The 72,089-nt window shown below is 33.6% G+C and overlaps 1 protein-coding gene across 1 annotated transcript; it reads right to left on the minus strand.

Moving 5' to 3' along the window:
- Positions 1–19,694: 19,694 nt before the first annotated feature.
- Positions 19,695–39,454, minus strand: LOC129286847 (DNA damage-binding protein 1a). The gene is made up of 19 exons (XM_054922921.1): positions 39,204–39,454; positions 38,377–38,425; positions 38,048–38,107; positions 37,862–37,953; positions 35,473–35,524; positions 35,254–35,316; positions 35,075–35,124; positions 34,802–34,877; positions 33,988–34,197; positions 33,759–33,865; positions 33,510–33,618; positions 26,899–27,099; positions 26,542–26,757; positions 26,181–26,291; positions 24,121–24,396; positions 21,786–22,060; positions 21,296–21,647; positions 20,920–21,204; positions 19,695–20,489 (listed from the first exon to the last, which is right to left on the minus strand). The coding sequence occupies exons 1-19, from the start codon at positions 39,305–39,307 to the stop codon at positions 19,908–19,910; spliced, it is 3,270 nt and encodes a 1,089-aa protein (XP_054778896.1). The 5' UTR covers positions 39,308–39,454; the 3' UTR covers positions 19,695–19,907.
- Between the last annotated feature and the right edge of the window lie 32,635 nt (positions 39,455–72,089).

Below are 72,089 nucleotides of genomic sequence, written 5' to 3' on the forward strand. Positions count from 1 at the left end.
CTCTAGGGAAAACTTATGAAAGGTGCCATTTCACCATCTAGCCTCCGATCAAAGTGATTATAGAGCTCACATGTCACTTTTAATAAGTAATAATAGCATGCCAAATTTCAAAAAGATCCAACAATTGAATTAAAATCTAGACATGCTATAAATTTGGATCGTGTTACTGTCATGACAACACCTTTGAACCAAATTTCATAGTACACTATTTCACTATCCAACCTTAGATCGGAGCAATTTTAGATCCCACATGTCACTTTCAAAGATCATTACTAGCGAACAAAATTTTAAAAAGATCCAATTGATAGATTGAAATTTACGCTTGTTGCAACTCAGTTGTTGTTGCTGTCATGGCAGCACCTTTAAACAAACTTCTGGAGTGTACAATTTTTCTCCATCCGACATCCAATTGAGGTGATTCTAAAGCACATATGAACCTTATAAATAATTTTACTTGTAACCCAAATCTTAGAGAAATCCAACAATTAGATTGAGATTTGAACACCTAGACGCAAAAGTACAGCTTTTTAGTAAAAACCATTTTCAAAATTGTCCAAATCTTATCCTAATGGTCACAAACTTGTAAGAACACTTTGGACACATCAAATAAAACTAGAAGTACCTATAGAGCAAATAAATGATAGAAAACTCTCATATGTCAAAATTTGACTCCACGGGTGTCATTTCTCAAAATGGACCCTAAACTCCCAAAATGCACAAATCACATAAGAGTGGCCAAAAATCATTTCAAACACCATATACTCATGTAAATGCACGTGCTAAACATTTTCACTTAGCTCAAAGATCCCCATGAGGCCCATGTACCTACTCTCTCTATCCATAGTATATGTTTGCTCATAGCACATAATTCGCAATGTAACCACTTTGCTTTTGCTGACATAATCACATATATTCATATATATACCAAAATAAACATTTTTTGTAGTAAAAACTTAGTCTACTAAATGAATCCATTAAAATCACACACTATAATCAAGTTTTCTAATCACAAGTCTATGAGCAAACAAAAATTCATACATAGTCACACACATACACACACACACAGGGTTTGCAATTATTTATAATTTACAAGCAAAAACCTAGCCCGGCTCTTTTCCCCGTCCACCACTGAATTATTCGCCTGGACTTGTAAATATTTTAAAGAAAGGGGTGAGATAACCATAGTCTTAGTAATAGAGAAATCTATATTTATTATTATAAAATAAGTCATAGTTGAATGTAACCTTTCTTGACCAATAGAATGGCCCCTAGCACTTTTAGCTCACATGTAAACCTTACACCTACTTGTATCTCCATAGGCACAAAACATAATCTAAGGCATGATCTAATCCACCGAACTGCTTGTGCCCGTTCGACATGAATCCTGAGCAGTCAAAGCTAACTATCTCCTAGAGCTAACCTAACTTACTCTCCATGTAAGGGCTACCTTGGCCTAGGCACTCAACCTCACACTTCATATGTTGGATTCCTTCTCCCATTGAAAAGTGTCGAACACTCAATTTGCTAACCACTTTAGTGTATTGAGCCCACAAATAAATAAGGCAACACTAAGTATTACTAATGTGCCATAGAATAGTACAAGTCTACACCTCCCCATTAGTGAACTTCCACCAAGATCATGCCTTCTACTTTTATCTACTTTTCCTAAGTATTGACTACTTTAACATTCTAAGGTAGGATAACATATATCATTCCTCCCTTAAGTAGTTCCTTAATCTATCTAAGGTACCTAACCTAATTACACTTCCTTAAGTACAACCTCTAGTCTCTATAATCACAATGCATGCTAACAAATTTTGTTTCCATAAAGAATATTATTCTTAAACAAATAAAAACATAATAGCATTATTATTAAAGTAATATCCCATAAACCCTTATAAAACACATTTAATTGCATTTAATCATTAACAACATGTAATGCATAATAGTTAGTATTATTTATCCAAAAAAAGCTAAACAAAGTAATAAGAAATATAAATTGCCTTCTTCCCTCAACCCTTTCGTATTAAAAGGGTTTTCCCTTGTACAAAAATAAGACTTGGCTTATTCTTTATCCTCCAATTAAATTCCACTAATAATTCCCTACAATATATAAGTGATCCATATTACTTATCATAGTAGATAACATAAAAGAAGACTATAACTTACACAACTTAGGTCAATGAGCTATAATCCATCCCAATGATCCATATATTAAACCAACCATTGTCATAATACCACTTAACCACCAAAATCATGTATTAGCCATCATTAAGCCAATTTCTAAACTATACAATTTTCTATCAACCAAAAACCTTCACTTAGCATTATCAACTTTCATAATTAGCCATTATAATAAAAACCAAAGCTTAATTTAAATCTTATTGGATTCAAATAGCACAATTATAACCAAATAAATAGGCTCAAACCATTGAACAAAAAATCCAAACTCTTGGGGTTTAATTTTTGCCCAAAATACCCCTTTTTCATCTAATTGCCTACTTGAAATATTAGAGCATCATATAGAAACTCAAAACAATCTCCTTAAGACCAAGGAAACCAAAGCTTACAAGAACTAATCCATTATGATCAAAATCTAAAATTTTCCTCTTTTAAAAATTTAAGAAAACTAAGAGGGAAGGAAGAGGATTGAAGTAAGGAGCGTAACCCTCTCTTATATCCACTCAATACAGGAGAAGATTAACAGAATCACCATATAAACATACCAATCACAAATCAAAGAAATTATTTGAAAAGCTTTAGCCAAAGACTTATTTCACAAGCTATCTAAAATCATACCATATCAGAGAATACACATCGGAATCAAATCACACATTTGTATAATGTGTAGTGGTCATGACCCACCAGCATTCCTATTTCAATTGTATGCATTTAAAATACAAAATCAAGTTGGGAATTGGTCCGTGCATCGCAGCATGTAGTATGTGAGCCATGGTATATGGCATAAAGCCACATGCCCAAACTTTCTATGCCGTGTGCGATAGCACACTTATCCACATTTCTTGTAATACCCTCACTGACATTACCATATGCTCCACTACAATCAATCTAATCACTTCGAATATACTTAGTTTGAAAACATTGAAAGCCTTGGGATCCCAATAAAAATATTTTCAAATTGTTTTATAGATCACTGGGGTTATAAAATCCAACACACAAAACACATATATAGCGGAAGCAACAAGTATTCAGGTACAGAATGCTAAAAGAAACATGTGCATACAAGAAAACAAAGTACAATTTTGCACTGTGCACCACGTCATGTGGCAGAAAGGCCACAATTGATCACTTTGTGCCATGCACCATGGCATGTGAGTACATGCGTTGCAGCGCACACACCTGAGTTTTTTATCAAATGGCAGTTTCTGATACGAAATTCCGATGCGTGCCATTTTCACAAAAGATGTCTGATTGAGATGGTTCAAGTGCCCACACGAGCCTTATTTTGAAATCTAACTACACTGGTTTCATTTCAATCCAATATCTCTATGAAAAATTGGACACTCAAGTGCATTATGACCATTTTCTGCCAAAATCTTGCCATTTAAGTGTCTCAATTTGAAACCAATTGTCATTAACTATTTTTTGGGCCTTCACCAAGTCCAAATAGATAATACATACCTGATTGACCACACACATGTACAATATATCACACATACACATATTTGGCCTGTAAACTGCCCATTTCACACTTTGGGCCAAAATCACATTTTCACTTCTTTAATCCCATACAAGGCTAAACCACTACATATACTCTTCAACCATCTCATATTCACACACATAGCTTCACCCACTAACCCATCTACTCATGTCGTCTTTTACACATATACAAAGGCTAAGGAATCCCAAATTCATCAAAACATACCATAAATACAACTTGATGCACATGATTGGATCCTATGGCAACTTGTAAAGATTTACAACTACTGACAACCAAATTCATTATACCAATTCTTACAAAGACTTGGGTGAGAGATGCCAACTCAACCGATATCCTTTACCTTTGATCTACTAGCACCAGAGCCTGAAAAAGTGTAAATAACCACGGGTGAGATAAAAATCTTAGTAACCAACATAGCTCATTTAATGTCCATTACCACAAATAATTATGCCAAAGTATCAAAAACTAAGGTAATATCATGAATATATCAATTTATGAAGAAATATCATCTTTTTAAAGTCATTCCACGCAAATACACACTAGCATGATCATCTAGCCACCGAACCTCCAATGCTCCCCGACATGAAACCATAGACTTTCATAAATCAACCACTTGTTAACTCGAGCACACTTTTGGTAGTAGAAACACCTGGCTGAAGGTAACCTAACCCACCTACGGACTATGATTTTCCTCTTTACACACTTATGATAAAGGCATCATTAACTCCTAACCGTCCCATAATATGCTGTACCGGATTACCTATGGTAACAGCCCATATTTGTTGCACCGGATGTCCTATGGTGTCAGCCCAATCATATAGATTTTTCACTCACATATCTCCACACACACACATCTCTATATATCCTAGGTGAATTCCTACCCCTTATAATCATGCTCTGTCACAATTTCCAATATTTTCTTTCACATTGCCACAACGTGTAATGTCATAACACACACAGATATATATATATATATATATCATTTGAAATCAATTAACCTTACAAATCTCATTTCACAAACTATTCTACATGCTAAAACCATTTCAATAACAAATCATGCACAAAACTCTTAAAACAACAAATGCATCAATTTGTATTTACTTCTACACAGTTACAATAGTTAACAAACATAATAAACTATATGGTTGCCTTAACCCTTCTGTTTGCTAGAAAGGTTTACTCATGTTACTTCCTTACTCAAATCTCTTTCTGCTTATCTACTTCATCACTCACTAGAATCTATATAAAATTAACATTCAGAGTCAATCTCACTATTGACAAAAGTGCCAATTATCACATTTAAACACTTAATCACTATCAAATCCACATTTCACATTTGATTACACGGTTTACCACTGATTACCCCTCATTTCAAGCTTTAACATTTTCTAGCAATTTTCTCTTACTACTCTCTCTCTAGATTAGGGCAATTCTGGCCTACATCTTTAAAGCTTTATTGTTTCAACTCAAACCAGTCACGAAGTACTAGTTTAGTTTCGAAAAACCTTTTTATTACTATAGGATAAGAAATCAACTCCTTAAAACTCCCAAATTCAATTTCTCACTAGTTAAAACTAAGTAAAAATAGGGTAGAATCAGAGGTTAAGGCAGTATGTGACTTACCCGATAAGTAACAGGTTAGAAACACCATCTTTGCTCCTATTTATGCTTGCCTTAGCACATCCCTTGCTCTTCTCCATGCTAGACCTCTCCTTTCACGTTCTCCTTTTTTGTTTTCATGAACTGGCATGTCCCTATTAATTAAAATTCTGCACCATGCATCACAGTGCATCCATTCCCCGCCGCAACGCGTGGCACAGTGAGGAAAATCCTTACTATACTCACACGTCTACTTCAAGATTCCACTCTTTTGCTCGTATCTGTTCATATAACATCCCAATAGGTTAAAATAACACTTCACTACTCAGAATCCTATTCTCACATTAAATCACTAATTCATTCCCAATCAGTCATTAATGTAAGATTAAAATTCAGGATGTTACATTTCTGCTATCATTTTGATAGCAAAATTGATGAACTTCTAGCGTGCGCTGTTTTCACATACGATGTCCGATCGGAGTGATTCAAGTACCCACACAAAGCTTAATTCATAAGCTAGCTAATGAGATAGGTTTGGATACAATCTAATGATCTAAAGAAACCATGGATTTCAACTATCACAATAGCTTATCTCAAACCTCCTTTCTCTACTCACACGTCCAATATACCAATTTGAACAAATTTAGCACATTTTAGTCATTTAGTCCATTTTGATCAAAAACTCATATTTTCTACTTAGGGCTATATTCATCTATAAACTCTTTTCTATTTATCCATTCTAGGTCTATTACTTCTCAATTACTACCTTACATCACCTCATCCAGTCTTATTTTACTAAAACTAATTTTTTGCCCCATTCTCTCTCTAACCTAAGGCTAAATTGAGCCTGCGGGTTCAAAGCTCTACCATTCAGCTTTAAACTAGTTCTAAAGCTCTAATTTAACTTTTAAGAACCTTTTTTATTACTATTAGGCAAGAATCAACCCCCTCAGATTCCACCAATTCAATTTCTCTATAACTCATTTTTAGAGAAATTGATGTGGAATGGAAGGTAAGAGTTATACATAGCTTACCCGCTAAGTTATCGATTAGAAATACCTTCCAATAGCCTAAAATAGCTTGCCCTAGCTCCTTAGCCCTTCCTTTCTCCTTCTCTCGTGTGTTTCTAAATTTCACTCCTCTAAAATTTCATGACTTAAGAAGTAATTTTCTAGTCCATGCAGCACAAGCCGCAACACATAGCATGGTGAGATTTATTCTTACCACATGTATTTGCTTCAACCTGAAATGCACTCCTTCCACCCGCACCTATTCATACAATATCCCCATGAGTCAAATTATCAAATAATCATCCAAATCTCTAATCTCACACTTGTTACCACTTTACCCTCGGTTAACAACTAATCACAGGATTAAAAAATTCAAGATGTTACAATTCTCCCCTCCTTTTAAGAATTTTGACCCCAAAATTTATAAAACACTTAAAGACTTACCTAAGGAAACAAGTAAGGATATTGTTGCCTCACTCTATCCTCTGTTTTCCAGTAGCATCCCCAGGAGCCATGTCTTGCTAGAAAATCTTAACTAATCGTATGGTCTTATTTCTCAATTTCTCCTCCTTCACATTTACAATCCACTTTGGCTTAGCCTTAAAGGTCAAATTCTCCTAGAATTCAATCTTCTCCAATTCTATCACATGCAAAGGATCAGGCTAGTACTTTTTAAGCTCTAACAAGTGAAATACATCATACACACCAGACAATTATGGTGGCAAAACAATCCTGTAAGCAACTAGTCCAATTCTCTATAGAATCTCAAAAGAACAAATGAATCGAGGAGTCAATTTCTTAGCTCTAATCGACCTCTCGATTCTCGTTACTGGTATAACCCTTAGAAACACATGGTATCCCACTAGGAACTCTAACAACCTTCTATGCCCATCTGCATAACTCTTCTGCTTTCTCTGAGCCATCAATAATTTTTTCTTGATCAACTTGATCTTTTAAGTTGTCTGATCCACAACATCGGGTTTCAACATAATTCTCTCACTCAATTCCATCCAACAAAGAGGTGACCTATATTTCCACCTATACAATGCTTTACATGGTGCCATTTGGATACTAGAATGGTAACTGTTATTATAAGCAAATTCAACCAAAGGGAGATGGCTATCTCAGCTACCTTTCAACCCCAATACATAAGCTCTCAACATATCCTTTAGGGTCTATATGGTCTGTTCTAACTGGCTATCCATCTATGGATGATATGTTGTATTGAATCTTAACTCAGTAGCCATGGCATACTGCAAAGCTCTCTAAAACTTGAAAGTAAATCTTAGATCTCTATCTAATACTATACTCTTTGGCATACCATATAGCCTCACTACTTCTCAAATATAGATCTTACCAACTTTTCCAGAGAACTATTGATCCAAATAGCTAAAAAATGAGTTAATTTAGTGAGTCTATCGACTATAACCTAAATGGCATCATGTCTTGACTGAGCCCTCGGTAACCTACTTAGGAAATCCATAGAAATGTTGTCCCATTTCTTCTTAGGAATATCTAATGATTGCAACATTACTGCTAGTCTCTAGTGCTCTATCTTAACATTCTAACAGGTCAAACACTAAGTCACAAACTTCGTAACATCTTTCTTTATACCAGGCCATAACCAATACCACCTTATACCCTAATACATCTTTGTAGCTCCCAAATGGATCATGTACTTACTACAATAAGCTTCATTCAAGATGACTTTGCTCATATCTATATTATCATGCGCACAAATTTTTCCCTAGTAAACCACAAAACCATCATCATTGAAATCAAAATTAACAGCTTGATCCACTTCAATCTCTTCTCTAATCCTCAGAAGACTCTCATCTTCTAGTTGTGCCATTCTCAATTCTCTCCAGAAATCATTATTGACTTTCATAAAATAAGCACCAACAAATGCTTCAGTAGTGCATCCCATTGTGACTCAACAAAAGATTCCATTAATATGTACTCCTTAACCATGAGACTTGCCACATGCAAACTCTTCTAACTTGATGCATTAGCAACCACATTAGCTTTACTCGGATAGTATTTCAATTTAAAATTATAGTCCTTAAGAAGCTCCATCCATCTCCTCTGCCTCATATTTAGCTCTTTCTAATCCATCAAGTTCTTACGATCGCTAAACATAGTAAATAAGGTACCATATAGGTAATGGCACCAAATCTTTAGAGCAAACACCACTGTTGCAAGTTCTAAGTCATGCGCAAGATAATTCTCTTCATGTGGTCTCAATTGTCATGAAGCATAAGCTACAACCCGACCATCTTGCATCAAAACACAACCAAGACATCTCAATAATACATCTGTGTATACCTCATAAGGTAACCTTAGATTAGGGATAATCAACACTGGTGCTATGGTTAACTTCTCTTTTAGCTTCTAAAATGCCACTTCACACTGGTCATCTCATATATAAGGCTAATCTTTGCTTGTCAACCTAGTCAAAGAAGATGCTATCTAGGAAAATCCCTGTATAAATCGTCAATAATACCCAGCTAATCCTAAAAAATTATGTATCTCAGTAACCGAACTAGGACGCTCCCATTTCAACACTACATCAACCTTATAAGAAAGATACTGAAAAATCAATAAGAGTAAAGGAGTTAACTCAGATTTAAAGATCCTTTTGAGATTTTGGATAAGGTCAAGTAAATTTCCTATAAGATTACCTTACCACCATAGTAATTTTGGTATTTATAATATGTTTTACACCTTTTTGACTCAAGAGGTACTAAGGGAAGCTATCCCATTGTGTATGACTAGAGGTAGTAAATTTTCAAGTGAATAGGACTTACTAGACTAAATCAAAATGAATAGTTGATGTGAAGAACAAGTAGCTTCAAAACAAGACTATTTAGTTGATAGAAGTATCATGGAAAAGTATAACTTCTATTATGCTACCTGAGAGTCTAATGACAACATGAGTATCCATACATGTTCTCTAAGTATGAGTTTATGTAGTGATTTTGAATTTTTAGGAGAAACTTCTTAAAAGGAGGGGAGAATTGTAACATCTTGAATTCTTTATCCAAAAGCTAATTACTAATAAGGGGTAAATTAGTAAATTATTAGATTAATTGGATAATCAAGATTTTGAAGGGTGAATTAACATTTTAACTTGTTAGGATGTTAAATGACTAAGATTGAGTGGAAGGATCACGACTTGAGTTGAAAAGTGCGAGCAACAATGAGATTTTACTCACTGTGCATATGCCAAGATACGCTGAGTATGCCGTGATGTATGGCACAAAATTTTGATTAATAATAGGTGGATCAGTGTGTGAAGGAAGAGGAGTAAAGGGAAAAGAATGAGAAAGAGGGGGAAGAGGTCATTTCTACTATGGCTTATAGATTTAGAGTACTTGGACCCAGTTCTGACTAGTCACTTACTGAGTAAGTTTTGTGTTGCCCTTAAGCTCCTATTCTACACTAATTTCTCTTAGTTTAAGAGATAGAAAAATTGAATCAGGAAGTTTTAAGGGGTTGTCTTCTTACCCTATAGTAGTAAAGAGATTCTAGGGAGTTAAACTGAGGGATTGTGACTAGTTTGATGACTAACGGTTGAGCTATGAGGTTATAGGCTTAATTTGACCTAAGATAGGAAGTTTAAAAGGGTGGAAGTTTGTTATGGAGTGTGTGGAAGTTAGTAGCAATGTTAAGAGGTATAAAGACAATAATTTTGACCTAAAAAGATTAAGTAAAAGTTATTGAATGATTAATTTAGTACTTTTGGGTCAATTGAATAATCAATTTATAGTGATAAATTGCATAGATTGAGGTGGATTGTGTGTATATTATGTACAAGGAAGCTAACAGTGTAAAGAATACTACACGTAGCCATTTCTAGTAACAGAATAATTGAGGTAAATAGATAATTCATTCTGTTTGTTAGTTAGTTTAACTATTCATAAGTAAATTGTATATGAAATGTGTGATTTGAATGTGGTCATGATTTGTAAACTCATAAGATTTTGTGTTGAAAAGGAATTTATTATAAAGTGAATTATTAATGAAAGTGGATTTAAAAGTAAATTATTGGTGTGTGTGTGTGTGTAAATTGAGATATGCATTTATTTTCATCACTTACATTAGAAAGGGTGGGAGTTCACTTTGCAATGAAGAGATAACCTTAAAAAATCCATATGACTTAGCTAATACTAGTGGACCCACGGTGTAACCATATTAAGGGACTATACCATAAAAAATCTAGGCAGTCTAGCAACTCTTAGTACTCGTGAGGGTGCAGTTAGGAGTCAAAGACACCCTTAGCGTATTTGAAAATGGAAATTCATAGTCTTGAAGTACAATAGAACACCTTGACCTTGTAGATCACCTATGAAAAATTGGGCAAAGACTAAATCCTTTAATAGATGGTCAAGGTTGTCTATGAATTCATTCAAGGATGTATGAAGGATGGATGGACTTGGATGATCATGTGTGTGAAAACAATTTGGTGAAAATGAATATGCATGTATTATATATAAATATATAATTGGAATTGAGAAAGATAAAGATATTATAACATCTTGATTTTCTAATCCTACAATTAGTTATTAATCAAGGGTAAGTTAGTAATTAGTAGAGAATTAGAGATGTGGAGAATTAGTTAATGATTTCTATCTTTGGAATGTTAAATGAACAAATACAGGTAAAGAACCATGTTTCATAGCAAAGCATGTGCATGTGATGAGGATTCTCCTCATTATACCATGTGTCGCGGCTAATACTACCTACACCACACACATGTACCAGAAAAAGATCTCTTAAGTCATGAATTAGGGTGACTTTCATAAGGAAAAAATTAAGAACACATGAAGGGAGAAGAGAAGAAGCAAGGGTTAGCTAGAGTAAGCATTTTTGGAGTATTGGAAGGCATCTCAAATCAATAACTTATCAGGTAAGCTTCGTAAAACTCTAACCCTCAATTCCACTACAATTTCTCTTGGTATGAGTTATAAAGAAATTGAATTAAGGAAATTTCAATGGTTTGTTTCTTACCCCATAGTAATAAAAAGGTTCTCAGGAGTTAAATAGAGTTTTGTAACTGGTTTGGAGTTGAGTGATAGAGCTTTGAACACTGTAAGCTCAATTTGGCCCTAATTCAATGGAAATTACGTTTGGAATTTGTGTGCAAGTGAAATAAGGTTGTCTGAGGTGATAGGAAGTAGTGAATGAGTGGTAACACACTTAGAATAAGTAAGTGGAAAGGAATGAATGGCAAAGTATAGCTTTAAGCAACAATTTAGTAGTTTTGGTCAATTGAGTTAATTGACTAATAATGCTAATTATTTATAGATTGGTGTGTTTCGTGAGTAAGTTGAGAAAAGGGGCATGTAGAGATGAGTAGCAATTGAGAGTACACCACAGGTAACCTTTCTTGTGATAGAGGGGTTGAGGTAATTGAATAACTTTCTCTGTTTGACTATTTATTAGAATTGTGTGTAAGTATGCTATCTATTACTTGAAACTATTTTAAACTAAGCATGTTTTGTGTTATTGCATGATTATGACATGAAAATGAACTTTGGTTAAATAAACAAGTAAAGTTGTGTAATTTTATATATAAGTATGTATGTGAATAATGGTGATTGAAAACTTATGATTGGTTCAGAAAGTCTGATCATAAAGGTGGGAGTTCACCCGTATGGAGCATAGTAAAAGACCATATGGCATCATTCTCCTTAATGCCTTATGGGGTGAGGTGTTGGAGAATTGTATCTCCATAGTGCCTTTTAAGGTACAGTGTTAGAGATTATCTCCTTAGTACCTATTGAGGTATGATGTTGGAGATTCAACTCGTTAGTATTAATATGATATGGTGTTAGAGTCAAGACACCCCAATGTGTGTATTGGGGGAACCATAGTTCAGAAGTGAGATAAAACACCTTTGGCCAGATGATTCTACTATTAAAGATGAGCTCAAGGAGTGGGAGTACATATTGGTCTAAGGTGAGCCTATAGTTTCAAGTCGGGGTGATTTGGAGGTTTGGTTGGTAGTGATCATGCTATATGCTTGGAAAAGTGGTGAATATAGTGGTAAAAGAACTGAAGTGATTTATAAACATTAGATTTGAAGTGAACATATGTTATATACTATGTTTAATGGTGTATTACATTATACTTTCATATAGTTGTATGTGATAGTTGATAGTAGAGAGTTATTTTATTACTGAGATTTTTATCTCACCCTCATGGTTACATTTTTACCGGATAGAGTAGTGATCAAGGAAAGGAAAAAGAGTCGAGACCAGTATAGTGGTGCCATGACTGTGAAAGCTCTAAGTTTATGTAATGAACTAAGATTTAATGTGGATAATGTGTGCAACTGTTTGCTTTCCATTGTGTATCACTCTGATATGCTAAGATGTTGATGGTTTTGTGAAATAAGTCTTGGGCCTAAGCTTTTTAAATAAAGTAGTTGATTACTATTTGGTTTCATACTGGTGATTATTAAGTTAATCATTTCCTATATCTAGCGGATATAGGGAAAGGTTATAGATATAGTTACTTATTTATGGTTATTCTCTTTAATAGATAGCTTTGAATTATATTGGCTATTAAGATTTTTAACTCACCTCATAGTTTATATTTTATAAGTCCTAAGACTGGTAGCTACAGACGGAAAGAACTGAGCCAGTAGTAGTAAGTCAACAATTGCCCTCGACTTTGTATTAGGTTTGCCTAAGATAGTCCAAGGGCATGATTCGATTCTATTGTTGTCAATTGGCTCTGAAAAATTACTCACTTCATACCATGCAGCAAGACCATCAATGCCTCCCAGTCACTAAACTGTTTGGAGATTGTCCGCCTTCATGGGTTACTCACTTCTATTGTTTCAGATTAGGATGTCAAATTTGTTAGTTATTTTTGAAAGACCCTTTAGAATCTCTCTAGTACCCAATTAAAGTTCTCCTCTTCTTTTCATCCTTAAATTGATGGTCAAACTAAATTCACTAATCACAGTTTAAGTAACCTACTCAAGAGTCTAGTCAGTAACAAACCAAGAACTTAGGATTCAGTATTGCCAGTCACAGAGTTTACCTATAATAATTCAATCAATTGATCCACTGGTAAGAGTCCATTTTAGATTGTTCAAGGGTACAACCTCGAATAGCCTATTGACCTCTTACCTATCCTTATTATGAACCGTACATTTAAATCAATAAAAGCTTTTACCTATCACCTTCACAACCTTCATGCTAAAATTAAGCATATGTTAACAAAGAGTAATGATGCATATAAATTAGCTACCAATGCACACTTCCATTCCCAAGAATTTGATATTGGAGACTACATTTTGGCTCACATATGTCCAAAGCACTTCCCAAGAAATTCGCTCAAGAAGTTACATTACCTCTTCAGTGGAGAGTTATTTCAACCTAGGGAAAATTACGAAATCATATTTAATTTGATTTAGGGTTTTATTTTATAATATTTGATTCAGCATCTAGGGTTTCATTTATTTGATTTAGCATTTAGATTTTATTTATTTGGAATAAAATAAGATATCTAAGTAAATCTAGATTATCTTTGTTACCTTTCAAGCATTGTCAAATATGATATATTGACTAGCTAGATATCTTATCATATTCTATTGATTTTAGGTGAATTTGCATTATTATTTTATTATTCTACAGTAATTTTAGAGCTCTATAAAGAGAGCCGAGGTTCCCTTTGTAAATAGTTTTGACATTTGAATAAGAGTTATATAGTTCTCTCTTCCTCCTTCTTCTCTCTTCTCTTTCTTCCCCTACCCTCTTTCCTATTTCACATCACTCATGCACATGAGTTTTAGTCCACCACTCAAATTTTCCTATCAAGAGCCTTGAACACTTGTGTAACCCGAAATTTCCTAATTGTTGTGTTCAGAAACTTGTCTAGCCCTTTTTGGCAAGTATTGGAACTTGCCCATGTGAAAATGAAATGTCAAAATAGGTCATTCACCTCTACCATCCCATTTTCATAAGTTCTAGCCTGAGCTATGTGTGATCCAAAGTTCCAAAAAAGCTTATGCTTTTGCTTGACTCAAGAATGTGAGTTTCAAAAGGCATTGTTGGATTAGGATGCATAGCAAAAAATTAAAATTTAAATCCTAATTGCAATCACGAACCGATCAAATTTGTTTAGATCAAAGTGGATAGAAGAAATACCTTTTTCTAGAGTCAAACTTCTTGAGTTTTTTTTCAAGTTTTTCAAACTCAGGTGCTGACAATATAGATCGGCTCCCTCTATCGATATCCACATGAACAGCTTTGTAACATGAACAGTATGCTAGTGCTTCCAATATCCGTCTATCAATCAGATGCTCCTTTTTTTTAGGATATTTTTGTGGCTCTCAAAGTTTTGCCATTAAGAGACTCTCTCACTGGAAACTTGTCCCTTATCTATATTATATAAATTAGGGTTTTTGTAGCCAATAGAATTAAATTTAATTTATCTCATAAATTAAATATATGATATCACATCTAATTTAAACTTATCTTAAATGCAAATTATAGAACTGATATGATATCTTCTTATATCATGTTAGTTATTAAATTTAATTTATCATATAAAACTAAATTTAAAACTAAATTTAAAACTAACATGATAATATAATATAATATAATATAATATATCAAATATATTATATTATATTATATATGTACACAAATATTTATCAAATAAATATTTAAATAGATACATATATATATATATATACCAAATTTGTTCACCCTAGATAAAGTATTATATTCATTGAATTTAGACACATTCGATTCAATGAACCTTGACATTATAGCTCGAGTTAAGCTGTTCTTATGTGCGACTTGTAGACCCATATGAAGTAGGCAGTTGGCCAATAATGCTACTAGTCCATAAGTCACAAGTGACCTCTAGTAACACATTATGACTACCCAATTCATATAGGGATTGATGATCCAATGTAGTCTATCATATAACCATATCACATTCTTTTTGGTACAATATTTCGATTAAGCGTGAGACATAAAATTGTTATTATCCTTTACCTGACCATTACTTTCACAATCTCTGAGTAAATTGACTATAGTAATGGAAAAACCCTTTCCATTATAGTATGGCCACATATTTTCTCAGCCTTACTCATCAAGGGACCCAGTAATATCTCTCAATTAATGTGAGGGATAAATTTCATCTTGACTACTTATATTCCTCTTCATGAATATTACTAAACTCATTCATAGCTCAATAGTCATCATGTAGGAATCCATGATGATCTCAGGTCAAAACATATGAGATAAGCTTATGACTTATACCATACAGCTTTTTGAGAGTGGGTCGATTTAGCACCTTGTATCCTTTCAAGTACCTACAACTTTGATGTATATCTGTATAATTAATCAAAGTCATACTAGTCTTGTTTCATCTATGATCCCTTATAGATGACTGACAAGGGAGATTTTAGAACAACCACTATAATTTATCCAATGATACAATTATCATAGTGAACATGCAATTAATATGATAATAAAAGAAAAATTCATTAAATAATAATGTTCATAATAAAATGATTGGCCCTAGAGTACAATTTCAACAAGCATACACATGAGAATCAGCATGAGCTTAACACAAGACTTTCTGCTAGTCTCATACATGTGGGTTTTGGGTCATACATTTGTGAAGTAGAGCTTTGACACTCATTTAATGAGTTTCACAAATAAAAGGGAGAATTATATTAAAATCCCACACAGGAAAATTAATTACTACAAGTTTCATTGACAACTGAATTAAACTGCATTGATGCAATTTAGTTCAGTTGTCAATGGACCTTGCAGTAATTAATTTTCCTTATGTGAGATGTGGTTGTAATTCTCCACAAATAAAATGCTTTTCTCTAGTAAGACATTGCTTCTTCTAGCATGCAATGCAAAGACTCTAAATGATTAGTTTGAAGTGTCTAATAGTCATATTGATCAAACATTATAGATAAACCTTATTTAAGTAAGTCGATAATGAATTAAGTGATGCATTCATTAATTTCACCTACTGCATTAACTATTTTTTAGAAAAGCTCTTTGATCTAGTTTATAAGCTTTGAATTGTATTTTATTTACTCTTTTAAGAGTTTTGTGATTTGATTATCTCAATCTTTATTTCTAAAATCTTAAGGAAAGGTTTCCCATAAGTGGTTTATTTTCTTATAAAGGTTTTGTAAGTGATTCAGTAAGTGCATGACAAGTTTGAGTTGGTTGTTGTATGGAGGTTGCAAGAACCCAATTTAAACTTGTGAATTTGTACTAAAGTTGTTATACCAAGTGTTTGGACTAAACCAATATAATTCTCTGTGTGAAGCTTTCTCTTCTCAAACTTCATTTATTTAAACTCTCTTCATTTACTTTGTTTTGATAAAACTAAATTACCGTTCCATTAGGAAAAGGTTTTAAAAAAAATTAAGAGCAACCAATTCACCCCTCCTAGGGTGCCAACTTAACTACAACCTTACTCTTACATCAAATATTAAAAATGATAACACACCTAAGAGAGAGAGAGAGATGAATTAGATTTTTTTAAAATTTTTCAGTGTTTCTTAAGACTTTTCTAGAAAACAAAGTGTACAAATGCAAGTTTTAGTAAATTTAAATTCTAAACTTTATTTGCAAGAATTTTTGAACAATTTTCAAGAGCTTGACACTTATATAAAAAGATAGAAATCAAACTTCAAACAAAATCTTCAAGTCTAAAAATAAGAAAACTTCAAATACAATTTTAACACAAAATAGAGCATAAACTAAATGTGCTGAAAATATGGAGAGTTAATGGATATAGAGAGTGCAAATTGAGAATTTATCATGATTTAACTCTAGTCACTTGAGCCTATTTTTATTCTCCAAGTTGACATTTCTTCACTACAATCCACAAGTTTGAACTAGGCATTAGTGGAAAAATTGGAATATTTTTTAACTAAGAAATTAATTCGGTTATCAATTTAAAAGTAATGATACAATGTCTAAAGTTTCATTATATTTGGAATTAATTGGCTTTATCATTTTGAACTTGAAATTCTAACTCTAAAAATTCCTTTTGGAGGTAAATCGCGAAACTAATTTGAATGGAATTAATAGAAGTGTTGTTCATGATAATTATGAGATTTATTGTAAGTTTAGGAATTATCGAATGATATGATTATAGTGGTTGTATTCATGGACCATTCGATTCTCCTTGGGCTAGAACTTGATTTGCATTTTGGAATGTCATTTTAGGCCATGTAAACTTTGAATTGCACTTTTCAAGGACTATACTGCCCCTGGGATTGTGGTGTGCTGATTGTTTTCTCTCTTAAAGTGGTCATGGTTTATCCTATTGCCCTTCAAATTTTAAAAATTGATGTAACCGGGGTTTAATTTTTATTGAAACTTGTGCATGCATATATACACACACACAAACACATACACCACTTTTGAATTTTTTTATGAAGGAATTAGAATGATTAATTATTGTGTGAGTCTTGCTCTTGTATGAAATCATATAATTATTAACACATTGAAGGAATTTGTTGACATACTAAACAGCTAAAAAGGAAAAAGATAAAAGGTGAGATTTCCAAAATTCCTTATTAATTTAACAAGTCATGTATAGATTTACTTAGGTTAGATATTTAACAAGTAATATTATGGTCATGACAAGTAACACAAGGCAATTTACAAATAATATTAAACATTCTATATAAGTGATGTTAGCAGTTTAACAACATTGATGGTTCAACATTGGATGAATATTGCAAAAGTAATATTTTAGTCTTAACAAGTAACATAAGAGAATTTACAAGAGTTCACAATTTAGAAGTGAAGTTAAGAGAATTTACATTAATTTAAAAACAAGTATATTATCAAACTTCATAAGACATTTTACTTGTAAAGTCAGTAATTTAACAAATCATGTATAGTTATATATGATAGGTATTTGACAAGTAATATCACGGACTTGACAAAAATCATAAAGCAATTTACAATTAATATCATATGTTCTTCAAATGACATTAGAAATTTAACAAGTCATAGATAATTTTATATAAGATGAATATTGAACAAGTAATATTTTAGTCTTGGCAAGGGGGGAATTTAAGGGTAAGATTTCACAATTTACAAGTGAAAGAAATTTACAATAATTTAAAAACAAGTATATTATCAAACTTTACAAAATATTTCATGTTGACACTTATGACAATATATCAAAATGCGTCATTGTAAAATCAAACATCCATTTAAATGTACAAAAAAGCTTACATATCTGACACATTCAAAAGATTACAACCCATTACAAAATACTATATGGGTTGTGTAAAACTACGCAAGAGTTGTTGTTTCCCCAACCAACCAAAAAAATCCAAATTGAGTTACATTCATATTTACAAAATAAAGAGCAATTATGTTTTACTGCAGCATAGGTATAGGCAAACTTTAGGTAGTGGTCAACTTTGAAGAGTCATGCTTTTTATATCCGTTTTCCATATTGGTGGAGAGAGTGAGCTTTTATCATATTGTGTTTGTTTTATCCTACAATCAACAACTCATGTTAAGTAATTAGCAAATTATATTAGCAATTTACAAATCGTGTTAGAAATTTTACAATTAGGGGTAATTATTAAAATAAATTATAATAATTGTTATAACTTAAACGCGTTAGCAATCAAAATAGGATGGTTGTCTAAACTTTTTAGCACTCTTATACATGCATCCCTTACATTATTATTCTTTCACTTTTAATCCCAACCTCGTATATTGTACTGGCCTCATTGAGTATACACGATTTATTTTCAATAAATTAAAAACGAAGCATAGCATACACAATGCTACCCTACCTCCATAGAAGATTGGTAATCATCACCAATAATGAAGCTGGAGTCACCACACACCTCCCACAAAGGAGGGAAAAGAGAAACTCAGGGAAAAGAGAGCAACAATGATGTCATATGTGAGGTTTCTCTCAAGTGTTGCCATTTTCATTTTTAACTAGATAATTTCTCAACAGGAATTAATTTCATTTGGATCCCCCAACACTGCAGAACAATTTCAAAATTTATTGGTACTTGTATGAAATTATCTTGCTTCAACGTTCCTATCATGAAATTCTCCCTTTTCTTGAGATAACATTGAAACTAATTATGAAAAATTAGCTTTTTAAAGAAATAATGATGCATGCAGAACCAAAGTGGAAACCAAGCCGTTTCTATTCAAATTAGGCTTCCCAGCAGCTTTTTAATTATGTTATTTTTATCTTAATCTGAATCACATTATGCTCGAAGCCTACTCAGCCAACGGCAAAAAAGATTACAAATCAATATTGCAATAGAACTCCGATACCTAACCAGCAGAAAGAAGACGAATATGAAAGGAAAGGGTCAAAGTAAACAGCTGAAAAATGCAGCTAGGAACTGTCCAAGAATCAAGCGATGAATACAATAAAATACATTCTATACACCATTTTGGATCCATATAAAGCAAGCCAAATAGTACCAAAAAACTACAGGTAAAGGGGGAAAAGAAAGGACAAGACCATGTTATTTTACCCAGTAAAGAAAGAAGAAATTAAATGCATGCTACACCACAGAAAAATAACTCAGAAAAATTACAAATCCAAGGCTAATTTCAGTGCAACCTTGTAAGCTCTTCTACTCTCTTGCACAACTCTTCTACCGAAACACTCATTGCCTTCGAAATCTCATCCATCTTGCTGCGGTTGAGATCAAGAAAAGATTCAATTAAATCTCCATCAAGGAAGTTCCTGGCATCTACTTGCCTTTTCTCACTGTTGAACGATCTCCATTGCTCATGACTCAGTCCTCCAACGCCTTTAATCACCTTTCGTAAGTTTGATTGAAGCTTCTCCAGGAAGACGTACTGCTCATGAGGAAGTGAAGCAATCACACCAATCACGCCATTGATAGTGCCAAAAATAACAGTTGGAATCTGGCCCACCTCAGAATCTGGCAAGCGCATAACAAGCGAACCATGCCGGAACCGATTCACAAACTCCCCAACATGATACTCACCAACAACTTCAAGTCGGCCTCGTTCTTCATCAGTGGCCCCTTCACTATTTTTCCGAACAGTGAATAGGTTGTAATTATTTTCTGCTCCAAGGTATATATCATCATCAAGGATTTCAACAGCTGACATCCAATTTGCATTGTAGTCACGAGCTCTCTCCTCAATAGCGCCTTCTTCATGCTAACGACAGAAGCACAGTCAGAAAAATATAGTACTCATACAAACAGAGAAATACTACAGAAATACGAAATATTCATTACATAAAACTTGACAAGGAAGAGTAACACAGCCAAACCAGTATAAAATATCAAAAGCTTTTTGGCCTTTATAAGCTTCGATCCCATACGAGAAAGAGAAAGGAGAGGAAACTTGAATGAAATATAGCCAGTGAATTCTACTATACATGAAACTTCATATTTACAAGACAGGAGACTCATAATTACCAACCAAAAAAAAAAAAAAATCCTACAAGTTGCACATTTTTAGCTGACAAATATTGATTAAGGCACATGCTAAACATGCTCATGCGTGCAGTCTCGTAGGTATATTTACATTCTAATTGTAACAATTACATGATAATTTTTTAGGTTATGTATAGAAGCTCACTTACCTTGTAAATTAGTAATGAGATTGACTTCATCAAATCACCGACTATAATGAAATCTCCCCTAGTTTGCACATAAAGTGCTAGGATGTGTCCATGATGTCCACATTCAGACTGCAACTCATGGGTATTATCATCCCGGAGCATCCATTTGTACAGCTGAATTTTTTGATTAATAGCAGCGAGCAATTTACCATTAAATGCATTCAAAGAGTAAACAGCTCCTTTTGTTTCCTTCTCAGCGATAAGTTGTAGCTTTCCATCTTCGACTACAAAAACTAGAATTCTTCCCTAGATTTATTTGAGATGATACGCAAAGAGAGAATGATATTAGTGTCTCTATGGGAACAACTGTGAAGGTAACAAATATTTTACAACTTACTTTTGTTGGTTCACTTTCCTCCGGCAATACATATGCAGTTCCAACACAGTAATATACATTATTATCATCTGAGAAGGAGCAGCTGATTATAGAGCAAGCATGTTCAAAGGCGTCAAGTTGGCAAGTTGATATACATTCAAAAGTCTGGTCATCCAGCAAGCGCACAAAGTGAACTTCAGATTCTTCAGTATTTGTTTGGTTGTACTTTAAACAAACAATACCAAAAGTCTTGGACTGCTCTTGATGGCAAATGCGCCGTGCCTGCTCTCCCAATGGGATAGAGCGAATATGAAGCTTCTGAATGTCATCAATGGTGCCAATAGTGAGTTCACCCTCTTTTGCAATTGCAAGACTGTTGTTCAAAACATGAACACAAGCTCAGCACACTCATCTCTAAAAAATTTTGCACTAAAATAGAAAATTCCAGAAGCAGAAAATGACTCTGACTTTGGACAAAACAGAATGTTTCATGCATGTAAGATCTACATACCTGTCTGGAAATGCAGCAGAGTTGAAAGGGCACATATGACTAACTTCTTTCAGATTTACATTACTATAAAGTAACTTTTTGTTACTGCTATAAATCACAGTTGGCCGATCAGATGCAGCAAAAACATGAGTAGCATTCTTGGAAGAAAAAGTTCGCAAGGTAATGGGCTGTGTCCCAAGAGACACCTTTTTCCTATCTGCTAACTCACCAGTACTTGTATTCAACAGAAAGTTTATAAGATGGCCATCACCAAGGGCACATAGCAAATAAGATATCTGAAAAATGAAATGAAGAGAGAAACACAGAAAATGTTTTTAAGAACCAGGAAACTACAATTAAACTGGCGGAAACCAACACAAGCTTGTTATTGAATAGAGAGAGAGAGAGTCCAATCACATGCAAAGGAATGGATGAGAAGTCGACTCCAACAGCTTAAGAGCACAGACAGACGAAATGAAAGCAGCTAACAAAGGGAAACTATGGATATCATTGAATAGGGGCAACCAAAAGATAGCACACAATAATCCAAAATCCCATGGTGCGTTGTTTAACAAAGAACGACACTAATCCCGCCCCAGATGGGGGGGGGGGGCCTCACCAGTTTAACTGAAATTCAAAACTACATTAATCAATTCAAGTCTTCTTCAAAAGGTACACAAAAGGGGTATTTGTAGTAAATAAACTTTGACTCTCACCAGGACTCTAATCATAATAGGACACTTTAGAAAACCCTAATGGACAACTTAAGCCCAAAAACACATAATAGACTATTAGGGCCTCAAACACTAACTTAAAAAAATACTCAAAGTAAGTGCAAAAATACACTGAAAAATAGAAAATCTGAAGCCCGATTAACATGAAAGTATAATTGGACTAATTGGGCTTTATTGCTTATTCAAATGTCCAGCCAAAAGAAATACATTAAAACAAACTAATGACCCGATAATAAAGACATGTGGCACTATTTTAGCTCTTCTCTCATGGTTGGATTGAGACTTATCCTTCCAGCAAGAATGGTGCCTCCTTCATGGCTTATTATGGGCTTGAATCTCTAGGATTAAATTCAATATGCTAAAGTCTTCCTGGATCTTCTATAACTCCATTTGCCTCTAGGACTCCTTAATCATCTAGGAAATCACTAATTAGTGAATTTAGGGATTCTTTCACCCAAATGGCCCTGGATTTGGTCATTGGTCCTCGAACCAACTTAAATTCTCAAAAAACACAATGCTACTCCTAATAAATTAAGAAGACCATTTAATTCCAGTAACAACTTGACAACCAAGTCACATTTGAAGGAGTGGATGAGGATCCTATAACAATTGAAGCTCAGCCTGCCCGCCCTCGCCCCCTTCCCCAGAAAAAAGAAAAAGAAAAGAACACCAACAAAATCAAGAAGCTAGCAAACAAAAACAGAATATTCCCCCCGATTGAGTCTAAAAAACTGACACCAAATCAAATTCTTCCTTAACCCATCATTGACTCCATGCGCCACAATATATTCTCGTATGCCCAATAACCCATGCAAGCCAACAATGTTTTTCCCATTTATGCCCTTATAGACACTTCACCTACTATGCCAGCCTTGGACCCTCCCTTGTTACTTGTATCATACTTTCCATCTTTTTCATACATTTTCAGTATTTTAGATTTGTTTGCACTAAGCCCCTCATAAGACAAACAAGAAATAAATGAAAAGATTGAATGCTATCAATGTTCTGGTTTCACCACAAATCATTTCGCAAATAAATACTAACATTGCTAATTTAGTGTATCTCGCACAGTAACTTGCACAAAGATTAAAAAAATCCAAAAACCCTTATATTATGGAAGTTGAACACTGAACAGAAGCAATCTGAATTATAACACCACAGAATGTGAAAAATTGAATCAACAAAAACCACTTTGGAAATTAGCTCAGTGCAAGCTTACTCCTTCAAAGATGCAAAGAAGAATAAAGCCAAATATCTAAACGTACAAACCTAAGAAGAAGGATTAACAAGCATAAAAGCAAGCTTGAGGTAAGCCAACCCTTCAAACGGGTGGAGTAGAGTCAAACAATCTCAAAATGTCAATAACTAAATCAGAAACAGAATACAAACAGCACAGAATTGAGCTCAAGGGAAACCAACCCCCCAAATGTGCAAAAACAGAATCAGATATCTCAAGATGTGAATTCAAAAAAAGCAGAAGCAGGAACATAACAGCATAGAAAATAGCTCAAAGCAAGCCTTACCCTTTAAAGATGCCAAGAGCAGGACCAAAGATATCAAAATACGAATAAATAGAACAGCAGGAAAAAATCAGCATAGAAGCAAGCTCAAAGAAAGCATACCCCTTCAAAGGTGCACAGAAGCACAGATCGAGGTATTATCTCTCCTCCTAAATGCTCTTGAGTTATGAGGTTCAGGTCTGGGAGAGAGAAGATTCTGACACTTATGTCAGTCCACATTCCAACTACTGCTAGATGACTGTAATTGGGGTTCTCCCCAATGGGATTTATGTCGAGGCATGATATCTCATTATTCAGCTGGGCATGCTTTACTTCTGTCAAAATGCCATCTCCAATTTCCAGATATACTAAATGCCCACCTCCTGTGGCCAACAAAACCTGCATGCAGGTAAGCCCTTTAATAACTATCAGCAGTACAACAAGCATACCATGTGGAAATCACCATAGTCTAATCCGACAATGAAAAGATAGATGCAGGGAAATGAAACACGAGTACATACACTGATACAAGCACGCAGACACAGATACAGATGCAGACACGTCAAGTTAATCATAATAGAATGAACTAAATCAGAATTGGTCGCCAACTCATCATAAAATAAGGTGTTATTGAGCTAGCCTGCATATCAACTCATCATCAAATCACTCAAATCTTGACCAAGTGTTTCCCCAAAAACCCAGTTTGAATCATCTATCCATGCTGGAAATGGTTTATATTTATTCGTCAAACCAAGCTTTAAGAGTGAAATCACTAAGTATATTTATTCATCTATCTATAATCTTTATTTCTTTTCTTTTCAGATGAATCACTAAAAAGTTATTATTTCATTCTTAGAGGTTGTCAATTAGAAATTGATCCAAATTTATTACTGTCAGAGATCTTTTGTCTCCTTGTCTCAGAAGTATTCTTCCCATGCAAGTTCTTCGAGTTGCCTCTGTTTTGTGAAAGACAAGTGCCAACGCAGGACACGTTTTTCCAAGTGAATACTCAAGAGACAAATGCGGTGATCAAGCAGTGTCCCATCCACTTCAAAAAATTGGCGACAACGGTAAGCCCATTCTCTAAAATCTGTAGCGTTGAACTTTGGAAATTCAACCCTGCTACTTTTAGTCGGTGCTGAATAAGATGGAGATGGAGTGGGTAAAAGACCTTGAAAGGATCTGAACTGAGGTGGTGGAGTGAGAATGGGAGGGAGAGGTGCTGTGGCGGATGGGGTCGTTGGTCTAGAGAAGAGAGGTGGCAGTGGAACGCTGATAGGTGGTGGAGGGAAAGAGGTGGATGGTCGAGAGGGGACCACAGAGGCTGTTTGGGAGGTTAGAGCTTGAGAAAGTGGTTGAGAGGGCTCACCGATTTAAAGTGAAGGAGAATGCAAAGGTTGGTTCGAGAGGATACTAAGCTTCTCCGAAATCTCCTTCATAAACTAAGAGTGTGGTTTTAATCTCAGATATGTCGCTAGTGTGTTGGTCCAAAGTCAGTTGAGTGCTCTGAAGCAATGAAAATTGCATTTCCAAGCGATGTTCAACATCGCCAACACATTCAGTCGAGGACCACGTCTGCCATTGCCGGAGTGACGGCTCTGATATCTTAATGTTAAGAGAAGAGAGAAAGAAAGGGGAGAATAGATTGATTTCATTCACAAGAACGTGCAGTAGTGCATGATACAGCATATATATCATTACCCTAGACACGTGTCACCACAAGTACGGTCCTAATCTGTCAATAACTACCCTACTGTCCTAGCACAGCCAGCAATATATATATAAGAAAAGGTAATAGCAGCATAAAAAGACAATAAAACCCTCATCATAATATTAACTCGTAACATGAACCCACAATTCCATGGCTTTATAAAATTCACGACTATTGCTCTGCATGGCACTAGCTACAAATATCAAAGAAAACTAATACAAGGGACTACCCCTGTCGTGATGAAAAATAAGGATAACAAAGTGCTCATGGATGGAGAACTTTAACATCCTGACAGTTCAACCATATCCAAACCTTCTGAAATGATGGAAGGGTCAAAGGAAGCCAAAAGAAGGTACATTCTTCCCCATCTTAACAATGCTACATTAATTAAGCACTAGAAAAACAGAACACCATGCAAAATGTCACTGACAATAAAAAACACTAAGGGGTCCATAAAGTAGCAAAATCATACCTGGGTGGCATTTGCAGTGGCCACATTAACTGAATAGCCTGATGGAGCATGCCATTCATGCCGAAGCTCTCTAGTCGTGGAACTAACAAGCCTTACAGTGCTTGAGGTGACCTGTTCAGCCAAAACAGGAGCACTATTATGAGAGAAGTAGGAGAACACAGCAAGATAAAGTTGAGATATGTTCATCAAACTTCATAGTTTCTCCATATTATCAAAAAACATTGATCGCAATATCAATGATAAATTTCCATTCATTTTCATTATTAATGTTCTCACCCTTCATATTCATTTACAAATTATTAAAACTCAATCAGGCACAAAGAGACTAAAAAACAACTAAGAAAAATAAAAAAAGACCTACCTGAACAAGTTGGTTGTGAATAGCATCATGACAAAATAATGTTTGCACTTGAGAACAGAAGCCTTCTATTTCAGTTTCTTCCAGCTCATCTTCAAGATTCATAGCTAGAATTCGTGTCTCACTGATAAAACTTACAACCAGGAAGGTGTCAAAAGGATCATCAGTTGAAGATCTTAACGACCACATTCCCTTGATACCTTGAAGTTCTACAGATGCCTACATCACATATATGAATGAAAAATTAGTATTATGCAATTATTTTTATTTTTGAAAGACCTCTTGTTTTATTGATTAAAAAAATCCTTTTCTTTTTGGCACTTTTAGAAAAAGGGAAAAGAACGTCAAACTAGAAATCACCTGTTCATTAATCCCTATTCCATTCCGAACAATACGAAGAGAACCATCCTTGAAAGCTCCAGAGCAGGTTACAACCTGCCCTTGGCCTTGCCTTTCCAGGTCCACCACACACAGGTCAACAATTGGCCCCAAATTGACGTACCTTTCCAAAACTTCCACATAAGAACCTCTTGCATCTGGCTGTAGATTTAGCTTTATCAGCTGTAATTAACAAGTCTCAATATCAGTATACCAAGCTTCCAAATGTGAAAGAATGCATGGACTTTCTACAACACCTGATCATTAAAGCAGCATGGAACAATCAAAGAGAAGGATTAAATAAAGTAATCCCCATATACCAAAATCTCCCTGATACGGCCAGTTTTCTATGTATCATCCATGTATAGTAATCAATGTCTCCAACTCAATTTCACAAGGACAATCTTCATCCCTTGCCTGGCATGACCTTGAGATCCCTTGCAAGCTTATATCTCAAAGATGGCGGATTATTTCCTACATCTATAAGGTGGGAATTTATCTTCTTCTACCTATACAATCTTTGATATAACAAAATATTTTTGTTACATAAAACATGATTTGTACAAAAAAATATAAACACTATACAATCTGAGGATGAACATTTTGTTTTGATATTTCCAATTTTCATAGACAATGAACTTATTATTTACTCTCTCCTATCCAAAATATAAGCAACTTTGAGAAAAAATCCGCATGCCATTAAAGTCCTTTTCCCATAGAAATATATAATGATTTCCCCTTTTACCCTTTGCCCTAATTACTAATGCAGTTTATAATGAGTGAGAAATAAATTTACACAAGGATTTAGGTTAATAAATACAAGAGGTAAAATGGGGGGAAAAATTAGATATATTAGATTTCTTATATTTTAAACCAAGATTAGTTAAGAGAAATGTTTATATTTTGGACCGAAGGGAGTATCCTCTTTTAAAGGGTAATATGGGAACCATATGTTCAAATGTACATCTCCCGATGTCAAAAGCAACCCTAATGAGAGGTAAGTGAATGTTCTTTCAATGACTTCTAGAATGTACATCAAAAAGTCCATTCTCCCCATAAAAAAACATCCAAACAACTTCCCACATCCCAAAAACAAGAAAGTACACATATGCATATCTATGGCAAAAGAATTTGATGCATATCTATGGTAAAAGAATTTGAGATGATGTAGAGCAAGGGGTAAGCAGGTCCCTCATCACTGTAAATCCACACTTACTATCCTGGACATAAGTACTTGTAATTTAATCTTTTTTTTCTCTGTGTTTTCATTGATAAATCATGATTACATATATAGACAGAGGGGAGAGAGAATAAATCTAATCAAATCCCTAAACTCTCTCTTATGAAATAAAAACTAATAATAATAATAACTAATTACGAAACCTAAAGGGAAAGTGGACGTTACAGGCTCAAGAAGGAAAATTAGGTTTGTGCATTAGTAGGTCTAGGCCCAATATAGGCAAAGGCCCACATCCAACACTCCCCCTCAAGCTGGTAAGTAGATGTTAATCATTCCCAGCTTGCTCCTAAATGCTTCAAATTTTTCCTGAGTCAATGCTTTGGTCATCACATCTACAATCTCCTGAACCGAAGGGATATATGATAGATCAATCACTTTTGTGTCCAATTTCTCTTTGATGAAGTGCCGATCAATCTCCACATGTTTTGTGCGATCATGGTGTATAGGGTTATTTGCGATCTTGATTGCTAACATGTTATCACACCATGCTTTGATTGGTCCAATTGTCTCAATCTTCAATTCCTTTAGAAGTCTAACAATCCACATTCCTTCACAAGTTCCTAGGGCAAGTGCCCTGTATTTGGATTCAGCAGAGCTTCTTGAAACTACTGGTTGCTTCTTACTTTTCCAGGTCACCAGGTTACCCCACACATATGAGCGGTACCTATAGTGGATCGTCTATCCATTCTTGAACCAGCTCAATCAGCATCTATGAACAACTCTATGCCCCTAGTATCACCTTTTGCGAAGAATAAACCCAAGCCTAGGGTTTTCTTTAGATATCTGAGTATTCGGTGGATAGCAGCCATATGTTCTTTTTGAGGACAGCTTGAGAATTGACTTTCTACACTCACAAGAAAGCAAATATCAGGTCGAGTGTGTGATAAGTAAATCAACTTCCCTACCAAGTTTTGATATCTTCTTTATACTGGTACACCATCAGATCTGATAGTTTTTGATTTAACTCCATCGGAGTGTTTGCAGGCTTGGCTCCCAGCATCCTTGTTTCCTTAAGCAAATCCAAGGTGTACTTTCATTGTGACACGTTGATCCCCTTATGAGTTCGTGCTACTTCCATCCCCAAAAAATACCTTAAAGATCCAAGGTCTTTGATTTCAAATTGTACTGCTAGGTTGGTCTTTAGCTTGGCAATTTCTTCCTTGTCATTTCCTGTCAACACTATATCATCAACATACACAATAAGGGTTGTTATTTTATCGCCATGATGTTTGACAAATAGCGTATCATCGGCTTGACATTGCTTGTATCCCCACGCTTTGATAGCTCAAGCAAATTTCTCAAACCATGCTCTTGGTGACTGTTTAAGTCCATATAGAGACTTGATTAACCTGTAAACCTTGTGAGAATTATTAGTGTCTCGTAATCCCAAAGAATTTTTCATATAAACTTCTTCCTCAAGATCACCATTGAGGAAGGCATTTAACATCTACTTGATGAAGAGGCCAATCTAAATTGGTAGCAAGAGATAATAAAATTTTTACAAAGTTAAGTTTAGCAACAGGGGAGAAAGTTTCTTGGTAATCAATACCATATGTTTGGGTAAATCCCCAGGCTACCAATTGAGCCTTATACTTATTCACATTTCCATCAGGATTTTACTTTACTGTAAAAACCCATTTACTACTTACAACAGGTTTCCCTTTAGGTAACTTAGCAATTTCCCAAGTTTTATTTTTATGTAGGGCTCTTAATTCTTCCTCTATAGCATTTTTCCATTTAGGATCAGTGATAGCTTCTTCAAATTTCTAGGGACTTTTTTCTTTCTCAACATTAGCCACAAAAGTCTTTTTATATGAGAGGATAGTTTGTTGTATGAAACATACATGGAAATAGAATGCTTAGTGCAACTTCTTTTCCTTTTTCTCAAAGCAATTGGCCAATGTAAATAAGACTCTCCTCGGGTATAGAATCATGGTATTGCATTGGTATGGAAACGGGATTTTCTTTACTTTGATGCCATTCAGTAGTACTTTTTGGTTCATCCACCTGAGTCTTAGAATCAGGAAGCATATTTAGTGGCTCAAAGGGGTTTGCATCATGAAATCTGGATCTATTTGAAGAGTTTTCAGAGTCTGGTGAACTTGTTTCAACATTTTCAAAGCTGTTCTGAGGTTTAGACTCAAAATTTCTTGAGTCTAAATTGGTGGAAGAGCTATTGGTGGAGAGATCTGGGGATATGTGGGGTTCAAGAGGCTGTCTAGGGTGCTGTCTAGGGTGATAATCATTCTCATCTAAGCAAATTGACCATTCGCTTTCCTCACCCTCCCCCTAAATGGGAGATTTGTTAAAAAAGAATTGATTTTCAACAAATTTGACATTCATGGTGATGTATATCCAGTTTGTAATAGGGGAATAGCACTTATACCTTTTTGGGTAGAGGAATATCCCAAGAAAACACTTGATGGCTCGAGAGTCAAGCTTTCCACCACCTTCATTGTATACAAAGGCCATGCATCCAAAAACCCTTATTGGAATAGAAGTAGTAAGATGGGAGTTGGGATAAGACTCAAGAAATTTTTGTAATGGAGTTTGAAAGTTGACGGTTTTGGAAGGTAAGCGATTTATCAAATATGCAGAAGTAAGAATGGCATCCCTCCAAAATTTATTAGGGACATTACCACCAAACATAAGGGCTCAAGCAACCTCAAGTAAGTGTCTATTTTTTCTTTCGGATACACCATTTTGTTGAGGGGAATAAGCACAAGAAGTTTGATAGTGAATTCCTTATTGTTCTAAATAGTTTTTGAAAGTGGAGTTCAAATATTCTCTTCCAATGTCACTGCGGAGAATTTTAATTGATGTTTGAAATTGATTTTGAATAAATACATGAAAATTTTTAAAGATGGTGAAAACCTCAAATTTTTCTCTCATTAGAAATACCCATGTTAATCGAGTATGATCATCTATAAACGTGACAAACCACCTACATTTAGAGTTTGTTTCAAATTTTGATGGTCCCCATACATCACTATGGATAAGGGAAAAAGGGTGAGTTGAAGTATAAGAGTTAGAAGGAAAAGAATGTCGGACTTGCTCAGCGAAATTGCAAGTATCACGATGAAATTCAGAAATTGTTTTATTGTTGACATCAAGAAACAGAAATTTCATATATTGAAAGCTTGGATGGCCTAACCTAGAGTGCCATAAAGTAAGGTCAACACTGGTCATGATAAAACAAATAGCAAGATTATTCTTGGATGGAGATCCATGAATATAGTAGAGCCCATTCCATTCCTTAGCATTGCCAATCATCTTCCCCAAGACCAAGTCCTGAAATTCACAACCCCTTTTATCAAAAAACACTAAGCAGTTTGCTTGATTTACAATGCGACTTACAGACAGTAAGCTACATTTAATAGTTGGAACATATAAAACATTCTTTAAGGTAATATGCTCAGAAATAATTATAGTTCTAGAACTCGTGACTTTTGCAAATTCACCATTGGCTACTTCAACATATTTATGCTCAGAATGTTCATTAAAATCAGAAAAAAGTTCTCTGAAACCTGTTATGTGATCAATAGCTCCTGAATCTACTACCCAAATATTCTTTGGGTTGGCTTTCTCACTAAGAGTATTAGTAAGGGCAGTACCTGATTGTGCCAAGTTTACAGAAAGGTGTTTTGTCTCACTCATTCCAGTTGAAGAAGCATGCTTTTCTAGGATATTCTGGAGAACTGACAACTCTTCAGCACTTAAAGACCCTCTTTCAAGTTTTGCAGCACCATCATAAGTCCCTTTCCTTCATTGTTAGGCTTTACTTTGGAATTTGGGGGCTTTCCATGTAGTTTCCAGCAAACGTCTTTGGTATGCCCACCCTTATTGCAATGATCACACCATTTTCCAGGTTTCTTGCCCTTCATTTCCCCTTGAGCTCCACGGACAGCATGTGTGGAAGTGTTATTCGGAAGAGGAGTTGATATCGTGGAGCTTTGAGTCAACATTTTTCTGCTCTCTTCACATCGGATCATGTTGAAGGTTCCTTCCAGCATAGGAGGGGGTTTCATGCTCATTATTCAACCCCGAATATCCTCAAAAGTTTCATTTAGACCCAACAGAAAATCATAGCATCTGTCCCGGCCAATCAGTTTTTTATAATAAATCCCATCCCTGTGACAAGACCACTCATGGATCTCATAGAGATCGATTTGCTGCCAGAACTTCATTAGAGTAGTATAATATTGAGTTACAGACTTGTCACCTTAAACAAGATTTCTAAGGGAACGTTTTACTTGGAATATCCCAGCAGTATTTTCTTTGACCGAGTACGTGTTCTTTGCTGACTCCCAAATTTCTTTGGCAATGGTTGCAAGCAGGTAATTCTCACTTATCTCCACTGTTATGGAATTTACAAGCCACACCATCACCATATTGTTCTCAGCAACCCATATTGCATATTGGGCATCATCAGGCATCGGTGGCGAAGGAACACCCGTGAGGTGTTTTTCTTTATTCCTCCCTCGGACTACCATCAAAATGTTCCAAGACAATTGAAGGTAGTTATTCCCATTCAAGCGATGGGTGACTGCGACCTGGTAGTGCGTCTCAATTATTGGCGCGACTACCCTAGAAGACAGAATCATTGAGTTCGGGCCTTCTCCTCCAATCGCACCCTTCTCGTCCCCAATCGAAGGCATTTTGCTGCCATCACTGGTTTGGAAGACCCGAGGCTGTTGGTGAGTGAGTGCGTTTATGTACAACATCGTAAAGGAGGGAAGAGTCGAGACCAGAGCTCTGGTACCATGTAATTTAATCTGTTTTTTCTCTGTGTTTTATTGATAAATCACGATTATATATATAGACGGTAGGGAGAGAGAATAAATCTAATCAGATCCCTAAACTCTCTCTTATGAAATAAAAACTAATAATAATAATAATAACTAATTATAGAACCTAAAGGGAAGGTGGATGTTGCAGGCTCAAGAAGGAAGATCAGGTTTGTGTATTAGTGGGTCTAGGCCCAATATAGGCAAAGGCCCACATCCAAACGTGCTCTACTATTCAGAGGCAACCAAGTGTATATCATCTAATGGAGCATTTCACAAAAAGATGAAGCAAACCAAAGTTGATTGCCACTTTGCAAGGGAGAATGTTCTGTAGAATTAGATTAACAATTCTTATGCTTTTACAAGAGTAGTAGCAAATTTATTTAATAAGGAACTTGATAATAATTGAATTTTGTTGAAATATGCTGAACACAATCAGTATGATATCTATGCTCCATTTTATGATCATAAATGAATATATAAAGAACTAACCATATAAGTCAATTTTTTGGCAAACTAAGGATATAAGTCACAACATTCGAAGATAAATTTCAGGATTCATATACCTGTGAATCTCCAACACTTGACCCAATATATACAAATGCATTGTCAAGATATGATATAGTAGAGGGAATGGAAGTTTCACCCAGTGTCTCAATTTTGAGACCAGTAACCCTACATAATTGTATATGAGAAAACATAAGATCAAGATGTTAAGATATTAACAAATCATTGCACTAATTAGTATCTTCATAAAATCAGAATGATAAATTTGATAACCCAAAAAAGAAAAAGGGGAATGAACAGTCACATACTTCTCTCTCTCATGCGTAATTACAAGTAGGCTAAGCAAACCAGTAACATCACCAAGTAAATATCTGGAACCATCAGGATCAATTCTTCCATAGGCTCTGGTATTTGACTGTAATGTACATCACGTAAAGTGATAAACAAAAGTCCAAAAATATGTATCATTCAGATATAATTTACAAGAATTATGAAATTCACTTTCAATGATATTAAAGGCGATAGCAAATTACATACTTGTTTGATTGGGATAGCTTTGAAAGCATTTGCACTGCAGTATACTATGGTTTCTTCTCCAATAATAAGGACACCACAAAGAGGTGGAGGAACTGGTATTAATATTTCAGCCCCATTATCAAGGTTGTTTTGGGACCATGGACCCTCAACAAAATCTTTATCCTTCAGAGCAACCTCATATGTTTTCACATGACGTGCATCTTTGTTATCCTGTAATTTTGAAGACATTACATCAAAGCCATAAAAACTTCATGCTACTGTAAAACACACTGGTGGTTACAACAAATTGACACAAAAATTATGTAAAATTAAATGCAGGATTTATGAAAATAGAATACATACATGTGTATATCCAACCAAACTTAAATATACAAGGTCATCACATCACAGCCAAAACATATATACAACAGCACAAATATCACAAAAAAGAACCACCAAGCGTCAACAATGATTTTAATAGTCCAAAAATCCATGTAATGAAGGCCTTGCCTTGCGATTTTGGAGGTAAGATTCACATAAAACTAAAGCATATACATTTTTCCTCTTACATTTATATTTCAATAAAAAAACTATACTGTGAAAAGGGGCTAATACATAATAAGATACAAGTACCAACCACAACCTTATTTTAGAACATGATCAGCACAGGAAGAGAAGTAGGGAAGTTGCCGTTGTAGCTAAATTTTGAATCACTTAGAACACAATAGCTAGACTTTTGACTTCCGAAAAAATAATAAAGTAAAAGTTAAGAACAACAAAAACAGCTGAACAAGATTATAAAGAAATTATAAGCCCAAAACAGTTGATTCAAAACCTGATAAAGAACCACAATCGTTGGTTTTGGACAGCCATACAGAAATTTGATATCCAAAACTTGGAGCTCCTCAAGGCTGAAAATATCACATAATTTCAATGAACATAATAAAATGAATAGACATTAAGCATAATAGATTGGAACAGAATGAAATGAAAAATGAAGTTAAAGAAGTGATTTTAGGCCAAGATATTTCTAACCAATGATTATGTCTAGACTCTGGTAATAAAGGTCATAGTCAGATATTTTGACATCAAAAAAAAAAGAAATTACCGAATATTGAATGCTTCCTTGAGCTGTCCTCTACTGTCAAAAGGGATAACCTTGAAGAACAATCAACAATTAATCATTCCAATACTTCAGTAAAAATGACAATGAATGCAAACATTCATGAATCACAATAGTGTGTACTAGTACTTTTATGCAATGGTCAATGTTTAAATGTCACGTACTTTAAACAATCCATCATACAAGTGAAGCCCAATCAGTCTGCAATCAGGATCGATAATGCCAATCTGCAGGAAGAGAACCAGACCTAAAGTGAATTGCAATTCACAAAACTTTCACCATTCAGACTTCACTAAAACTGTTTCAGCATCTTTTAGACATAGAAATACATACAAATAATAAATACCCCCAAAACAAATAAGTAGATAGAAGTGTATACACACCTGACCATTATCAGAAGCACGTCCTATACGATCTGAAACATCACCCATTGCTCTGATGACATAACAAGTTGGTATATGAGAAACAAGATAAGTTTTCAAAGTCCTAAACATACTATTTCTTGCATTTTGAACTGAATATGATTACACATCAAAGGTGAAAAGATGGTAGAAAGTACATGAATAAAATTGCTGAATGTTCCCTTTCTGAGTATTGCAAGACATTTACAAAGGAATAAGTAAGGATTCAAGCCACAAAACCAGCACATAATCCATTACAATTAAGCCCACAAAAACTCCTTACCATTGGGCATAAAAGCTAAAAGAAAATATGTACAAAACAGGCAGTAAAAATAAATAAAGAAAAAGAATAAAATGGGATAAGGCTTCTTGTCGTTTGTTGTCCAATGATCAAGACAGAGGAGGCAACCCCAGTCAACCCTAGTCAACTATTAACTTTCAAGGGTCTAGACTATGGTCATAGAAAACTAAATATGATTACATGCGGCACTAAGAACAAAATTTCTAAATCTTCATGAAGATTCCTAGGATTTAACTAGAATTCTAAATCTTCATGAAGATTCCTAGGATTTAACTAGAATTATCAAAACCAAATAAAAACATAAAGCCAGTATTCCTGCATAAAGAAAACAAGCAATAACAGCTTTTAATCACCTATCTATGGCCCTTCCTTTCTCAGAAAGGAATATTTCCTTCTTCCTAACTCTAGATTGATTAAAACAAACTAGGTGAAGACTAAGACATATCAACCCAAAAGCTAAGACCATAGTATGGAAACCTAGATCTACCTACCTGGTTGAACAAATAAACCATTAAACCAGTGTATTGACTGATCTAGTAAAATGCTTTGTTTATAACTGGTTTGAGTACGATTTTGACTATTAACCCTTGAACCAATACCTTGACCAGTTTTTCCGAGTTTTCATCAATTTCTATTAGTTGTAATTGCATTTTCCTTCTCTATAAGCAACCTATGGCCTTTTGAATACTTTAAATAGCAGTAAAAACAAAGATTCTAATGTCTATGTTCAGGTTCTTCTCTTCCAAATTTTCAAACCAAAAGCTTGTTATTTAGACAAAGAAAAGGATCAGTTTATCATGTTCGAAGCTGAAGATGTTGCCACAAGCGACCCTTGGGTTATTTGTGTCAAAGTCAACTTCAATGGTTTGGCCCCACCATGTGCACTTCCTTTCTTTGTTAAAACCCATCTATCTAGGAGTTGAGAAGAGCATTTTGTCAAGCCCAAAAGAAGAACAATCCCATCTTTCTCCACACATTGGCTTTGAACACTTTCTGAAGATTAATCCCCTACAAATGTGCAAGACTTTGTGCATCGTGGAGGGTAATTGGTTTGAGAAGCCTCACAAGTCAAATGAATTCTCATTAGCCCACCAATTATGATCAAACAAGATGCTCCTCAAATAGTTGGAGTTTACACGTGATTGCATCAAAGTTGTGATTGAACTCGCCCAAACTTCTTGTTTGTCTCAACACATGAAGTCTTCAATGGGAGCCTCATACGAAGGCCTGAACCTTGCCTTCATCGCTTTAGTATATTCATCACAAGGGAGTTACACACCTACTCGTCATCCCTCGTGACTTTCCAAGCATCTAGTGTGTCATCCCATTGACAGTAACACTCATACTTCATAAGCCATCCAAGAACATCATGTTGGAATCTTAAAAGTCCATCTCAATCAAACAAGTAAAAGATTGATAATCTCACTGCTATATTTTGGGTCAATGATGACCACCGCCCACTTACATGAGACGAAGAACCTCTACTATTGCAAGACTCATCAAAGCTTCAAACGAGTTGAGCAACCTAAGCTGTGAGAGCTTGGAATTGATTCTCCAAAGCACAAAACCTCTCGTCATTCCGATCTGCCATTCTTCTTTGTGTAGTTTGTGAATGCATTTCAAGCATAGAAGATGAGGAAAGATGCTCTGGATACCACTAATATGATAGAGAGGAAGCAATGAAGAGAGATAGAGACATAAGAGAAATAGAGGAGAATTGAATAGCACTCAAATATTATTGACATAGCATAGCATGCACCTAGGTCTAAGCCTCTTGTGTCATTAAGGAGTATATCTTATCATCCTCCTTTTCCATAATTGTTTTGCTTCTACATGGTAATCTTTATTCCTTAATTCTAAAATTATTAAATACATAGTTGAATACCAAATTTAATACTTACCTCTGTCACGTGACAGTAACCACTAGTGAAACATTGGCATAATGAAAATTTAATAAACATTCTTATCATATGAACCCACATCAATCACTACTAAGATTGAAGAAATTACTTTTACAACCTTGAATAACTCAACTCTAAAGGAAAGAATTGTTATTTTCGAATGCATTACCTAGTGATGAGCTCAGAAATCTCAGGATCCCATTGGAGAACACAGAATTTGTACCTCTCTGTTGCAATAAATAGAAAATCTTGTGCTTCACCCTGCCAAAGACCATATACAAGAAAAGTAAAAATGATTGACACCAAAAATTTGAAAATAGCAATTCAAGAAGTATAGATGACTTGTCTCTCTCACATGAGGGCGGAAAAGTTCAACTGTTGCAATTCTTCCATAGATTGGAACATCCAACATAGGCTGCAAATATAAGCAAAACATTATATGAGCACTCCATTCTAGACTATTGAAGAAGAATTGGATTTCTATAATCCCTAACTATTGAAAGGAAAAAAAAAACAAGAAGAAGAAGAAGAAAGTTAAAACAGTTACTGTTTTGTGCTCCTGATAATTAAAAACATTATTTTTTGTGATAAACTACATACAAAACTCTCCTGAATTGGGAATACCATCCAACTTGAAGAGAATTAAACTAGGAAAAAGAATTATATATATATATATATATATACCTGCAAGCCCTGAGGAGTAAGCAAATGAATCTCAATCCGGGTACATTTCCTGGTAGGAAATTAAAAAGAAATTAGATGACAACAACTGGATACAATTTCATGACAAATTTTTCATTTCAAGTCTGCCAACATTCTAAATAAGTTAACCTGGATATGTATCTCCCTATCACCAGATGTATATTAAAACTGCATCAGTCTTATTTTATTTTAACACATTTACAAATCATGCGTTATAAGTAAATAAAAGGACCATACGCAAACTGTCAATAAAAAGGAAACGAGATATCCAGTCTGTTAAATCTTCACTCTATTCAGGGAGAGGATTGAGGTTTAAGGGATAATGCTTATCACAAACTAAAACAGGATTAAAGGACGACATTATATTGCAGCAAAACAGATGACGCTTGTCATGAACTTGGAAAGCTAAACTTCAAATCCATAGGAACTCGCAGTAATAAATCTTACAAAATAATCACAAACTAAAACAGGATTAAAGGACGACATTATATTGCAACAAAACAGATGACGCTTATCATAAACTTGGAAAGCTAAACTTCAAATCCAAAGAAAACACGCAGTAATAAATCTTACAAAACAAAAATCACATGCTTAGCATCAGCCATTCCCAAGATTCCAAACGCAAATACTAAACGTACAGAAAACCTACGTTTCACTCTGACAGTTGTTCAAAACGCTACATAAGATTGAAGATTCACGGAACTGTGTAGACGACAGAATCCAAAAGGGGAAAAAACAAATACGAAAATGAAAAATTAAATTTAGAGCCCTAGTAGACATAATGAACAATGGGTAGAAATGGGATTTACGCAATAATGAGATTGAGGTCTTGGGGACTGGTAAAATTGCCGACGCATGAGTGAAAGACGGCCGTAGGCTTGTGAGCCGTGACCACGTAGTTCCATATACTCATCTTCTTAAAACTTCCCCAACTATAGTTACTCCAGACTCTCTTGAAGACGGGCTATCTCCTATAACAAAGCTATATAGCAGTGAAACCAAGTTGGTTCAGTCTTCGGCTCTTGCGCACCCGCTATCACCAAGGGCACTCTCTCTTGGCTCTTTGCCTTCAGGGGCCTCGCATGTTTCTTTTAAATATTTTTCTTGTTTTTACGTTTTTGAGAAATTTTTTTATTTTAAATATTTTTTAGATTCATATATTTAACCATATATATATTGTATTTATTTTTAATTAAATTGATACATGTAAATATTTTATAAATTATTTATCCTATAATAAAATCTTATTATTAATATTATTAATGTATTAAAGTTCATTTATCTAAGCTTGATTAGATAAAAGTATATATTAGTATATAAAACTAGGACATAAATTTTAACCTAAAAAATACTCAAATAAAAAATTACATTATTAAATATCATTTTTTAAGGATCCTTTAGTTTAATTCCTGATTTGTTTGGGATACGATTTGACATAATGCAACAATCTTTTTATTATTATTATTACAAGACAAATATTATTCAACTAAGAAAAAGAAAAAAAATTCATCCCCTTTTATCAGATTCCAAAAGTAAAAAGATCTGGCATGATATGAGGCAACTGAATTATTGCTCATGATAATACAAAATTTCACATTTTGTTATCTCACAGAGAATAATACTGATTGAAATATCTCATAAGTTTTAATGAAATTCAAAACCATATTAATCAATTCATGCCTTTTCTAAATTCAATGGAGAGGTATTTGTAAGAGCTTGATTTGACTCTAACTAAAAATTGTAATCATATTATGACTCTTTAGGAAAGCCTAATTTAAAAATTCTAATGGACAACTTAAATCGGTAAAACCTACAATAGGCTACTAGGGTCTAAAACAACAACTTAAAAATTACTCAAAAGTATAAGTACAAAAATATACTAAAAAATAGAGGAACTAAAGCTCAATTAACAACATAAATGGACACTAATTGGATTTGTTACATGTAAGCCTTCATCAAGCCCATCAAGTCTCTTCTGGTTAGTATTCATGGTCATGAATTCCCATCATGGTACATTAGAATATGCTATAGGGAAAATCATGGTGAAGGGCCTTTAGAGCATTTTATTTACAAAAAAAGGATAAAATGATTTTGAATTCACTCTAAAGGACCAAGGGACCAAAATGTATTTTAGCATAAAAAGATAAAATTATCCCTCATTTAAAAAAAAAAATTCATCACCATCATCGACCACCAGACCACCTGTCGGAGATAGGACCAGTGAGGGAGACAAATTAAATTAAATTTTTTTAAGGTGGCCAAATAGAAGTTTGAACCCACATCCCCTTGGCCACAAAAAAATAATTAACCACTACGTTAGCAATTTCTTTTAATCATATAATGCAAATCTTTATATATAGTTTTAACTTTGTTTTCACTTTCTATGTCAATACTTATTAGGAGCTTAATGGTTACTTGTCATTTTACAAATAGCTACTTATTAAATTACTAATGAGATTTGTTTAAAAATTTAATATTCACTAACTTTTATAAATATAAAAAATCAAATAACAAAAAATAAAATTAATATAAATAATTATTATAATATAATTAATTCTAATTATAACTTTTATTATTTTAATAGAATTATTATTATTATTATTATTATTATTAAGTACTATTGTTATTATTAAGATTATAATATAATAATACTCTATATTCTAGTTAATAATAGTCTTAATATTTTATTTATAGATTATAGAATAAGGAATAAAAAAATTTTAAGCCTGGCCTTTTTATTCCCATGAATTTTGGATAAAAATGATTTATTTGATATGAGAAATTATTTATAGATTATAGAATAAGGAATAAAAAAAAATTTAAGCCTGACCTTTTTGTTCCCATGAACTTTGGATAAAAAATGATTTATTTGATATGAGAAAAGAATACTATAATATTATTAAATAGAATATAGAGTATTATCATATTATAATCTTAATAATAACAATAGTACTTAATAATAATAATAATAATATTCTATTATAATAATAAAAGTTATAATTAGAATTAATTATATTGTACTAATTATTTATATTAATATAAATTAATATATGTGCATATCTTACTTGCATTTCCTCAATGTTTTCTCCATGTTTTATTTTGAAGAACTCATACTCTTGAGTCAATATACTCATCATATTGTCTTTCACTCTTATGCCTTCATGTGCTATTTCAAGTGCATCCCACATTTCTTTAGCTATCTCAAGATTGCTAACACAGAAATATTCTTATTAACTCAAGGCATTTGCTATAATTAGTTTTGCCTTGGAATTTTGAAGCACCAGCTTCTTTTCCTTTTCTGTAAATTCACTTCTTACTTTTCTCACATGTTGTCCTTCCTACTGTTTTCATTGGAACATAAGGACCATTCTCAACAATCTCCTATAAATCAAGATCTGATGCTTCAAAGAACAATCTCATTTTGTTCTTTTAGAATGTGTAGTTTTCACCATTCAATCTTGGAGGCCTATTGACCTTTATGGAGTACACTATCACTAAAATCAACCATCGGATCCTCTTATACTATTAAGTCCTTGATCAAGAGTCCAAGTTTTGATATCAAATATTAGATAGGCTAGCACCTAAAAGGGAGGTGAATTGGATAATAGTAATATTTTTTCAAAAACTTAAAGAGTGAGAAAGACTTGAGCAAGGAGAGAAGAGATAATACATAAGAAATTTATCCTAGTTTAGCCCAAAACTTAGCCTACATCCAGTCCTTAAGATAACTCTTGAGATTTTCAATTAAACTTACAAACTTCAATGGGTACTTGCTATCACAATACAAATTTCAAGACTTAACTTGTCTTGATTTAATAACAAACCTTGCTACAACCAGCAAGTTTTTACAAATTACTTGAAAAACACGTTTTCAAAATTTTAGCTGAAGGATAAAACTTTACAAAAAAAAACTCTCTTGAAGAGTAGATAGATTACAAATAAAAGATTAAAAACTTGTGAGAGCTTTTTCACATCAAGAATGATAAAATGAAAGCTAAAATTAATGCACAATTGAAAGCTTTTTATAATGCTTAAAAGATGAATAGTTCACTCTGAAATCTAAAATTGTTCTAGACTTGAATTGTATCACATATATAGTTTTGGCAGTTGAAAGACCGTTAGAACAGCGTTTCTAGCCATTGATGACATTTCTTGCGTCCAACCAGATGTTTCATGCATGAAATAGAGCTAGCCAAGTTTTAGTCAAGCATATGTGACACTTCAAGTGTGAACATCAGGGTGTCTCGCGTGTTTTGGAGGATAAAAATATGCAAACTATTCTGTGTGACAAAATAAGCATGGACCCTTGGGTTCTCACGTGTGAATTGGCTGGCCAAATGCCAAGCTCAATTATGTGAGATAAATCACATGTGGAACCAACTCTGTATCACACGTGAAATGGCTAATTCCAAAAACCAGACCATTTGGGAAGACAAATCATGCGTGGAGCACTACACTCACGCGTGAAATGGCTGGTTATAAAACTAATCCATTCTGGAAGACAAATCATGCATGGAACCAATGTGCATTCAACCAAGAATTGCATGACTAAAAGCATATAGAATAATGGATGACAAATCACGCAAGTTTACAAGTTGAAACAAGCTTGAAATGGCTGAAGACTCAATTGGGAAAAATGTGTTCAATAGACATAGTGACAAATTACGTGTGGGTATATTCTCATTCAAGCGTGAAATGGCAGTTCATAGAATACAAGGAAACACAAGATGACAATTCAAGCATGTGTACCCAAAGGTAACTTACGTGAAATGGAGCACAAAAGCTTTGTCAAGGCATCATACAAACACAAGTGACAAATCACATGTGGATTACTCTTGATTCAGGCATGAAACATCAATTGGTGAGCCTAACATGATAAATCACATATGTGACCATACCAAAACACGTGTGAATTATTAGATAGTGAAAAGCTCAACTTCTATGATCCATTATGAGCTAAAATGGCATAACTCACAAGCTTGAATATACTAAGATGAATCCCAAGATGTGTAAATGAGACATATGAGTTAAGAGATATGCATTCATTTCAAGGATAATAATGTGTGATTAAGCTCTCAAAATTTTTACATTGAATCTAAGAGAATTAAATAACTTATCCTATAAATCTTCATCTTTTCTTGATTCTTCATACTCTTGAGGTTTTATTTTCATCCATGATTTTGTATATATTTACACACATAATAAACACCTCTTCTCATGGTTTTGTAATTATCAAAATACATGATCTAACATTCTCCTTTTTTTATGGTGACAAAACCTTAAGATCAAGGTTTTTAGTTCTATTCAATACAATGCTCCCCCTTAAACTGATATGGGAGTTTAAAGATCATATGTGCAGAATAATAAATTCAAAATTTAAAGATTGAAAAGACATGAATTAAAAAAACAAAAAAAATTCATTGATAAATGACAAAATACAAGTGTCAGAACAATTTATCAATAAATATATATATTCTTCCTATGTCTTACTATAACTCTCCCTTAAGCCTAGCCTATCTCTAGTATCTTCTCCCCCTTTGGCATCATCAAAAAGTTACAAGCCTTCTAGGAGATAATGAACTCTATGTCTGATTTGGGCTTCCAAGACTTCTCCATCAAACAGAGAATTTAGGTTGAAGGGTAGAGTAGCGAGAACCATAGCTCAGGTAGAAGAATCGTTGGGATCCATAGGAGGAATGAGATATAATGCAACTTCTAAGCTATCAGTAGCTCAAATATCATCAGGTGGAAGCTTTGAAACTTGTTCTTCAATCTGACCTTCAATAGTCAAATGTTCTTGGGTCTGCTAAGTTAGGCCTTTAGTTCCTTAGTTCTCAGGTTCTTCAAATATTATTTCCTCAACCATAAAGTATTTTGGGTGAAGTGAAGGCTTAGTTTTTTTTTTGTGTTTAGGGATGGATTTCTTCCTTTGAAAGGTTCTGGTCATAGATTGAGTAAAGAAAAGAGTAGGTGAAGTCATAGCCAAAGGGATGGAAGAGGGAATGGCTAGCTCTCTAACATTCTTGGTGAGTTTACCAACAAGTTTGGTAACACTCATACCAGTTATATCTTCATATAGCTCTTCAAATGTTGGAGTTTTAGCATATTTCAATGTGTTTGCAGATTTTAAGGTATCTATAGATTTTGGTGGAGATGAAAGCTGAGGAATAGGCATGCCATCAAAAGGGTAAATTGGCTTATATGTGTCTTGATGGCTTTGAGATTCAGTCTGGGATTCAATGTGATGAGTTGAATCTTGTGGTTGTGTTTTAGGTTAAAGGTGATTGGAGGATCCTTGGTCATGTTAGAAGAGGAGGTTTTCTTGTTCTTGGAAGAAAGGGTCATGAGGTGAAAGCATATGGAAAAGTGAAGGTAGTGTGATAGATTTCGTTTCAAGTAAAAAGTCCAAGTTGTGTTAAGTTTCTCAAAAAACCTAAGGTATAGTAGTGAGAGCAACCTATGCCTCAAGGAGCAAGCAATTTGCAATAAAGTCAACCTAATGATTATGGCAAGTTAAAAGTCTAGAGTCGAAGTAGTTGAGATTTTAGGAAAGAAATTAAATGTTTATGCTTGATTTTAATGTGAAAAAAATGTATAGGAATCAACCAAGTATCAAAGTAACTTCCCAATATTAGAATCTATCACTTCCATCCTTGTTTTTCCTCATCTCATTTTAGATTCAATTAGCTTCTTCATTGGTGTGGAAGGAGTCTTAATGACCATTAAGACTAGGTGATAGTGATTAGAACCTAGCAACCACTTAGAATCCAATGCATAAACCACCCAAATAGATACATTAATTTGTGATTCAATAAACTAGTTCTAGCTCTAGCCTTAATCATGTTTAATACCTTAAACCAATCGAGGTTATAATATTAACTAGAGTTTAAAACCTAGAAAATAGTAATACATGTCTAAGCAGTAAGAGATTGAAATGAAAATATTTATTTATTCAATAAAACCTTGAGGCATGAACACAAATACTTAATGTACAACTAGTTTAAGAATCAGATACACATCCTATCCTATTTAGAACATAAATTTTAGCCATAATGATTAAACTAAGACCGAGAATCAATTATTAAAGCATGAATTATAAAATTAAAGAAGGAGAAGAGAAGAATTTAAAGCAATTAAAAGCAAGAGAAAAGGTTTATGAGAACTCAAGATGTGGCTTCATCTTTCTTAGAAAGCTCTGAGAATCTAGCATCCTATGGTGAATTCTCCTTGAATCCAAGCTTGAATCCTCCTTGAGATGACTTCTAGGGCTTCAATACTTGCTTGAGATGAAGGAATGTGGTTAGGAAAGTGTGGGAAAATGGAGAAAAATGAGAGAAAATTTACATAAATTAGTGCTAGAAATTTCAAAAAAGTGAGAGAGAATAGTTGTGAAATGTGATGTGAACAATGAGTGAATGAGTGTGTACACAACCCAAAACCCTATATTCAACTTGTGATGGTATAAAATGAGTATAATAGGATGGGTTTTAGGTGATCAAAGATATAAAATAGCTAAAACTACTTAACAAACTTAGTTAGGAGGTTCAAGAATGAATATGGCCACTGTTCAATTTAGGTTAATTTAGATGCACATTTAGCTCTTATAGGATACTCCAAACTTGATTAGAACTTTCTAAACACTTCTAAAAAGATGATCAAAGGGTGATTAAGGGCTGCTTGGTCGAAATCCTCAAGGTTATGTCTTTTAATGTCTCTTTGTAACCTGGAATGAATTTGAATCTCAACTTGTTTCATTCTTAGGAAGACAAGAGACACAAACTAAGCTAAGACCCAAAATTGCTCAAAAATTTTCAAAATGACCAAAATACCCCAAGGTTATGAATGAACCTTAATTGATTCTAAAAGCCTAAAAATGCCTAAATATGCAAGCATTGAGTTCCCAAGGATGCAATAATGTAAGAAAATCATAATAAAATGTATGTAAATAATGAAATATGTCATCAACCATATCTTCATCTGGACTCATACCCTCTCTCTTTAAGACTTCAAACAAATAATGTAACATCCCGATTTTTTAAATGACCAGGATTTAATTAAAAATTAAAAGTTAAAAAAGTAACTAAATTTAAATTTAAATTTAATTAAATTAAGGATAATTTATTAATTTAAAGTTTGATTAAGTTAATATTAATTTGGGATGAATTTGTGTGTTTTCAAACCTTATAATAATTTGGTGAAAGCTCTGGTTAGATTAAGACTGGACTAGGCATTAAAGACTGGACCAAATGCCCTTAGTTTGTGGGCATGCTTTTTTTTTAAAAAAAGAGGAAGGAATTAGATTTTTAAAAGAAAAAAAAAGGAATGTGAAAAAAAAATTATGCACCTGAACAAAAAGAAAAAAAGAAATATGATCATATTTTTAGTAAAGGAAAGGAAGCAAAGAACAAAACATATAACAAGAAAGGAGAGGGAGGACGTGAGAGAAAAAAGAGGAGACAGTGGAGAGAGGAGGATGAGAGGGAGCTAGGGCTCCGATCTGAGAGGCTTTACGGCAATTGTGAGCTTGAGTATGAGTTAGGTAAGTTCCATACTTTAACCCCCTTCCTTGCCTCTTGGTTTTCTTCCATATTTGGAAGAGGAGATTTTAGATTTTCATCCCAATGGCTTTATTCTTGTAAGCTTTAGTTTTTTTAGGATTTAGGGAGCTTATTTTGAGTTTTTATACTATACTTTATTATTTTCAATGAGCAATTAGATGAAAAAGGGTGTTTTAGGCAAAAAAATAAATCTCAAGAGATTAGTTTTGATCTTCAATAGTTTAAGCCTATAATTGTGCTATTTGAATCTAATAAGGTTTAAATTAGCTTTGATTTTCATTATAAGGACTAATTGTGAAAGTTGGTGATATTAAGTGAAGGTTTTTTATTTATTTAAAGCTATTTGGTTTGAAAATTGGCCTAATAATGGCTAATAAATGGTTTGGATGGTTAAATGGTACTATGTAAATGGTTGATTTAATATAGACCATTGGGATAGATTATGGTCTATTGACCCAAGTTGTGTGATATGGGTTGTAGTCTTCTTTTATGCTATTTGCCATAATAAGTGATGTGAATTACTTATTTATTTATTTATTTTTTAATCACTTATATGTTGTAGGGAATTGTTGGTGGAACTTAATTGGAGGAAAAAAAAACAAGCTAAGTCTTATTTTTGTACAAGAGGAACCCTTTTGGTATTAAAAGGGTTGATGTAATAAGGAAATTTATATTTCTTATTACTTTGTTTAGATATTTTCGACTAAATAATACTAGCTATCATGCATTACATGTTTTAAATAATTAAATGCAATTAAATGTGTTTTATAAGGTTTATGGGGTATTATTTTGATAATAGTGCATTTACGTTTCCTAATTATTTAACAATGATGTTCTTTAAGGAAACGAGATGGTTAGCATGCATTGCGATCATAGAGATAAGAAGTTACACTTAAGGAAGTGTAACTAGGTTCGGTACTTTAGATAGGCTAAGGAACAGTTTAAAGGAAGAATCATTTATGTTATAATACCTTAGAGTATTGAAGTGGTCAACACTCGAGAAAGGTAGAAAAGAGTGGGAAGCATGATCTCAGTAGAAGTTCACTAATGAGAAGGTGTGAAATGTGATATGTTATGGCTTACTATCAGTACTCAGTGTTGCCTTACTTATTTATAGGCTCAATTCACTAAGGGGATTAGTGGATTGAGTGTTTGACACCTCTCAGTGGGCGAGGAAATCCAACACATGAAGTGCAAAGTTGAGTGCCTAGGCTAAGGTAGCTCTCACATAGAGAGTAAGTTGAGATGACTTTAGGAAAAAGTTAGCTTTGACTGTTCAGGATTTCATGTCGAAGGGGCCTCAAAGGTTCGACGGATTAGATTATGCCTTAGATTATGTTTTGTACCTATAGAAGTGTAATATCTACCTTGACATTACTAGAGCAACACTCCAACATGACACCATCATGATAACTAGGATTAATTAAATTACTTATATAAGGTTATCACAACACAAGAGTTTTACAAAATTAGTTTAAAAGATTGGAATTCTAAGAAAACCCTTTTTAAAAAAGATGGTTGAGCTCAAACCATGCTTTAAAATGAGTTAAACAAGGTAGCAAAATCATAAAAATCAATTAGAACCTTTAAATGCATCAAATGGGCATTTTGGAAAATTATAGAAAAATGCCCCACCTGCCACAGTACATAAGTCCCCCACCGCAATGAATAACATAGTTTTGTTGTCATGACAGCTGCTCAGGCTAACTTTTGGAGTGGGCCATTTCATCATCCAACATCCAGTTTGAGTGATTTAGGTGTCCATATATAGATACTTGAGCCGTCTAGCTATTGAAACTAGTTCCACACTCATACACTTTGTCATTCAAAATTTGGATGCTTGAACACAAATTAGACTGTTTTCAAATCAAAACCACAACATGAGTATCCAAAACCACCAACCTAGTGCCAATAGCTTTGGAACCACTTGAACCAACTCAAATAGATTATATATAACTGATAAGCCAATCATACAACAACAATAACATTCTAGATACAAATTGGCCATCAAAACCTCAATTTTACAATGAATTCAAAGAGGTAACAACACATTACATTTACACATTCTTATGGCCATTTCAACGCATAAAAAAACAACAAAATCACTTGGACTATTATCTCAATCTCTCACAACCAATTCATCATAGATACATCATTCTAGGCTTAGATACTCACATTTAAGCAAACATTCTCATGAAAGTGACCTCAAAACAACACATGACCCTAAGTTGGCATAAAAATTCTAAGTTATTTATTATAATACCAAAATAAAAAGGGGAAGAGCTATGCAAGCTAAAGCTCTTTAATCCTTAGTAGTCCTTTCCTTTGCTTTGCTCTTATGGAGCCCCTATCTATAAAATATAACCACGAGGTGAGATAAATATCTCAGTAATAGAATAACTCACAACTATCAATTAATATGCACAACTATAAACAAGTAAAGCTTATATATACAAAATGAAATTACACATGTCTAAATATAAGAATTTCTATATCCATAAGTTATTTTCACACTCTAGCATGATTATTTTACTATCCGAGCCTCCATATCACCCTAACTAAAACTAAAGGCTCTATTGGACTAAGCGCACATACATATTAGCTCGAGCACACATTTAATGGTATAATCACCCGATCAAAGGTATTTTATCCCACTTTTAGACTATGGTTTTCCCTTATCACAGACGAATAGGGTGTCGTTACTCCAATGGCACATCACACTGATGCTAGGGAGCGCAAATATCTGACACTGTACCCCACGTGGGTACTAAGGGGATAATCTCTAATATTGTACCTTACTAAGCACTAAGGAGATAAATGCTATATGGATTTCTACTATTCCTTCCTACGAGTGAACTCTTATCCCTTATCATGATCATGCTCACTCTTATACAAATCACATACTTGCACCTAAATCATAAATTACTAGTATAATGATACTTTCATAAATTCATTATTTAAAATTCATTTTCCATGCATAATATCCACATTTTGCAATATGCAACACTTTCAAAACATACATATGCAAAATTACATATTTACTCACAAACAGTTAAGCACTTAATGAAATAAAGTGAATTATTTCATTACATCAACCCTTTATCACAAAAAGGGTTACCATGGTTTAATATGTGCTCTACAAGGTCCACTCGCATATCAATACCTGAGCAATATTTTGTCTACATGATTAAGTGCTAATCATCAATTATTACTCTAATTTAACCCTTTAATCGCTAAATTTCAGGTACTCACTGTACCCAAAATCCTAATATTGCACTATTAACATTTCTAATACACTCTATTAATTCCAATTAACACTCAAACATACTAATAACACCAATTCTTTACCCACACTATTCCAAAACTCCTAAATTTTATTTAAGGTTTGTCCAAATCATAACAAAAAATTTTAAATCACTACAAAACCCACAAAAATAGGTTTTAAAGCTTGATTTAACTCCCTAATATCTTAACTAAGCTAATAGGTTTGGTCAAAACCTAAGGAAACATGAAATCAATCTCTGAACCTAACTTATCACTTTAAAATTTTGAGTATGAGGGAGGAGAGGGGAAATGAAGCTTAACCAGTAATGACCCAAGCTTGTATTGTCTTCAAAAAGCCTAGATAATGAGGCCCCAATAGAGCCAAGAGTCTCCTTTGTCTCCTCAAAACGTTTCCTCTTTTCTTCCTCTTTGAAATCATACACAACTCACATTTGATTTATTTCAAAAATCGACCATACACCTCGACACATGGCACAATAAATGCCATGTTATTTTGGCCACCTACTCGAGTCTGGTTGACCCATATATCATTTTATCTTCCTTTCACAGCTTTCCAATGGTCTAAAAACCTTATTAGTGATCCAAAAACATCATGAATTCATAAATCACTTAATTTTGCCAATTTACCCTTCTTAAGCACTTGAATTTTTAGGTTTTAAATTCCAAGATGTTGTAAGAGGTACAAGCGGGTATAAGATTTACTTGTGAGATGAAAGTTCCAGGAGGCATTTTATTACTCATGAAAGGCTACATTAGCCTATGTCATGCATTCATGCATTTTTAAATGGCTAAATTATATGTTATGTTGAATTTATTAATCATTTATTTGACTATGGCTTACTTTGTAATAATAAATATATAGTTTTCTATTATTGAGACTATAGTTATCTCACCCCTTTCTTTACAATATTTACAGGTTCAAGCGAATGATCTAGTGGTGGATGGGGAAAAGAGCAAAGCTAGGAATTTTTTTGTGAATTGTAAAGAACTGCAACCCATTTCTTTTAAGGAAGTGCATTTTAATGTATTTAGGATTAAGATGCCAATAAGATATGATTATCCATATATGTAGATACGTATAAACTGTATGCCTATGTATGAATTTTTCTTTGCTTGTAGACTTGTGGCTAGAAAACTTGGTTATGGTGTGTGGTTTTAATGGATTTATATGGTAGACCAAGTTTTCACTCCAAAAAATGTTTATTTTGGTATATATATAAATATTTGTGATTCTACAAGTAATTGCAAAGTGATTGCATTGCAAACTATGTGCTATGGGTAAACATATATCTTGGATAAGAAGAGTAAGTGCATGGACCCCATGGGGATCTCTAAGCTAAGTGAAAATATTTAACATGTGCATATATACGAGTATATGGTGTTTGGAATGGTTTTTGGCCACTCTTGTGTTATTTGTGAATTTTGAGGGTTTAGAGTTCATTTTAGGAAATGGCACCCGGGTGGTCAAATTTTGATTTAAGGGATATTTTTATTACTTAGCTACTCTATTAGGTACTCCTAGTTCTTTTAACGTGTCCAAAGTGTTCCCAAAAATTTGTAACCATTAGGATGAAATTTGGACAATTTTGAAAATGATTATTACTAAAAAGTTGTGCTTTTGCATTCGAGTTTTCAAATCTTAATCCGGTTGTTAGATTTCTCTAAAATTTAGGTTACAAGTAAAAATTTTTATAAGATTTGTGTGGGCTTTGGAATCACCTTGATTGGATGTCAAATGGAGAAACATTGCACTCCAGAAGTGAGTTTAGAGGTGCTGTCATAATAGCAAAATAAAGCTGTGATGACAGTAATAGCAACTAATATTGTAACATGCACAAATTTCAATCCATTCATTGGATCTTTTTGAATTTTGGAAATTAGTAATACTCATTAAAATTGACGTGTAGGCTCTAAAATCACTTCGATCAGAGATTGGATGATGAAATGGTGCACTCTAAAAGTTGGTTTGGAGGTACTGTCATAATAGCAACACTGTCCAATCTTGTAACATGTCTAAATTTTAATACGACTGTTGGATCTTTTTGAGATTTAGAAAACTATTAGTACTTAATAAAAGTGACGTGTGGGACTTGAAATCACTTTGATTGGAGGCCAGATGATGAAATGACACCTCCCAAATGTTTGTTAGAGAGGGCCATCATGAGAGCAAATTAATGCTGTCATGATAGCAACTATTTGCCCCTATTTGCTTAATTTGCTTCTGTGTACTATATAATAATCCCTTAGAATTTTCTAAGAGGTTTAAAATGTAAGTTTTTCTATTATGTAAATTGTTTAGTGATTTAAATGGTTTGTTTCATAAGTTGGTTTTATGATCAACTTTTTAACCATACTTGGTTATGGTTTGCTTTTGTTACTACTTGAGGAAAGTGTTACAAACAATTTCTTCATCTTCTCAAGTTGCAACACATTACACAGCGGGAAGAAGTCCTTCTTTATGCCATCTACCATAGTGCAGGTTGCATGCATCGCTGTACATGACCAAAATTTTATAGAAATAAGATTTAAATTTGTTGAAAAATTAGAAGAGGGAGAAAGTAAAAATGAAGAGAAGGCTTGGAAGTCTGATAAGGATTCCATTTTTAGAGGATTGGAGTTGTTTTTAAGCCATTAAACCCTAAAAGTAAGTCTCCTAACCCTTTCTTCTTCCTTCCTAACCCATTTTCTCAAAGTTTCAAGTTAGGATTTGTTAATGGGAGATGATATTTAGTCCATATAGGTAATAGGTTTGAACCCAATGACTCAAATAGAGTTTATAAGAGTTGTTTGAGGTATTTAAACCCATGTTTTGGTTGTTGGGGATGCATTTATGGCTGAATTTTCATAATAAATGAGATTGTTAGAGTTGGTTGAATGCTATTAATGATGAGCTAATAGTTGAATGAAGTTAGTTGGGAACAATAGAGGTTAATAAACCTAATGAATGAGTTGAGATGCTAGCAATGTTTGGGAATATTTCAAGGGTAGAAATAAGGGTTTAAATTGTGTAAATGTGATTATGATGAGTTTGGACTTTATTAATTGTAGATTAATCATCCGAGCACTAGTTTGAGCTTGAGAGCAAGCTTAGAAGCATTAACTTAGGGGTAAATATTTGACATCTTAAAGGTTTAAGGTAACTGAGGGAAATCTGTTCTGTGTAATTGTTTATTAATTGATTTATATTTTTAAAAAATGAATTACTTGATGTGGATGAATACTTGGTATAGTTGTGTATATGTGCTTAGGTAGTCCATTCAGACAAACAATGCCTTAATTGATTTATAGCCCATAATTTCAGTCAGAGGAAATCAAGAGGGTATAAGGAGGAATCAATCATGCATTTTTATCTGACGTGTCACATAGTTGATAAATTTGTGGCAAATCGTGATAATTAATTTTGCCATTATCACATGGTTTTTATTATTGTGGCAACGTGAATTGCTATTTTTGATTAGGCTATTGTCACATGGTTGCTAGTATTGTGGCAATGTGTTTAGAGATATGATATGTGAAAATGAGAATAAGATGAATCTGGAGAATATGATATGTATTATGTGTGTTTAAATGAATATGCGCATTCATCTCTTATATTTATATATATATATGTTTATTTTCAATTAATATGCAATTTCATAAGATAGACATTCCTTAGTTACTAAGTGATTGTACTCATCCCTCTCTCTCAATATTTTATAGGTTCAAGTTCGGGTACAAAAAGGGAAAAAGATCCGACAGTTTAGGAATTTCATTATTCCTACTGTAACACCTCCTAGACTTGTTTCTTTTATGTAATTAGAGAATATTGCCAATTAGAAAGCATTTTTCATATACTTGCACTAAATGAGTGATTATGATTGAATAATGTATTTTGGGCCCTGTAAAGTATATATGTAAAATTGATTATTTCTTATAAGGCCAAAATACTTATGCAAATATAGGGAGGATCTATATATTGTTTATTTGTGAGATTATTGATTTATTGCAAATGATTAACCTCCCTTGTTGTTTTTGACATTGAGGGGTTGAGGCTTTAAAATGAGCATTTTGTTTTTATTTAGTGGATGTAGTGTGTTGCACAGGTAGTCTTGAGTCTATTGAGTATGGTCTAGGTGTTGAATATAGGTTTGGCACTTAAATGTAGGTTTTAGACACCCTTGTGTTGAGAAAAAGTGTAAAAAGTTGTGAAAATGTGTTTAGGTATTCATCTTCGTTGTGTGAAATAGTTTAGAACTAAAATCCATGCCATAAAGTTATTTTGTAGAAAGAGCTTTATGTAGACATCTAAATAGCCTCAATTGGACGTCAGACAAAGAATTAGGGCAAGTTCAAAGTTACCTAAAATGCTATGAAAATGATAGCAGAAGTGTAATCAGAATGTACAACGCACCACGAATGAGGCACGCCATGATCTAAGGATGCCATGTTGCAACCCATCTCTCAATTGAGGCCAAATAGAATTTCAACTATCTTTCATAATTTTAAAGTTGTTATAGAAATGGTAATGTCCCCTTGCCCGACATTACTAAATTTTGACACATATACCACACATAGGTAATTAGAGTCCTTTAATCCTCTAAATTACCATAACCACAAATATTAAATATATAAATTAACAAAGTAGGGATCCCAAATATTTTTGAAAATCAGTTAAACCACTTAAATATTAGTATTTATGCATAATGAAAGCATTTAAATTGTGTAAATATCATAATTGAGAACACAAGGGCAAAACATTAATTTAGGGCAAAATGAGCTATATGCCATGGCATGTACATCATGGGCCATGTGGTATAGAACCACAAGCCCTCACTCTATACCATGCACTGTGGCATGATTACTATGTTAGATATGGTTGGCACCCAAGAGTGGGGTGAATTAGGTGACAATTAATTTTTCTAGATTTATATGCCTAAGTGAATGCAACTAAAAAGTGTGAAAGTAATTAACAAGAGATTTAAGGCTTTGACAAAAATTATTTATCTTGGTTTAGCTCAAGAACTTGACCTACTTCTAGTTCTCAAGATCATTTTTGAGATTTTTAATGATAATCACAAGCTTCAATGGGTGTTTGAAACCTCAGTACAACTCTCAAGACTTGACTATTGTTTTTTCAACAACAATCCTTGCTATAACTAGTAAGTTGTTACAACTCACTTGAAAAATCTCTTTTCAAGATTCTAACTTAGTTGTAAAGAAGAAATCTCTTAAAGAATAACTCTTTGTAAAGAGAAGATGGAATATAATGAAAGCTGAATAACTAATGAGAGCTTGTTCACAAATTTATCAAAAAGTTGTTATATGAATGATAGGGGACGTGGAAGCAGAATCGTGCTAGTTTAGGGACAGAACCCTGAAACATAACAAAAACACAAGAACAAAAAGAAAGGGACTAAATTTATGATGAAAATAAAGAAAGGAAATAAACAACAGGATAATGATCAAGGATAAGATCCTCTAAAGCACCTGCCTCTAAGAACCTCAACCTTTGAAGACACCATAAGAGTTGATCATGCTCTTGATCATGTCTGTTTCTCACACGGGATGCCACCACAAAGCACTAAGGCTCACAAGAGTTATAAACTCTAAAATGAATAATTTCATCTAACTTCTCTTCTGTTTACAAGAGGGAGCATGCCTAATTTATATAGGCTCATAGAGAAGACTATTTTCTAAAATTAAAATCCTAATTTCCTAATACTAAAAAGGAGAAATAATATAAAATAATGATAAAATATTCACCACATAATTCAAGAGATGTGATCTTAAAATTATGGGATTACAAAACTTAAAAATTAATAATATAATTAATTCTAATCTTTGACTAGAGTCAAAATAGGAAATCAAATCAAAGGACCATTAAAATAGAAAATAATTTAGGAGACAATCAAGAAATTATAAAGGATTTAAAATCATACCACCCTTAACTTCTTCACAAGGGTTTCATGCCTCCTTGCTTGCAAGAGGCTCAACTTGTAGTCTTTCTTACATTAGGCTAAGGTTTGCATCTCTTGGGCTTGGCTCTTCATGGATTTGGATCTTAAGCACATTATACACATATAGATGCTCTCCTTTGGGCTTGAGAGGAGTGCCCCAATGCTCTCCAAGCTCTTGGACTTCTTGCACAAAACTAAATAAGGCTTGCTTCATGGCTTTAGTTCGAGCTCTTGTCATTGGACCTCTAATATATTGTAATGGGTCTTTAGGTACATTGGATTGGAAGTATTGGGCTCCTTGCTCCTTACCTTGGGCTCCTTCCATGTCACTATGCTCATGATTACTATGCTCAAGCTTCGTTGCCATTAATGCTATTTCATCCGTGCCATAGGGTCCATCAATGAATAAATGCAATATCTTTGATACATAAATGAATGTTTTCAAGAATGGTCAGATTTAAAATAGCTCACTCAATTGATAAAATTTTCTCACTCTAAACTTAAATTGAGTCATATATAGTTTGATAAGGTTAAGATCGTTGGAACAGTGAAAGTAGCCATTAAAGACATTTCAAGTGTGGAACCAAAAGATTTATGCATGAAATGAAGCTTAGCCAAGTTCCAATCTTGCATATATGATAATTCAAGAGTAGTTATAGGTTGATTCATGTGTGATTTGTAAGGTGCAAAATTTATACCATTCCATATGACAAATCAGGCGTAGATCCCTCTATCTCACACCCATGAAATGGTTGGTAGAAAGCTCAAGCCATTCTAGATGACAAATCACGTGCAAAACTCTATATCTCTCATGCATGAAATGGCTGGGAGAAAGCCCAAGCCATTCTGGATGGTAAATCACGTGTGGAACCATAATGCATTCAAGCATGGATTGTTTGATAGAAATACTTAGCTTCTTTAGGTGATGAATTATGCTTGAGCACATTACCAATCAAGCTTGAATTGACTTAATTGGTTTTAGGCTCTTTTAGATCAAGTGACAAATCAAGCGTGGAAATTTTCCTTCCAAGCTGAATCATCATTACTTCTAAATGCAGTCTGATGCTATATGACAATTCAAGCATGTATACAATTACTTTTCAAGCGTGAATTGGAGCACATAAGCTTTACCAAGAGATCTCACATGCATATGTGACAAATCATGTGTAGATCATTTCAGATTCAGGCTTGAAACGTCATGCATTGTGCCCAAAGTGACAAATCAAGTGTGAATCAAGGCTGATTCAAGCTTGAAACGTCATGCAATATAAAGGTTAACTTTTATGGTCCAATTCAAGTGTGAACAACTTTTTCTTCAAGCTTAAATTGACTATGACAAGTCCTAATATGCATAATAATGATCATTTCAAGCATGGACCATCCCAGATCAAGCTTGAAATGGACAATGAAACACAAGTACACTCTAAATACGTGGCAATTAACATCAAAGGACTTATGAGCCTAAAGATGATTATAATTAGATGCATTCATATTAAGTTAATAACATGTAATTAAGCTCTCATAGTTTTTATATTGAATCTAAGAGAAATAAAAAAACTAAACCTATAGAACTTCTTCATCTCTTGATTCTTCATGTCTTTAGAACTTTTGTCACATCAATGGATCTTGATATCTGCACAACTAACAAACACATCTTCTTTTAGTTTTATAATCATCAAAACACATGATTCAAAAAACCATGCATTGTAGCACACATATTAGTTTCTGTTATCAAAACAGCTTAGCTAATACAAACTTTCGACGTGCACCATTTCTTTATACAATGTCCAATTTAGGTGAATCAATTGCCCATATGAAGCTTATTTCACATTTTGATAATGATAAAAATTTCACCTCAATCTTATACTTTATTTAAAAGTTGGACACTTGCATGTAAAATGACCACTTAATGTCACTTAACCACATCTAAATGTCCCAAATTCTCACCTTGTGTCATTAGCCACTTCTAAGAGCTTGACCACATTCAATTTGACACTTTTCACTTAATTGACTAGAAATATAAACAATAATACAATCACACATAATTTTGGCCAGTCAACCACCCTTCTCACACTGTAAGGCCTTTTTGCACACATGCACAAATATATATTTACTTGGCCAAAATTCATATAAACATCTCAAAATGTATAATCATGCACTTGCACTAGTGATGGTGATAGTCACTTACACCCTAAAATAGCTAATTTAATATTAATATAGTAATAATGATAACCTAGGTCATTCTTCACTAAGGAGGCTAAATAAGGTTAATTATGACTAAGCTAGTGAACTAAACTAACGAAGAGTTGATTGATATTAACTAATTAAACTAAATGGATAAACTTAATTAAAAACCTAATTAACTAGTAAAATGGAAATGGTAGGGTTTAAACCTTTCTAAAATTGAGTCCTAGGAGTTATGAGATATTAGATTCCTTGTCTATTCTTTTTAATTAGGCTTAGGTTAATTTTCACTTTCTTGACTGAATTAAACGCCTTATATAGTTTTATATAAGTGTTCCTTCTTAACTAATTTAATTAACTAAATTCTTGCACAATTTTATATAAGTCCCTAATCAATTCCTTAGTTAGGTGTAAAGTGATAAAAGATCTTCTGAGTTCCGTTAGTGTAGCTTAGATAAAGACATAACAAATCCACAATTTTGCACAAAAGACATTTTATCAAATACCAATCAAATATATTTATGTATAGGCAATGTAAGACACATTCAATACACATAAAACATTTATTTATATGAAAGACAATGTATTGAAGAAAATTTCTAGCCATTATACAAAGGGGAATCAAGTAGAAAAATAATAAACCAACAAGTCAAATACCAATTTTGCTCAATAAGAACAAGATATAATAATGCTCCTAACTTTAAGAACAAGATTACATCAATCTAGGTTTGATTAGAGAGTGGTATTGTAATGTCTACCTTGACATTACTAAAATTTACCATACAATCACAATAAATAATCATAATTAGAAGCATGGATTGCTCCTAAGTTCACATTAAATATAGAAGGGTTAAAACTAATAATCTTTTAGAAATAATTTTAGAATATTTGGGATCTAATAAAAACTCTTCAAATAAGTAGTTTGAGCTCAAACTTAATGATTTATAAAAATATTGGAAGCATGGAAAAGTTTTAGGAAGCAAAACACTTGAAAACAAGGCCAAAAATTTCATTTTTGAGTATTTTGGTACATGCACTGCGGCTCGTGGTCCATGCGCCATAGCATAAAGCGTAGAGGCCAATTTGACCATTGTATAGTGCATCGTGGCCTGTGCATAATGCATTGTGGGGCACGTGTCCCTGTCATGATAGCAAAAATGATTTATAAATAATCGCAATCACAATAAATAATCATAATTAGGAGCATGAATTACTCCTAAGCTCACATTAAATATAGAAAGGTTAAAACTAATAATCTTTTAGAAATAATTTTAGAATATTTGGGATCTAATAAAAACGCTTCAAATAAGTAGTTTGAGCTCAAACTTAATAATTTATAAAAATATCGGAAGCATGGAAAACTTTTGGGAAGCAAAACATTTGAAAACAAGGCCAAAAATTTCATTTTTGAGTATTTTAGTACATGTGCCACGGATCGTGGTCCATGTGCCATGACATATGGCATAGAGGCCAATTTGACCATTACACAGTGCATCATCGCTTGTGCATAATGCACCACGGGGCACGTGTCCCTGTCATGACAGTAAAAATGCTGTCATGACAGCTTTTTGGGATAAACTTCAAATACGCACCATTTTTGCATTTGATATCCTATTGGAGTGATTTAAGTGCTATACAAAGCTTATTTAATAAGTTAACTAATGATATAAGTTTTGTTACGATCTGATACCATATGAGAATTTTAGACATTTAGATGCAAAAGTCAGTTTTTAAAGCGATTTTCAAGCATCAAAGTACCCAAACCTCAAAACTTATATCATTAACCCATTTTGAGGTTTGAACCAAATCCAATGGACCAAAATACACCTGATTGAGAATTTAAGCACATAAAAACATACTAGACACAAAATTTGGCCACTTAATGTCAATTTCACTCAATATGGCCAAAAATATAAAATCAATACTACATCCACTATTTAGCCTCTATTGCCACATAATACACCATATATATATTATCACTACATATATAAAACATTCCTCGCACCATCACTACAAAAATCGCCACATATTAAAATCACCACATATTCATATCATATACAACATTGGGCTAATACAAAATATCATAGTATAATATAAGTGCAACTAATCAAAATGGCATACATTCCTAGTTGGCAACATATAATATCATATCACAAGTTTATGTACACCACTCAAACAAAATCAGGCATTACTATTCGTAATGTAGCAAATATGCTAATCTTTGCCCAATTCCTTTCCCTGCCTAAATTCAATAGTAGAACCTGTAAAGTAATAACCGCAGGGTGAGATAAAAATCTTAGTAACTAAGATAATCTACAATATTGATTAACATGCCAAGTTATGGACAAGCTTTAAAATATGCATAACAAACACAATATATACAATTCACCATAATAAAATGTATGATTGCTAATCATTCGATCCTCCAATACTCCTGACTGAACCGGTAGGCTATTTCATAGAACCAAACCACATGTATGGTCTCTAAGCTCATCATCCATAGTAGGATTTTTGTCCTAAACCACTTCAGGACTACAAGTTCCCCCTATTACAAGTAATTGGGGTGTCGTTACTCTAATACCGCATCCTAAGGATGCTAAGAAGAATAGTCTCCAACTCCACACCCTTTTGAGTACTAAGGAGAGTAAGTCTCCAACACCGTACCCTTTTTCAGGTGCCAAGGAGAAATATGAGCTGCACCTGGTGTCTCGAGGTGCCAGCAGTGCCATATGAACTTAATCTCCACTAACTCCATCAAGATGACCTCCTACCCTCTAACATGTCATATTTCACTACATATCTCCACTTGACCATGCATAAACCACTTTCTAAGCAAATATAACAAATCATACCATTAACTTCAAAAGCCTGAATTTCACAAATCAATACTCCACTCATTTTCTAAAATATTTAACTTTTATAAAATTTATACATATATATATATATATATAAAATAAATCATAAAAGAACAACTTGAGAATAATTTATACAAGGTAAAAAATAATGCAAATGATCTAGTTACCTCAACCCTTTTGTTACTAAAAGGGTTACTCGTGGTACTAAATCTCTTCTTGTGTCAAAGTAAGTTTTTCCACACCACAATCTACGTCAACAAGTATTATATGTTAATTTTCAATTAACACAAGCACTATTAGCTATCAATAACATCCTAATTCTCCCACTTCTGACTCATATTCTCAACAAAGAGGCTTATTAAGATTACACTTTGTCCACACATCCCCCCTAAGCCTCCCTCTAACTCTATCACAACATAACACTTAATATCTCAACTTATCATACTTCAAAACCTCTTAATCAAGCTAGGACTTGATCCAACTTTCACCAAACAATAAAGTAGCTTCATATTACTACTTATTCAAGGTTAAGAAACTTACATCAAACCTTTGAAGTCAATTGAAATCTTTTAAAACATAGACCCATAGCTTAATCCATTTAGATCAAATTCCCCCACTTCCAAATTCCATGGAAAATGAGATGAAAAGGTAAAGGAGAAGGGTGGGAAACTTACTCAAGAGTTTAAAAAGCCCAATTTATCTTCAAAAGCCTCCCAAAATGAAGCTCTAATAGTGCCTAAATCTTTCTCCTTCGAGTTTCAAGCTTTCTCTCACAAAAACTGACTTTTTCTAATTATTTTTGCATTTTATACCTGTGCTGTACCATGCGTCGCTGCGCACAACACATAAGCCATGACTCATGATGCAGAGAGAAAAAGCTCACTTTTGCTCCCCTCGATGCAACCCAATTCGATCCAACTTCCATCCTAACTCAATTTAGAGCCAAATATGACCCAAGAAACCAATTAGCAATTCAAAAACATAATTAGATTAATTAACTATTTTTTTAACTAATTTATCCCTTAATTAAAAATTTATTTTAGATTTACAACTTTTGGATGTTACAGGTGTGACGATAAGCCTTTCTTAAGACACCTCAAGACTCTTTTGGCATCACTCTCTCCTAGCACTCCTTATAGATTTAGCTTCTAGTCATCTTGGAACTTACTTAAGTAAAGCTCTTCACCATGGCCGAACCATGCTCCATGGACACCTTAAAAATTTTGAAGCCAAACCAAGAAACAAAGCACTAAGGTTTGAAGAGTGAAGTGAGAGAAGAAGAATAGTGGAGTTAGATTAGGGTGTTGATGGTTAGATCGTAAGTTATAGAAGAGAAAAGGTGAGATGGAGATGAAGAAAATGAAGAACACTTAAGAGGATATAGAGGATGGAGGTTGGACAAAATTATGAGTGAATGAGAGAATATAATCAATAACCAAATGAAATGGGCCCATTTCAAGCATTTAGAGTTGGGTAAAAAATAAGCTAGGGTAATTTTAAACCTTCACTAGGTTAAATGGTTGAGGGTAATAGTTACCATGGTATGAAAATTTGAACTAAATAAGGCTAAAGAAAATAGGAAATTAAGAGAGAGAATAAGTGAAATCAAAGTATAGTACAATGTATGCAAGACCATGTAAAGCTTGTACTTCCACCCAAAATTCAAGTGTTTTGACTTTTGACTCATCTAATATTTCAATCCAATGGTCTTCAAATGTCAAATCTAAGGTGTGTAACCCTACACAAATAAATTTGACATACTTGTTCAAAGCATATGATAATTGCATTTCTAATTAAAATTAATTTCCAACTACGCAGCACAATGCAATTAAATAATAAAAACTAATTATGACATCAAAAAAGAGGCCTTAGGTTGTGATCTAGAGCCTTAGAATTGTAAGCCCACATATACATAAAAATGACCTAGCCTAAGTGTAAGAAAACAAGTCAACATAAAAATTTGACTTTTCAAAATAGTCAACTTGTGAAATTAATTACTCTTAATTTAAAATAAATTTGAGAAATATAATTAGATTATTGTTTTTCTGTACTAAAAATGCATCTCAACAAATTTTCTCAAACATTTTCTCTAAAGTTCAATTTTATAACCAAAATGTTTCTAATGCACAAAATCCTACACTTAGGCTACTGATAATTCTCTTTGCAAAGAGTTTTCTAAATTAATGTAGGGAGAATTTAAAATGTCAATGATAAGAGAACTAAATTTATTCTTAGGTCTACACATCAAACAAAGGAGAGATGTAATTTTAATTTGTTAAACCAAGTATCTAAAAAAGATGCTCAAGAAATTTGAGATAGATCAACCCAATGGAATTGACACTCCTATGAGCTCATGAATAAAGATGGATGAAGATGCTAAAGGAGTAGACTATGATTGCAGGTCTTATAAAGGAATGATTGGCTCGCTCCATTGCCTTACAGCAAGTCATATAGACATATCCTTTAGTGTGGGTCTCTGTGCCAGATTTCAATATGCTCTTAAGGATTCACATGTCATTACAGTGAAGAAAATATTCAAATATCTTAAAGATTTTAGTACCTTGGGATTGTGGCATCCTAAAGGAGGAAGTGGATACTTGATTAGGTACTTTGATGCTAATTTTAGTGGAAGTAAGACATAGAGGAAGAGCATAAGTAAGACATGTCACTTCTTTAGTATATCACTTATTTTATGGTCAACCAAGAAGCAAAATATAGTTTCTTTATCCTCTATTAAGTCAAAATACATTATTGTTGGTCTTTGTTGCATACAATATTATGGATGAAGTAGCAACTTGAAGACTTTGGAATCAAACTTAAGGAAATTTCAATCAAGTGTGTGAGAATACTAGTACATATGCTTGACCAAGCCAAGAATCATGTGCATCATTAAAAAACAAAGCATATTATAGTAGAATTCATCTCCACTGAGCTTCGACTCACTAATATTTTCACCAAGCTTCTTGGAACTGATCAATTCATGTTCATTAGAGGAGAATTGGGATTGTTAAATCCCAATGAGTTGTAAGACTTTCTAACCTTATTTATGATTTAAATTTATCATGAATTAAGGACTAACTTAAGCATTTGAGTATTGAACCAAGTGTTTTGATGATGTTAAAACTAAGAGAAAGGATTTGTTGCTCATGTAGATTGAATATCATGAATCAAGTGACAAAACCTCAAGAAGAAAGAGTCAATATGAAGAACTCTTAAGGGAATTATCTCAAGCATGCTGTGCATGAAAAAAATGAAAGTGAGCATATAGAAACAAATAATGAAATCAATATGAGCATACTACACTCTTGAAAAAGAAAGAAGAATCAAGAGAAGAAATAGAACTTTTATAAGTTGAATTTATTTTACTCTTTTCTTAGACAAATTTGTGGAAACTAATCGACAGTTTAAACATGAATTAAAGTAAGATTGCATCATATAGAAAGTCACAGGCTGATAAGTCCTTTAAGGTTAAAAAGTCTTATCTATGTAAGGACAAGATATGTCCATATGTGTTTGACCTATATTTGCATGTACTTATGAAAACATTATTTAATCCATACTTGGACTGTAAGTATCTCATGCATGTTTGATCATTCTTTGTGCATCTATGCAAGGACAAGATATGTCTATATGTGTTTGACCTATATTTGCATGTACTTATGAAAACATTGTTTAATCCATACTTGGACTGTAAGTATCTCATGCATGTTTGATCATTCTTTATGCATCTAGGACTTAGAAGATCTCATACAAGCTTGAACCATAACTAAACCTTTCTTGAATTAAAGCATCATAAGTAAAGTCACAGTACTGTATGCTTGTTCACGCTTGGGTATCTTTATATCCACATTTGATTAGCAAGTTAGTGTGAAGAAATGCCTTGTATAAGCTTCTATAATCTAATTCATGCTTGGAAATTATTTTTATCCATAGTTGATTGATCCTAAGTGTCATCTTGAAGTATGCCTAAGAAGCAATCCATGCTTGGATTCTGTTGAGTTTATGCTTGAATGGATAAAACACTTATTAATCTTTAAGTCTAGCTTAGAGTAAGCCTTAGTACTGAACAAGATATTCAAGCTTAGTTTAGAAGTTACCGAAACGTGTTTCACATCATAAAGAGGTAAGGTGCCTCTGTACACTCACTATGCTCGGATTAATAGTTGCCCACATGTGTTTACACTTACAGTGAAGACTTGTGCTTCAACCTTTATCATAAATGCTTGAACCTAGATTGGTCCATGTTTGGATTAAGTGAAGTGATAAGTGAGCTAAAAGTAAAGTTAGCCCATGCATGCTTAGATCATGCTTGTCCACATTTGAATGAGAGTTCTAACAACATTTAATGCTCTTCATAGGAAAGTGTTTGATCTATCTTAGATTACTTCCATATGTGCATAACAGTTATATTTTGTACCATATAGGTTCCAAAGGCCTTGACCATGAAAATCTATCAATAGAACCTTACTTAAGTTAATGGGTAATACTCAAATAAATTGAACACATAGAATTTGCATCAAACTTTCATCATACACTGTGTTTATGTAAAAAGCACTCAAGCTATTCTTAGGCTTATATTATTATATCCACTCTTTAAGAGAGTTTTGAGTGTGTTCAAGAGTTTCCTAGTTTTCTCTTTGAGAGAGAATTTGATAAGGAAATACAATCTTTGTTATTTAAGAGATTCAAGAAAGGATTCCTTTAGTGTGTTAAGAGAGTGCTCATGGTCTTAAAGTGAGGTGTTACAGAGACTTATTAGTATAGTAAGAGACCTTATAAATAGCTCACAAGTGCACATGAAAGCTTGTGGATTGTACTGTGGTGGCAAGCCCATTGAAGCTTGTACCATAGTAGAAAATCTCAAGTGTGAACTTAAGGACTGGATGTAAGCCAAGTGATTAGTTGAACTAGGATAAATTGATTATGCAGTATTTCTATTTCTACTCTTCTTAAATTCAGCTCCATCATACTTTATATACTATCTTGGCTCATATATTAAAGAATTTACATTCCATAAGAGGTTTAACATTTGGAAAACAAAATTTATCCTTATCTTTGAAAGCATTTTTGAAAATCTATTTTATTCTATCAAAGTTGTTCTAATTTATTTAAAATTATGTTTACTAATTTGCATTAGCTTTAATACTTGTGTTCATCAATTATATTTGTAATCAAGTGATTTGATAAATCTAAAACTGAAGTGTTTAAGCTTCTTATTGATTTATTATGTTAAAACTTCAAAGTTGCATCTTGAAATGGGCTTAAACTAGTGAAAAGTTTAAGAAAATAAAAATTTCCTAAACAAATGCAATTCACCTACTCTTGGGTGTTGTTGCTTAATCTTCCATGAAATATGTTAAGTTGCTTTTACAGGTACCTTGTTTTCTAGTTAGTCATAGTGGTATCAATAGCTTTATATCAATATGAAAGGCCAAAGAAGGAAGAGAAGCTATATTGCAACCAGTGCTTTTACTAGCATATGGAAGGTTGATAATATTAAAAATACTTCATATTGATATAAAGGAGGAAAACTACTACTAGAGGTTAACACCAGAATGAAGGAGACATTGGGGTATGATTATGTTCACACCGCTATCAACATGTTCACAATAGTATGAAAGTTATGTTACTAGGCTTGATCTTTTAATTGTGATCATTCATTTTTTGAATCTTTCCAATAGCTATATTCTTCACACCAATATGAAGAAGGGTTTTATTGCATTTGCTTTGTTTCATTTTGTCATTTCATTCAAAACCCTACTAGTGTTTATCCCATTTTATCTCAACTTGACTACTTCCATACTTCGTTAAATCCAATTTCCTCTCGTTCGTAGCTCTTATAATTTAAATTGACTAAAATCCTTAAGATTTTCTAGAAAATTGTGGCTTTAATTCTCTAATTTAGTGCAAAGGGCTCATTTTATGACATCCTCAGCTTATGGCTAAAATAAAACACAAAACTGAATCTCTAATAGCTTGAGGAACTATTATGGAAGATTTTGAGAAACCAAGAGATTTAATGACAAAAGCTATACATTTACTCACTCAACCTCAACTAAAAGCACTCATCACAAGATTTCTAATAAAGCTTAATAGTTTACAAGTGCACAAAAGAAGGAGACCTTAGGTAAGGGCAAAAAAGTTGTTATTCAAGAAAACCTAAAGATTTCTAAGCCCCGTACTCGGTCTAGGAGAAAACTTATTGGTTCACAAGGTATAAATCTTATTTCTCCTAAGTCCACTCATAGTGTTTCTTGTGCTTGAGCTTATGGGTTTGTGATTCCTCAAGAATCTAATTCAAAAAGGACTCTAGATGATGCTCCCTTTGAAGTTATAAGCACTAGCAATATTAACATTGGTGAGGCTAATGCATAGAGCAAGATGAAAAAGAAAGGAAAAATGGTAATTGATGACCTTAGTGATTTTTCTATGTTTTGCTGTGATAATTTTTAAGGGCAAAAATTTTAAAAATCTAGGAAAATATGAGTAGAAAGTAGTATGAAGCCTACTGGAGTATAAATGTGGATAATTTAGAACAAAAATGCTCTGTTGTGAAAAAGATTCTAAATCCCTACAAGAAAATGCTAGAAATTAACTTGCCCTTTAATGATATGGTAACCATAGCATTTTATAGGTATATGAAGGTTCTAGATAATAGATCAGAGCTCAAAGTTAATATAAGATGTCAGCCTTTTAAGATTAATGAGGAGTACTTGATTGAGCTATTCAGCCTACCTTTGATGGTTCAATGGAAAAAATCACAAGCTTCTCATTTGACAAGGAAGAAATATTCAAGACCACAGTATGATAATAGAGCCAATCTAATAAGCTTGTGGCCAAGCATGCATCCATACCTCTAACACATAAGGTAATTCATCATATTCTCAATCATACTATGCTCCATAAGCAATAAGATTAAGTATATTGTAACCTAATCACTACATGGTATATTATGGGAGTGGCAATTCTTTGGAAGATACTGACTAAGGTTGTCATTACCCTAGCAAAATAATACTAAGTTACACTAATATAGTACTAGTGTGACCTTAGGTCGGTCTCTATGAAGAGGTTTAATTGGACAAGTTACTTGAAGTGTGCTACAAGTTAAAAGGTGATTGGGATAGATTTAACCTCAAAACTAATTAAGCTATTAAACTTAATTTTAGAGGGAATGGAATAGATGTGTGTAAACCTATTAGAAGTAAGAACTCCTATATAGTCACCTATCCTTATTTAATTACAACCTAGCTAGTTTGGTCTCCTCTCTCTTCTCTTTAGTTTAGGTCGCTTAGTTATATTTATTAAGACTTAGCTACCACCTTGACCAACCCCTAATCCAAGATTATATTCATACAATAAGCTAAAGCCAAGCTAGTAAGAAGCCTAACAAAGTATTACAAACATGAGTCAATTAGATCAAGCATATTTAATGGAATCAACATACTCAAGATTATGATTCATGAAGATGTTCACATACATTCAAGTTGGTAAGATTATGAAAAGCAAGAAAACATGTTAATCTTATCAAGCTATATTGAGATTATGATAGAACTCAAAGAGGTTGAAATTCATGCTCAAAGAAACAAACATCAAGTTGCAACAATAATCTCTCAATCACATGTATCATTACTTGAGATTACAAGATCAAAGAGTCATACAAATTTGTAATTCTAGAGAGAGAAAATTAGAGAGAGAAATTTAAAAATAGCTAAAAAAAATATAAACTCAAGGTTTCCTCTTCCTAATAGTTGCACCTTCAAGAATCTAGCCTTACATTTCCAAGTAAAGACCAAGATAAAGCTTTAAGTCCAGAACTGAAATTTCTCCTCACAATTTCCAAATGAAGCAAGCTTGGATCCTTGATAAAGCTCCAGGTTATGGAGAGGAAGATGAAAGGAAATGGAATGATGTGATTTTTCTAGGATTTGGATAGTTAGATTGAGAGATATGGAGGAGAGAAAGTGAAAGTGTAAAGAGAAAAGTGAGAGAATTTTATGAACTAGAAGATGAAAATTTAATGAAATGAGTGAATAATCTAAAAATTCATCCTAAGCCTCAATAAAATTTTTTTTAGTCAAAATTCTAAGTGAGTCACTTACTAAACAAATTGTTAGAAAACTAAATGTAAGTGATTAGGTAAAGTGAGGTTAAGGGTAGTCTAGGTTGCAAGTCAACTTATGTGATAGTTTCAATGCTCTTCCAATCTCATGTGATAATTTCAATGTTGCTCCCCTTGGTAGCCTTGGAATTCATGCCCCACATTGCCTCAATTTAGATATGAAATTGTCTTCAAAGCCTCTTAATCCATATTGCAACTATCTTGATCTTTGATAAGTCAACTTGATCCCTTGTGTACAAGTTCATGGTTAATTTCTGTGTGCCTCTCCAAGCCTTGAAAATCATGCCATTTTTTTGCCCAAATTAGGTTTAAATCACTTGCCCTAATGCTCCTTCATGTGCTTAGCCAAGTCTTGAACCAAGTCTCTTCCATACAAAGTGTCACCTAAGACAACAATATGAAATTTGACTAAATTATTTTGCACATGTGATAAAATATGAAAAAATTCAAATCCTAATATTTTTTTGCATAGTTTCAAAATCCATTCAAAACTTCACAAACACACATGAGAAATATAATGTGGCCATACATGGATGTAAATTAGGTCAAACTTGCCAAATTGACAAGTCAACCGAAAATGTTGACTTTTTAACCCTAGTCTAAATATAACCTTTAAGACCAAATATTTCAATCCAAATGGACCTAATTGCAATGAAAACATAAAATTTTAGATTTTCCCTTAAATTCCCAAAAAATTACAAAATGACAAAAACACCCCTCATATGCATAATTTCTCACTAGGGCCCAAAAACCTAATTTAACATTAAGAATGCACATTCTAGGGTTTCTTATAGTGAAATTTGGTCTAAAATTCCTAAGAAAAGTATGTAACAAATATGACCTATTAGATACAGCTTCCTACAATTGAAGATAAAGGAAGAGGCCTTCCAATAACTTTATCCTAACAACCCTAGCTACTCTTAGTGTCTCTAAAAGGAGAGTTGAAGAAATCAATGCTACTCCTAGTGCTAATCCTAGTGGTACACCTAGATTCTCTACCCAAATAAATAAAGATGAAGTCTAGATTGACTTATGACAAGAAAGCTGTTGCATCACAAATTCAAGATTCATGAAGATATGTTCTCTCTTTATCTACAAAAGCTTAAGCTGTCATTCAAGAAAGAACTTGAGCTTGCTAAGGAAGAAATAAGAAGGAAAGTGGTAGCAACAAGAGATAGAACCATAGCAAAAATAAGAAACTTATTAGACAAGCCAAAAACATATGAGGTTAAGCATGTTTCGATTTGCATTACTCAGATATGCTTATCCACTAGGAAGAAGAAAAAGACTGAGATCCTTAAATTTTCTACTGCTAAGTCTGGTTTACATTATAATGAAGCTTCTAAAGGAGTAAAAGATCAGTGTAAGGAAGAAGAGGATCTAATTAAGGATGAAAGGGCATGTCCTAAACCTCATAATCAAATTGAAGAACAAGTGCTTGATTATGATGTAACAGTAAACATAGTAAAATCCTATGTTCAATCTCTTAAGAATCCAGCATTCTAGCTATAATTGGCACTCGTGGGATTTTTACTCCTTTAATGGTTATTCTTGGTGTCATTTCTTCATAATTTATGAATGATCAATTCAAGAATCACCTAGGCTTGCTTGATGATCCACAACCTTTGACCACCATGCTCTCCTTAGTTCATATTGTTTAAATAACTCATTAAATCAATCCTTTATGACTTGAGGTGAGCTTAAGGCAAGTGTGAAAGCTGCTAGACCTATTGATTCTCCTCCTTCAACTTCTCATATTTTTCACACCTACCATCCTTACTCTTAGACTTTGTAACATCCTCAGGTTTTAATTGGGGTTTAATTTCTCATTAAGTAGAGTAATCTGATTAATCATGTTTTTGAATTACTAATGGATGTTTCATATTATTGGGAAACTCTGGGGTCAGGCTAGAAGGAGTTAGGAGTGGATTAGGTCATATTGGAAGTAAATATATGATGGCACATTCTGTGCCATATGCCACAGCATGTGTAATTTGTGCTATGGTGCATGACACATCAAATCAAATTATAAGTCATGAAAAAACATATGAGAGCAGAGGAAATTTGAGAATTTAGAGAGCACATGAGGAGGAAAAGAAGGGATCTGCTAGGGTTAGTCCAAGCTGAGATATCGAAAGCTAATTCAGACTATCAAGCATTTTTGTAGGCCTTTCCTCTCTCCTCTCCACTTCTACACCTTGAATTTCAAGAATTTAAAGAAACAAAGAGGTGATTTACTTTATAAAAGTTAGAAATTCATGCTCTAAGTGTTGCATGTGATTCCTATAGCTTATTATAAGTTCTTGGGTAAAGGGTAGGTGGTTCTTTGGGAAAAGAGATGAGAGATGAGGAGTTGAGGGCCAAGCCCTAGGTTGGTTTCAAGTTTGAGGGCTTGACAAGTTGTAATAGTTGATATATGTGGTACTATATTGTGATTGTGTTGATTAGGGACTAGAGGTATTAGTGGGAGCTAGTGGTAATTTTAACTAGCTCCTTTAGTATAGTAGAAAGTGATAATTAGGGAAAATTAAGGTGACTATATAGTAAAAAGTACTTATATTAGTGGAAAATTAATATATAGTATTTATTGTTATTGTGTAAGACTTCATTGTAATTCAAGAGACGATCTTGATAATTACAAACCATGAGTAACTTTTTTGTGACCAAAGGATTGGGGTAACAAGATAATTTGTATTATTTATCAGTTTATAAATATGTTTACAAGTTGGTTGCATATGGTAGAATATAAATGTAAATA

The sequence above is a fragment of the Prosopis cineraria genome, unplaced genomic scaffold (genome assembly GCF_029017545.1).
Source record: "Prosopis cineraria cultivar Desert tree isolate PC_DT_omini unplaced genomic scaffold, ASM2901754v1 PC11, whole genome shotgun sequence".
NCBI lineage: Eukaryota > Viridiplantae > Streptophyta > Magnoliopsida > Fabales > Fabaceae > Prosopis > Prosopis cineraria.

Coding starts and splice junctions, on each gene's coding strand:
- LOC129286847 (XM_054922921.1), bottom strand. CDS start 39,307: ATGAGTATATGGAACTACGTGGTCACGGCTCACAAGCCTACGGCCGTC. Junction 26,292..26,541: donor TTCACAACCAACTTGTTCAG/GTAGGTCTTTTT, acceptor TTGGCTGAACAG/GTCACCTCAAGCACTGTAAG. Junction 20,490..20,919: donor TCTCATTACTAATTTACAAG/GTAAGTGAGCTT, acceptor TTCTGTCGTTAG/CATGAAGAAGGCGCTATTGA.